This window comes from Pteropus alecto, unplaced genomic scaffold, assembly GCF_000325575.1.
Source record: "Pteropus alecto unplaced genomic scaffold, ASM32557v1 scaffold402, whole genome shotgun sequence".
Taxonomy (NCBI): domain Eukaryota; kingdom Metazoa; phylum Chordata; class Mammalia; order Chiroptera; family Pteropodidae; genus Pteropus; species Pteropus alecto.
In genome coordinates this window covers 499,260-570,629 of record NW_006432940.1, presented here as the reverse complement: position 1 = coordinate 570,629, position 71,370 = coordinate 499,260, and the positions used below count along the sequence as shown (strand labels likewise).

Below are 71,370 nucleotides of genomic sequence, written 5' to 3'. Positions count from 1 at the left end.
AGGCCATATATGACAAGCCCTCAGCCAACATTATACTTAATGGTGAAAAACTAAAAACCTTCCCTTTAAGATCAGGAACAAGGCAAGGCTGTCCACTGTTGTCACTGTTATCCGATATAACACTGGAGGTCCTAGCGAGTGCATTCAGGCAAGACAAAGATATAAAAGGCATCCACATAGGAAACAAAGAAGTCAAACTGTCACTATTTGTGGATGACATGATTCTCTACATAGAAAACCCTAAAGACCCCACAAGAACACCACTAAAAACAATAAGCAAATACAGTAAAGTCTTTGGGTACAAAATCAACGTTCAAAAATTCATAGTGTTCTTATACTTTAATAATGAAATGTCAGAAAAAGAAGTGGAAAAAATAATTCCTTTTGCAATTGCACCAAAAAGAAATACCTAGGAATAAATTTAACAAAAATTTAACAGAACCTGTGAAGGACCTATATAATAAAAACTACAAGGCCCTATTAAAAGAAATTGAAGAAGATACAAAGAAATGGAAAGATATTCTGTGTTCTTGGACTGGAAAAATCAACAGTTAAAATGACTTTATTACCTAGAGAATTATACAGATTTAATTAAACTCCCATCAAAAATTTAAAGAAATAGAACAAAAAATCATCACATTTGTATTGAAACACAAAAGACCCTGAATCGCCAAAACCATCCTGAGAAAAAAGAACGAGGTTGGAGGCATCACTCTGCCTGACTTCAAATTCTACCACAAAGCGACAATAATCAAAACAGCATGGTATTGGCAACAAAACGGACACATGGACCAATGGAACAGAATCGAGAGTCCAGAAGTAAACCCATATTTATATGGGCAAATAATTTTCAACAAAAAAGCCAAAAATATACTATGGAGAAAGAAAAGCCTCTTCAATAAATGGTGGTGGGAAAACCAGAAAGCCACCTGCAAAAGAATGAAACTAGACTGTTGTCTATCACCACACAGAAAAATTATCTCAAAATGGATTAAGGAACTGAATATAAGACCTGAAACAATAAAGAAAGAAGACATAAGAACTAAAGAAAGAAAATATAAGAACTAAAAGAAAATATAGAACTAAAGAAAACATAAGAACTAAACTCATGAACCTTGGACTTAAAGAGGATTTTATGAATTTGACCTCAAAGGCAAAGGAAGTAAAAGCTAAAATAAATGAATGGGACTACATCAAATTAAAAAACTTCTGCACAAAAAAAGAAATCGTCAGCAAGGTAAAGAGAGAACATTCCGAATGGGAAAATGTATTTGCAAGCAACACCTCCGATAAAGGCCTAATATCCAAAATATAAAAAGAACTCATACAACTCAATAATAACAACATTGACAACAAAAGATCCAATCAAAAAATGGGTAGAAGACTTGAATAGACACTTCTCCCTAGAGGACATACAAATGGCCAACAAACATATGAAATGATGGTTATCATCGCTAGCTATTAGGGGAATGCAAAACAAAAGCACAATGAGATAGCATCTCACATCTGTTAGAATAGCTAAAATCAACAGGACAAGTAATAACAAATGTTGGAGAGGATGCGGAGATAAAGGAACCCACCTACACTGTTGGTTGGTCTGCAAATTGGTACAGACACTATGGAAAACAATATGGAGGTTCCTCAAAAAACTAAGAATTGATCTACCATATGATCCAACAATCCCTCTACTGGGTGTTTACCACAAAGACTTGAAAACTTATATCTGAAAAGATATTTGCAGACCAATGTTCATAGCAGCATTGTTCACAGTGGCCAGGGCACGGAAGCAACCAAAGTTTCTACGATAAATGATTGGCTAAAGAAACTGTGGTGCATATATACAATGGAATATTACTCAGCAATAAGGAGAGATGAAATACTGACATTTGCGACAATGTGGATGGACCTCAAGACAATCATGCTAAGCGAAATGAGCCAGACAGAAAAAGATGAAAAGCACATGATATCACTTATTTGTGGGATATAAACATAAAAGCAACAAGTGAACAGGACAAACAAACAGAGACTTATGGGCATGGACAATAGACTAGTAGTTACCAGAGGGTACGGGGGAGGAGGGAGGTAGACAGGGTAAAGGGGATAAAATATGTTGTGATAGAAAGAAATCTAACTATATATGAGAGATGAACACACAGTGTAAATATATATATGTCTTACTTAAAAAAAAGAAAAAGTAAAACACCTATTTATTATTATTTTTTATCTTTGTAAACCAGGAATAAGATAAATGTTCTTTTACATGCACTAAAACCCAATAACACATCTTGTATTTGATAGAAAAATTTTAGGTGCAATCTCTAAGATCAGGAACAAGACAAGAATGCTTCTACCACCATTACTGTTTAGCATAGTACTGCAAGTCATTAAAAATACCATGAAGAAAGAAAAAGATATAAGATATAATAATTGAAAGAGAAGAAACAAAAACTCTACTATTTGCTGAATGTATGACTATCCACCTAAAAAAAAATATTCATTGAACTGTTAGAAATAATAAAGAAATATTTGCCAGTTTCCTGTATCAGAGCTCAAATTAAAAAAAATTCTCTACCTCTCTAACAGCAATAAACAACTGGAAAATATAATTTTTAAAATAGAATACAATTTCACAATAGCAGCAAAAATTATCAAGTATGTAGAAACAAGTCAAGAATACAAGCAGTCTCCATGGGAGAAGAGGGGGAATCAGCTATAGTGAAGTAGAAGATGCTTTGAATAAATAGAGAGATATTTCATCTCTTGGATCAGATGACTTTAATAGTATAAAGATATCATTTCTCCCCAAATTGATCTATAAATTTAGGATGATACCAATAACAATTCCAGTTGGACTTTTTGAGTAACTCAAGAGATTTATTCTTAAATTTATGTGGAGAAATAAGAATCCACAATTGAAATATTGAAAGGAGTGATGTAGAGATGCCCTACAAGATATTAAGACAAATTGCCAAGCTACAGAAATAAAAGCTAAGTGGTACTGTTGGGAAAACAAACAAACAAACAAACAAACAAATGGGACAGAATTGAGAGCTCACAGATAGACCCACGTGGAAATTTAATGTACAACAAAATTAATTCCAAAAATCATTAGGGAGAAGACAAATAGTTTAGTAAATTGTGTTGGTAAAATTAGTTTACTACAATTAGAAAAATAAAACAGGATTCCTACCTAATATAACCTAATATAACATAAGGTGGTAGTCTCTAAATGGATTAAAACCTAAAAGTTAAAATAGAACACCGGCATTATAGAAGAAAACATAGTATATCTTTTTTACTTAGAGTAAGAAAATTCCAAAGCACAATCCAAATTGAAAAATTTGATGAATTTTATTTCATCAAAATCTAGGACTTATCTTTAATAAAGAACATTAAAAACAAAGTTAAAATATAGATGAGAAAATGAACGAGGTATTTGCACAATGATATATAAAATCGATAATAAATAAGAACTTACTATCAGGAATTTATAATAAATTCTAAAAATCAATAAGAAAAGAAAGAACATAAGATGTACGTATATATAATGGCATATTACTCAGCCATAAGAAAAAATGATATACTGCTATTTGTGACAAATGGGTGGATCTTGAGATTATCATGCTAAGCAAAATAAGTCAGATAGAAAAAGTTGAGAACCATTTGATTTCATTTACATGTAGGATGTAAAACCGAAAGCAGCAAAGGAACAAGACAAACAAATCTCATAGATACAGACAACAGTTTAATAGTTACAAGAGGGAAAGGGGTGAGAGGGGGAGGTGGATAAAGGTAAAAGAGGGTCAGATAGATAGATTATCATGCTAAGCAAAATAAGTCAGATAGAAAAAGTTGAGAACCATTTGATTTCATTTACATGTAGGATGTAAAACCGAAAGCAGCAAAGGAACAAGACAAACAAATCTCATAGATACAGACAACAGTTTAATAGTTACAAGAGGGAAAGGGGTGAGAGGGGGAGGTGGATAAAGGTAAAAGGGGGTCAAATAGATAGTGATGAAAGGAAATTTGACTTTGGATGGTGAACATACGGTGCAATGTACAGATGATATATTATTGAATTGTATACTTGAAACCTATATAATTTTATTAACAATGTCACCACAATAAATTTAATTAAAAATGGCTTTAAAAAACAATCTTAATTTAATACTTCAAGAAGTGAATTGTTTAAGAAACAGTTGTGTACAAAACTGTCCTTTGAATTATCCCCACAAAATAATAACTTTGACTATGTTCAGTAAAAGTATAAAACTTTAATATAACAGCACACTCAAAACTCCTATTGTCATGTTGATATTAGGACAGTACTAACAAACTCCGCCACTTAAGGTGATCACATTGCACCAAAACAACCAAAAACCAAAATACAAGTTACATTCCTAAATTAGACCATTGGCGTCCAAATAACCCAACATCCGCTGATTGTCACTTCTATTTAATCTCCATGTAAACAAAAACACGAGTTTGGTAAATTGTGACTCTCTGAGAATATATCTGCTGATTCCATTTAAATGAAATTCATGTAAGGTTTGAAAGGGGTGAATATGATTTGGAGGCTTTAGTCTTTAATTTCAAATATAAGACTAAGTGCCCTAGGGTGTCTCAGAGGATAGAAAGATAATAAAGTTGAGGTCTCTTAAAGCTCCAGGGAGTGCCCTGTTTACATCACCTCAGGACCTCACCTTTAAATATTTTCGTGAAAAAAATCCTCTGTTCAGACTTGGGACCTGGGAGAAATGGCATTTGTCCCTTGAATCAAATAAGGCAGAGAGGCTTGGGATGAAGTCAAACTCATAGGAAGACTCTAGATAGTCCTTCTGGGGGGCATCAATCAAGAGGCAATCCACAACTGGTTCTGTCCTCCAAGAGTGAGCCTGCAAGTTACAGAAATTACTCCTTCCCACGCTTGATATTGATTTCTGAACCAATGAATCCTCAGCCTTGTTTCTGCCTGGTGTCTGTCCTCAGGTGGGAAAGCTGGGAAAGAGAGCGGGAAAGCTGCTTCTGAGCCTCAGTCTGCAGAATTCTGCAATACTGGTTGTGGGGCTAAGGGGTGGGCATGGTGTTGGGAAAAGCTGAACTTTGTCATTTACTCTCCTACACCTTATTTTTTTTTTTTTATTATTGCTAGACTTTCAGAGACAACAATTCTGTTCCCACTCTTCTCCTTTAGAATTCCAGCTCCAAAATCCTTGTTTAGACTTTCTTCTTCAGGGATGAACTCATTTTCAGAGAAATCACAGAGACAGTCCTCTCACATCACTTTCCTCTTGCTGTTGAAAAGCCACTCAGCCTGACTCCCTGGCCCACTGCTGTCAGCCCTTGTTTTCACCGTTTCCCTCAGCTTCCCTCTGTTCCACCATCTCCCATTTAACAGGCAAGGAACTGAAAGGAAACAAGAAATTTTGCTTTGAGGAACCCCATCAAGACCCTCTTCATTTTAAGCATGCTCTTCGTCTAGGAGATGTGAAGGAACCAGGGCTGTATGGTCCCCTAGGAATGCTGGCACAGCCACTTCCAGTCCCCTTGGTGAATAAGAGCAGATGGAGGGGAGTGGGTCCAGTTACAATCAGTGCTGTCCTTCTAGTCCAGAGGAGGATACTAACTCCCACTCCTGTGCCATCATAGCTACACCCCATACCCCAATGTCCTTCCCATACAAGACAGGCGTGGTGGTTTCCCACATGACTCAGACTTGGTCAGTATCCAACTGGCTCAGTACCTACTCTGTAACTCCTTTTGTTATGGTGAAAGATTTGGTGGCCATGAGGGTTCATATATAAGAATATGAAATACTTATGTGAACATATCCGTGATGTGTGGATGTCTACGTGTTTACGTGTAAGCTATTGTTTATGAAGTAGTATATGTATGTATATGTAGCATGTGTTGTGTGTGTGTATAATAATTCTCATGTTTGCAGTTGTGTGCATCCGAGTCATTATGAGGAAATATCTGGAAAGGCCATATTAGTTACCCCTCAGAGGGATAAAAGATTCATTGCCCATCCTTTCAGGGTGTGGAAACAGCCAGACTTACAGATCTCTTCCTGTTTCCTGCCTTCTTTCTGCTTTTTCTCCACGTTTCTGGATTCCTGTCCTCTATGTTCAGCTCTCTCTCCCAGTTTTTTTCTAACTTCTATTCTCTTTATTCTGTTTTTACCACTCATTTTTTTCTTCCATATTAAAGAGACATCATTGTTGACTTAATTAGTAAAGTTGAGAGTTATATTAAATTTTTATCCCTGGCCTTTCTTGATATATTTATCATACCACATTTCATCTTATTTACCTCCTTTTCACTCATTTATTACTCTCCTTTCCTTTTTGGAGATTAAACCATATTCTTCCCCAATCCATATATACACACATGTGTACATAAGTGTACAAATCCTACCTTTGACAGGTAGATAACTCTTCTTTATATATACCATACAATTCTACTTAGATTCTAAGTTTTGTTGTGTGTTAAGAGTTTATCAGTGTGGTAAGGGTATTATTTAATGGAATTATTGAAAAACAGACAGAGAAAGGCACACACACACACACACACACACATGCCCATTTATATAAATCATACCCATACATATTATTTTGCAACCAATTTTTGTAACTCAACAGTGCGTCACACATGTTTCTATGGAAAATACAGATCTACTTACCTTTTAGTGGTTTAAGGTTGTATTGTCATTATCATCAGCTTTATCATCATCATCATCGTCATCATCATCATAACAGCCATTTTTTAATGTAGTTGCCAGATGTTGTGCAAAATATTTTTCATTAGGTTCGTAATTTAATTTTTATAACTGTCTTATAAAGTTGCAATGTTATATTCATTTTACATTAGGAAACTGAGGCATAAAAGAGATAAATATATTGTCTAGGGTCACAGAGCCAAGCAATGGGGGAACAAGAATTCAACTCTTGTCTCTGAATGAGACATCTTCACTCTTACTCATTTCTCTATATGTTATAGATTATATTATATAGGAAAATTATAATTTATTTCATATATCACCTACTATTAACTTCAAGTTGCTTTTTTCTGTAAATAATTCTATGTGTGAATATCCTTTGAAACAAAGCTTTCTACATACCTATAATGATTTACAAAATATAAAGTCCTAAAAATAGCAATGTTCAGAAAAAAAATTAGTTCAATTTGTAATTTTAAAATATTTTCCTATTACCTTCCACAGATATTTTAAAAATGTACATGCTTACATTTTTCATCTGTTTGCCCTACTCTCAAAAATACAGTGAGTGATTTCAATCTATTTTACTTTTGCTAATCTAATGTGAGAAAAAAAATCATAACTATTATTTTGTTTTACTTTTCTCTGATTCCAAGTAAGGATGAACATTGTTTACATTATTTACATCATTAGGCATTTGTACTTCTTTTGTAAATTGCCTGTTTAACAGCCTGTCTCTTCTTGAATTGCCATTTTAAGGTCCAGTTTCCATCATTTCCATTGGAATTCTCTTTATTCTTGATTTTTAAAAAGCTCTTTGACATGGTAAATCATTTTCTTATTGTTGATTATATTTTAAATGCAAGTTTTCTTTCTTTAACCATTCATTTAAAAAATTTTAATAATAAAATATACCAAACTTAAGTAAATGGTTATGGTTTTCATGGTATACTTAGAAGGTCCTTTCCCATGCAAAGATTACGGAACATATTCACCTACATTTTCTCCCAGTAATATTGTGGTGTCTTTTCATTTTGTTTTGTTTTACATTCAGATATTTAATCTATCTGGGTTTTGAGGAAGAATAAGAATTGATGTGAGAGTGCTTTGTTTCCTAAAAGGCAGCCAAATACTCTAATCCCATTTTTAAATAATACACTTTTTTCCTATTGAATTAGGTGACATCTTTATCATTAATTCCCTTATATTCTTGAGCTTGATTCTAAATTCTCTGTTTTATTCCATCGAGTTGTTGATTTCTGCATTGGTTATAGTCTAGTGTCTGAAAATGATTGTTCCACATTTTGTTTTATATTTGTTTCTAACAAGAGGGCTACTCCTATACCAGTTACTTTATCAAAGCTGAAAGTAGAAGCAATAAAGTGATTTTTGTTTAGAGCATCCTCAATTAAGTACTATTGAGATTTTCTTATTTTTATATTTTTTTCTGTATGAGCAATATTTGGCCTTTTAAAAAACTGTAAGGCACCAAAACATTAGAAAAGAAGAAAAACAACTCATCCATAATTTCAGTACCCAAAGTCAACTACTCTCCAACATTTTGGAAATATTTTTATTTTGGTCTTTTCTGTGCATTTTGAAACTATATATTAGCATTGGTACCTAAGGCATTAGCTAAACCACTTTGGGTAAGTACCAATAAAAGATGATTTTTATTGTTATCATTAACGATATTAATAATTATTTGCAGGGTGCAGAGGAAACAGTAATGCTCAGATAATGCCTAGACAAGAGACAGGGAAAAAGAAAATGACAGACATTACTTTGGAGCTGACACTTCTGAGAACAGGTAAATTATTCCCTGTGGGACTTCGTAAATAATTATGGGAGAAGATGTGGTTCTTTGAATAACTATAAGAACTTTGCTGTACAATACATTGCTAGGACTTATTCATCTTGTGTAACTGACACTTGTATAACCTTTGACTAACATCTCCACATTTCTTTCTCCCCTCAGCTCCTGGAAATCACCATATCAATCTCTGCCTCTATGAGTGTGACTATTTTACATTCCTCATATAAGTGATATTGTGTAGTCCTACATCTGGCTTATTTCACTTAACATAATGTCCTCTGGGATCATACACTTTGTCACAAATGGCAGGATTTCCTTCTTTTTACAAACTAAATAATATTCCTTTGTTTGTATATTCAATATTTTCTTTATTCATCAAAAGTTTTGGCTATTATGAATAATACTTCAACAAACATAGTAGCACAGATAACTCAAGATTTTGATTTCAGTTCCTTTAGATACATACTCAGAAATGAGAATGTTAGATTGTATGGTAGTTCTATTTTTTTTTTTTTTTTTTTTTTAGGGGAGGCAAGCCTTGGTTGACCTCACAGATTGCAAGGAACTTGTCAGTTTACAATCTCTTATTTTTTATTTTTTTATTTTTATTTTTTATGCCTACAGCACCTGGTCTTCCTAGGTGGTCTCCCATCCAAGTACTAACCAAGCCCAACCCTGCTTAGCTTCCGAGATCAGACAGAATTAGGCTTGTTCAGGGTAGCATGGCCGTAGACTAGGTAGTTCTATTTTTAATTTTTTGAGAAAGCTCCATACTGTTTTCCATGATGGTTGCACCAATTTATATTCCCACCAACAGGGTACAAGTGTTCCTTTTTTCCCACATCCTTGTGAACACTTGTTATCTTCTGGGGTGTTTGTTTGTTAATAATAGCTATCTTAACAGGAATGAGGTTTTATCTCATTGTGGTTTTGATTTGCATTTTCATGATGATTAGTGATGTTGAGCACCTTTCCATGTACCTGTTGGCCATTTGTATGTCTTCTCTGGAGAAATGTCTATCCAGTTCCTTTGTCCATTTTTAAATTGGATTATGTGCCATTGAGTTGTATGAGTTCCTTATATATTTCAGTTATTAACTCTTTATTAGATATATGGTTTGCAAATATTTTTTCCTGTTCTATTAGATGCCTTTTCATTTTTTTTTATTGTTCTCTTTGCTCTGCAGAAGCTCTTTAGTTTGATGTAGTCTCACTTATCAACTTTTGCTTTTCTTACTTGTGCTTCTGGTATTTTATCCAAGAAATCATGGCCAAGACTAATGTCCAGAAGCATTGTCCCTATGTTTTCTTTTAGGAGTTTTATGGTTTCAGGTCTTATATTTAAGTCTTTGATCCATTTGGAGTTGATTTTTGTGTAAAGTATGAACTAAGAGTCCAATTTCATTTTTTTGCATGTGGATATGCAGTTTTTCCAACACCATTTAATGAAGACTATTCTTTCCCCATTGTGTATTCTTGGAACCTTGTCAAAGATCAATTGACCATATACGTGTGGCTCATTTCTGAGCTCTCTATTATATTATATTTGTCTATATGTCTGTTTAAAATCATTATTTTATTATATGATGTGATGAATATATTTTCTTGGGAATATTTTCTGCAACTCATGGTATTAATTTAGAATGAATTCCTAGAATTGGATTTAAAAATTGGGATAACATTGGGGGTTATTAGATGATATTAGGCCTAGGAGACTCAGGAACTCCTAATGATACTCTAGTCCTGGTCATTTCTCCCCTTAGAGTCTACAAAAAAGAAAAAATGTAAAAGAAGTTACCACTTTACATTGATTGAACTAATCTTGAATGTTACTCAAGTTCACAGCTCTGATAAACTTGAGTTGGGGTACTTGATCTAGTCTAAAGTCCTTTAAAGACCTCAACTCTCCTTACAGCTTAAATCCATATTGTATCATTATATTACCTCTGGCTGACAGCATTGATATAGAGGAACAAAGAGATGATGAGTACACCTGGGAGCCAATCAAAAATAAATTAAGAAAACAAGTAAAGTTCTTAAGGGAAAACTTGTTCAACGTATCAGTCTAGTCCCAGGAAGAAGAGAGGAGATGGAAATGGGCATAACCTTTTAAAGAACAGTAACCCTACCCAGTAATAAACATGAGCCAACCAATATCCTAGAATGCTACATATCGGATTTTTACTTCACGTGGGGGAAGCAAGACCTAGTAAAAGGTTATTTTCCCCTTCCCATACTATTGGGAACTGAGTCAAAACATGTAAATATTTAAGTTTTTTAATATACTTGTCCAAATTATCATCCAGAAAGTTGGTACTAATTTTTTACCCACTTGCATTGTACAAAAAATGTCATTTCTTCTGCACCTGCATTATATAGCTAGTGAATTCTGCCACTTATTCATTGTGTGATGTTGGGGAAATAATCTCTCTATGCCTCAGTTTCTTATCTGCAAAATAAGATAATAGTGTCTACTTCATAATGTTATTGGGACAATGTAATCATATTGACCATGTTGCCAGCCAGAAGATAATATGATGATACAATATGGATTTAAGCTGTGAGAAAAGTTGAAGTCTTTTATTTTTCACTTTTTAAAGTTAAATTTATTGGGGGTGGCATTAATATGTAAAATTATATAGGTTTCAAGTGTACAATTCTATAATACATCATTTGTATATTGCATTGCGTGTTTACCACTCAAAGTCAAATCTCCTGCCATCACCATATATTAGATTCCCTTTATCCTTTTATACCCCCCACTTATTTCCTCTGGTAACCACTATACTGTTGTCTGTATCTATGAGTTTTTGTTGTTTGTCTTGTTCATTTGTTGCTTTCAGTTTTATATCACACATATGAGTGAAACCAAATGGTTCTCAACCTTTTCTGTCTGACTTATTTTGCTTAGTGTGATATTCTCAAGATCTTGAATTGAGGTCCTTAAAGTAATACCTATAATGGGTTAAATGCTCAATAAAATACTAGTTATTATTTTTTGTTGTGGTCATTGCTGTTAAAATTTTAGCAAATTTCCCAAGTAAAAAATGTATCTCTCATTATTGTTATTGTATTATTGAGTTATAATTATATTGAACATTTTTCTTAGATTGAGTAGATATTGCATTTCTTCTTTTTAAATAAGTCTGTTCATGTCTTTGGACTCAACAGTTTTCATATTGTTTTATGTGGAATCTTAACATACTAAAGTATTTTAACTTTTGTCTGGCATCTCCCTTGAATAATTCCCTCAGCTTGCAATTTTGTTTGTGATATTATCTTTTAATTTTGTTTATGATATTATGTCATTGAAGTCTTTCAATTTATATTGTAAACTGTACATGTTTTCCTTCATGGTTTCTTAGGAGCTTTTTGTGTTTTTCAATCTCCTCTTACCTAGATATCACAACAATTTTAACTTATTTTTTCTTTTTTTACTATTTTAGTTTTAATATTTTACTTTTTAATCCAAATAGAATGGTCCTTAGTGTATGATATGTTGGGGGCTTTATTTTTAAATCCAAGTTAAGTTTGTTGATTTTTAAAGGTCAAGTTAAATTTGATGCCTGAAAGCCATTTCACATTTTCAAGGATATGTTATAATTAAATATGCAGTATTTTTGAACAGATAGTATGTAGTTTTATGCATGATGATAGTCCTAATTGTATACAGTCATTTCCTAACAGTACGTGTATGGCCATTTAGTAAAGTCCACATGAACTCTAATATACTCACATCAGAACTAGTGAAGAAGGCTTTCACAATGTCACACTCTATCTATTAAAAAAAAAACTAGCACTGGGGGAAAGGGTTTTGGGAAAAATAAGTAGATTAAAATTACAACCAATAAAAATAAAAATATTTTATTTAGTATCAATCGAAACAAGTTGGATAGCAAAAAGCTAAAAATATCAAACTAGGCATCAGTTTTAAATGAGCCTCTTCTACAGGACTTGATATTATAAACCTAAAGATTTCTTTTTGCTTGTGCCAAACAGGTAAACAGGCATAAATCTCAATGGGAGAAGAAAACCAAACTTTCGTGGCTGAGTTTATCTTCCTCGGTCTTTCACGGGACTTACAGACCCAGATCCTTTTATTTATCCTTTTTCTCATCATTTATCTATTGACTGTGCTTGGAAACCTGCTTATTATCATTCTCATCTTCATAGATTCTCGACTTCACACACCCATGTACTTTTTTCTTAGAAATCTTTCTTTCACAGATCTCTGTTTCTCTACTAGCATTGTCCCTCAAGTGTTGATCCACTTCCTGGTAAATAGGAAAACAATTTCTTTTTTTGGATGTATGACACAGATAATTGTCTTCCTTCTGGTTGGTGGAACAGAGTGTGCACTGCTAGCAGTGATGTCCTATGACCGCTATGTGGCTGTCTGCAAGCCCCTGCACTACTCCACCATCATGACCGAACAGGTTTGCCTCCAGTTGGCCATAGCATCCTGGGCCAGTGGGGCACTTGTGTCTCTGGTGGATACCTCCTTTACTTTCCAACTTCCTTATCGAGGACAGAATATTATCAATCACTACTTTTGTGAACCTCCTGCACTCCTGAAGCTGGCTTCAGCAGATACCTACAGCACAGAAATGGCTATCTTTGCAATGGGCGTGGTCATCCTCTTAGCTCCTATCTCCCTAATCCTTGTCTCCTACTGGAATATTATCTCCACTGTGATCCAGATGCAGTCTGGGGAAGGGAGGTTCAAGGCTTTCTCTACCTGTGGCTCCCATCTCATTGTTGTTGTCCTCTTTTATGGATCAGCAATATTCACCTACATGCGGCCAAACTCCAAGACCACAAAAGAGCGGGATAAGATGATAACTGTGTTCTATACAGTGATAACACCAATGTTGAATCCCATTATTTATAGCCTGAGAAACAAGGATGTCAAAGGGGCTCTAAGGAAACTAACTGTAAGAAAGTCTTTTTCTCAGAGACAGTGACCTCTGGGTGTGACTTTTAGAGCTATGGTAACATCCTTAAAAAAGGAGCTGGATTTCAGGGAGAAGCATGAAAGGGGAAACCATATTCTAGAAACTGAATACTCTACGTGAAGCTAGAACATAGGGAAGAAATAAAAAGATGAAAAGTTAGGTTATATCTTGAATATGAAAAGAATTAAGTTCTATTTTGAAGGAGTTTGTGGTTAATTCAGCTAACATAGACATGTTTTAAGTATGATCACAATTAAATCTAGGAGTTTTAAAGTGGATTATCCTGAAATAATGTCTAATGTGAGTTATATGCATGATTCTAACATCAAAAATATTTTAAATTTGAACATCCCAGTCATACAAAGCTAGAAATAGGCTCTGATTGAAACAATCAAAATATCAGGAAGAGCCTTTCATACTGCAATCATTCATGGCCCAGAAGGTTTCAGCTTGTAAAAAGGTGCCAGAGGCAATATTGCTTCCTAGTTCATGTTGTTCTTTCCTGAAAGCTCTTCAAAAAGTTTTTTTTTTTTGTATCATCATTCCAAATTTTATATGAGCATAGAGCATTGGGATAAAAAATGAATTCAACAGTCATCTAATCCAACCATTTGTGTGAGGGCTTAAACCACCCCATGCTATTTTTATTGAATGATTGTCTAGTATTTTCTTAAATATGAATCATATAGACCCTTACTCTCTTGGATTGTTCTCTTTCATATATAGATAGTTTTACTATTGAAAAGATATTCCTCATGGTAGATCAAAACCAATTTCCCTGTATCTTCAATTCACTTTCCCTAGTTTTACTCCTGGGACAATTTTCATTATCCTTCTGTACCACAACTCACTGAAGTCAATTTATTTGTCTAAATTCAGTTCTCACAGCCGACCACCTACTTGTTCCTTTAAAATTCCTTTCTCTACCATAGTTGCCATCCCCACTGTCCAAATTCTAAACCCAAAGAATCCTGAGCAAAATAAAATTGTTGCTCTTTTAAGGCACTACGTTTTGAGGTGTTTTGTTATGCATCAATGGGTAACTAAAATGCTAAGAGAATCATGCTTCTATTAATTCCATCAAAGTAGATGCCAGTGAGGCTTTTTTACACTACCAATGAAAAGCTACCTGCTTGAAACTACTACCTCTCATGCTATATGGGGTGTGGGGATAGGGATAAAGGGCCAGAAAGTTTCTAAAGAAAAAATATGTAGTACACACACTCCCAAAACATAATAAATATGATGTATCAATCAGTGTTCTTATTTGCAAGTAACAGAAACTGAGTATGCGTGATTAAAGCTAAAAGGACAAATATTGAAATAATGATGATTCTGTTCCTGTAGTCACAACCACAGACCAAAATCAGCACTAGTTGGCGCAATTTACACTGCTAACATCGCCAGCGGGAGCCCTGCCGCTGGAGCTGCTTATTTGCTGAGCCTGGAAACTGGGATGTTGCTGCTTCCTCTGCCACTGACAGAAAAAGAAAAAAAAAAATCGTCTAATGACAAACACTACCTCAGTCAGATGATCAAGGTTAACATCAAAAGTGATAAATTGATAGTATGTATTCTTGAGATGATGCGATGGAAATAGCACTTTTTCCTCTGTGAACTGCCTTCCCCAAACCCATAACCTCAATCTAATCATGTGAAAAACATCGGGCAAATTCTAATAAATGGGCTTCCTATAAAATATATGACTAGTACTCCTCAAAATTGTAAAAGTCATCAAAAACAAATTTAAGAAATTGTCATGGCCAAGGGGAGCCTAAGGAGACATGACAACTAAATGTAACATGGTATCCTGGGTGAGATCCTGGCTCAGAAAAAGGATCAGTAAATAAATTAAATAAATAAATAAATAAATAAATAAATAAATAAATATAAATAAATTTTCCAAGGACTGGCAGTTGATACAGAATACAAAAGAAAACCCTAAAGAAATACAAATAAAGTATGGACAGTCAGCTAATAATGAGGTTTCAATGTTATTTTTTATATTGTAACAAATGTAATAATGTAAGATCTTAATAATAGGGAAAAGTGCGTGTGTGTGTGGGGGGGGGTGTATATGAAAGCTCCCTGTACTATACCTTCTCAATTTTTCTATAAATCTAAAATAGCTCTAAAAACAAAATCTATTTTATAAAGAGAAAAACAAGAAACATTTTTTTGTCCTTGCATGTCACTAGCTCTTAATTCAAGTCTAAGCTATGTGTATCTAAATTGATTGAGTCCAAATTACATGCTCTGCTCTAGCTGCAGTAGAGACAAAGAAAGTGAATTTCAGCTATATTCCACTTCTATAAAGGGAGACAGGCTCTAACTTCTCCCCAAAACTCACAGAAAACTATAAAAATAGATAAGGTACTCAGTGATCAGAGGCCCCAAAATGACAAGTGTCCATTACACATAGCCTATAAAACCAAATCACCCTGCTAATGACTACCTAAAATTTCTGAACTGACCAGTGCAACTCACAATCTACACAGCACAATATTCTTAGATGTGTGGAACACAGAGTGTTAAGTGAAGAAATACAATAGTTTAATGTAAGGAATGCTTCCATTAGGCATTAAAACAGTCCTCATCAAATCGTGTTTACTAATACAGTCCCAATTGCTAGTAAAGTATTTTCCACATTTCCATATATTAGATTCTGAATATAAATATGCTGAATATATAAGTGGCCTAGGAAAAGTGTTGACTTAAGTCAGGTCAAGTTTTCTCTGTGTTATTTGAAAAATAAATACAGACAGGTTAGTTAATAAGCGAATCAAAAAATTAGAAGAGCTGGATTTCATGGTGATAGAAGGGAATGGAGTTTGTAGCAAACAATTCTATGCATCTTAAGGATCTAATCTCAAATGGCTTCAGAGTCCTTTACCTTTACAATAAAAGTCATGTAGTAAGAGAAATCTTATAAAAATTATGCCATGAAAATAGCTGGACCTTCAGTGAGGTGATTGCAACCTGAAAATAACCCTTCTTCAATTAAAGAGCAGTGCCTGAGCTTCAGTGGACTTTTGAAGACACATAGTCAGAAACCTCATATCTACCAGAGGTATGAAAGGAAGGCTGGTAATTGTCCCTCCTACTTTGTGCATTTTCTATTTATCTGCACTCTTAATTGGCTGAAGACCATGTTGAGCCTGTTTACTGGCAATATTTCCAAGTTAAAATTTTTATTTTGCCTAGCTAGTTAAATATGACTTTTATAAAGGTCAACCTCATCACAATTCATGGCACAAACCATACCCCCAATCTTGGTAAATGTCATTCCACAATTCTGTCATATCTTACCAATGGTCCTCTAACTCCTGAAGCACTGAGTAACAGTGGGACATGTATGAAGTGATCTGAACTTGAAGCTTAGCTGTGCCATCTTTTAGTTTCAATAAATTGGGGGATGATAATCTCTACCTAATAGTATTGTGGTGATGATTAAAATTTTTAATTTATTTATAATTTTAAGTTATTTATATTTATAATTATGATAGTAATGGATATAGAAGAGGTTACAAAAAAAGTCATAGTTTCCATCTTGTTTTACCTTTGTCAACTCATGGCCTAGGTTTGTTTTTTTTTTTAATTGTTTATTATTATTTACACCTACAGCACCTGGTCTTCCTAGGTGGTCTCCCATCCAAGTACTAACCAGGCCCAACCCTGCTTAGTTTCCGAGATCAGACATGGCCTAGGTTTAAAGCTCTCTCTCTGGGAAGATTTTCCTGACTTACTAGAGTTCTTCTGGGGCTCAATCCTAGACCTTCTCCATTCATTGTTTTCTCTATTTCTGCCTCTCTGTCTATCTGTCTGCTTGCCTGCCTCTATCTCTCTGCAACATCATCCCCATTCCTAACACCAGTCACTATCTACTCTGTAATTGACACAAATTTTACATGTCTAGCTCCCAACACATCTAAGATCCAGATGCCTTTATCTAATTGCCTATTTGAGAATGCTTCTTGGATCTCACAACATATCTCACACTCAGTAAGCCAAACCATAACTCATGATCTTCTATAAGAACTTTTACCCTGATGAAAAACTGAATTGAATCAGTGAATCAATAAATCAGTGAAAACTATGTTTGTCTATGACCATGCCACCCTGCACAAGCCCCATCCCTTCTGATCTTGGAAGCTAAGCAGGGTCAGGCCTGGTTAGTACTTGGATGGGAGATCATCTAGGAAGATCTAGTGCTGTAGGTGTAAAAAATGAAAACTAAGGGATTATAAACTGACAAGGTCCTTGCAATCTGTGAGGTCAACCAAGGGTTGCCTCGCCTAAAAAAAAATAATAAAGAAAGAAAACTATGTTAAATCACGTTATATGCAAGAGTATTTTCTTGAAATCACGTAATTTATTTGGTTCCAAGCAAATTGCGGTGGGGAGTGGTGGTGGGAGGGAGAAAAGAGGAAAGATTTTGGCCAATTTGCCTGGATAGGATGGGGGGCGGGGCACAGAAAATTTTACACGCCCTTCTCCCACCCACCCTAACGGTGATGTGCTTCCGACCTTTCTGTGGCCCTATGGTTGGAGGAAAGTTTATGGAGTATGCGGGACCTGGGGAAAGGGGCGTGTCTGAGAAAAGCGCCCTCTACAGACCGCCCCCTCAGCCGCGCGGGCTTCTGGGGGCTCCTTCCATGGCTGGTGCGCTTGCGCAGGAGTGCCCCCAGGCGCGCCTTGTCATTTGTAAGATAGTGCGCCTGCAGCCGCGTTTGGGAGGAATCAGGTGCAGTCAGGCTTCCTGGTTTGGGCGTCGATGCCAAAGCCAGCTCCCTTCGCCAGCCAGGACGGCAACTTTGGCGGCTCCTTTAGGAACTGGAGCCTGGCGTGACTCAACAGCCCTGGCTGGGAGCCTTGCTCTCAGGTTTCACCCGATTCAGCAGGCGGTGAGGACGCGGGTGCATGGAATTGGGAGTCCCGCTTCAGGGCGTCCACGCGGAACGCGCACTTCTCGTCTTGTTCTCAGCCACCGGGGTTATAGCACTGCGCTCAGCAGTCTCTGCATGAGAGAACAGAGATAAGGGGGTTAGTGGTGGGAAACGTGACGGCTGGGTTGCAGCAATTTCACTTTGCGTGCTGTTCCTTCTGAATCTCCAGGCGCTTAACCGGGGAAAGGTATCTCGATCGGCTGGTTTGAAATGACCAGTATTGATTCCTCATGATTCCTCATGGAAATACCAAGTGTGACTTGACCCATCAACTGGAAAAAAAAATGGAGAGAGGTTCATTCCAACTTGCCTTGCTTTCCCAATCATTCCTGGCCACTCCCCCCAAAATATTAAACGTCCAGGCATCATTCTTAATTTCAAACACTGGTTTGCAAACTATTTTCTGCTCTTAACTTTAGCTGAGCTAATCTCGAAAGCCTCTCCTTTCGAGATTAGCTACTGTTCTACCTATGACCTCTTCTGTTAAAAACCTCCCTCTTCACAGACAGATAACTACTTCTCCATGATTAGCACCTTTCCAGGTTCTTTGAAGCTGTAAAATTCTTTGAATTTGTGTCACCTGGTTATTTAATCGAACTCTCCAGATTCTTCTCACCTGAAATTTACCGAGCCCTCCTCTTCCCAATGGCACTGGGTCATCATCTTAACTCTTCATGTCTCACCATCATCCTCAAAGGCGTCTATTCAGTACGTTAGAGTTTAAACTTCCACACTTCTTGTCTTTGTTTATCCCAGCGTTCATCACTTACAGATCACTTAAGGCGCTCGCTGTCAGGGCCATACTTTGGCCCTTTCACCTGAACTGTTCTGAAATCCTAAATGCAAGCGTATCATCCTGAACATCTCTACCTGTCCTAGCTCTATAATTATTCACGTTGAGTAATGTATTAACCTATATTTTTAACTTATGGATCCCTAGTATATTTTGTTGCTTTTTTTCACTTTGAGTTAAATGTTTTAAACGTCTCATATTTAATTATATATGTGAGGCTTTCCATTGCCTAATAGTGGAGTTTGAGCTGTGCTCTATAGATTATGATGTGAAATGTTTTTATTTGAACTGTTTTTTAGAAGCAACATATAAATTTCAAAGTAGTTGAGAGTGTTTTTTATGTTTGGATTAAATTCTGGTTTTCATTCTCATAATAAATGGGGTTTGTACCACTCTATATTTTTTATTTATTGAGGAGTTTTTTGGTAGCCTAATAAATGCTTTTGCAAACATTCTCATAGGCGCTTGAGTAGAAACTACATTCTGTTTGGTGTATATATCAGACTAAGCATATTATATCCCCCATATTACTTAATTTTAGTTTTGTTGTTAAGGACTGAGAAAGTTGCCTTAGTCTCCCATTTCTATTGTGTCGTTGATTTCATCTCATTTTTTTTGAGGATTTTGATTTAAACAGATTTCAGTTATGTTATTTGGTACACTTAAAAGCAGCTATATTTCATTATGAGTTGTACCTTCAATCATTTAAAGTTTCCTCTCTATTTTAATGCATTTGTGCTTTTAATTCAACATGTAGTTTAATTCAGTATATCCTTGCATGTTTTGTTGTTTACATTTGCTTGTTATATTTTTATTTTTATTTCTTTTATTTATCCCTTAATTTTCAGCTTTGGAGTTATTTTGTTTTGGATGTCTCGTGAGTGTTTATCTACTTGAGTTTAAATTTTTACCCAATATATTTATTGTTACAATGAATAGCCTTGTTATTGTTTCTAATTTTAATTTTTTACTTTTTGTGCTTCCTTGTTGTTTTGTTTCATTCTATTTTTAACATATGGCCTGTGAGTCCCCTGCCCCCTTTCTTCCTTTGTATTAGTTTTTAAAGTATCTGGGCCTGTAGTTCATTTTTTTGCTGGGACTCAGTTATACCTCTTTGGCACTTTCAAACATTTTTTTTTTTAATGAACCTCGACTTTCCTTAAGCTTTGAAGAAGGTTTGTGTTGGAGCTCAGGAGTCAGGAAATACTTTTGTGCACAAAGTTTTCACTAATCTGTAAGATCTGCTAACAAGCAGACATACAAATGTATATATGATAATCTACTGAGTGCTTATTTTTTTAATGGACATTACATGGTTTCAACAAGACACAATGGAAAGTATTGAGAAGTGATATTCTGCCCATTTGCTTTCTAGGTCCTTTTTTTGTTTGTTTAAACCTTTTGACTCTCTTCACTCATTTCTCTCATTCTCCCACCTATTTCTTCTGGCAACCACCAATCTGTTTTCTGAATCTATGAGCTTGAGTTGTTGTTGTTGTTGTTGTTTTGTTTTTAGGTACTGCATATAAGAGAGCTCATATGATTTTTGTCTTTGTCTGACTTATTTCACTTAGCATAATGCCCTTGAAGTCCATCCATGTTGTCGCAATTGGCAAGATTTCATTCCTTTTCATGGCTGAATAATATTCCATTTTGTATATATACCACAATTTCTTTGTTTCATTCATTTACCAGTGGACCCTTAGGTTGTTTCCATATCTTGGCTCTTATAAACAGTACTGCAGTGAACATATGGGTGCATATGTCTTTTGGAGTTAGAGTTTTTGTTTTCTTCAGAAGTAGAATTGCTGACTCATATGGTAGTTCTAGTTTTAATTTTTTTAAGGAAAAATATTCTCGGAAGTAGAATTGCTGAATCATATGGTAGTTCTAGTTTTAATTTTTTTAAGGAAACTCCATACTGTTTTCCATAGTGGCTGCACCAATTTCCATTCCCACCAACAGTGCACAAGGGTTCGTTCTTCTTTACATTCTCATCAACACTTGTTATCTCTTGTCTTTTTAGCTATTATAATAGGTAGTATTTCATTGTGGTTTAGATTTGCATTTCCCTGATGATTAGTAATGTTGAGCATCTTTTCACATACCTGGTGACCATCTGTATGTCTTCTTCTGGCTGCACCAATTTCCATTCCCACCAACAGTGCACAAGGGTTCGTTCTTCTTTACATTCTCATCAACACTTGTTATCTCTTGTCTTTTTAGCTATTATAATAGGTAGTATTTCATTGTGGTTTAGATTTGCATTTCCCTGATGATTAGTAATGTTGAACATCTTTTCACAAACCTGGTGACCATCTGTATGTCTTCTTTGGAAATATATCTATTCATATCTTCTGCCAATTTTTTTTTTTTAAATTGGATTGTTTGTTTTTGCTATTGAGTTGTATGAGTTCTTTATATATTTTGGTTATTAGCCCCTTATCAGATATATGATTTGCAGATACATCCACAAGTCAGTCAGTGTAAGACACTGCATTAACAAAATGAAGGATAAAAATCATATGGTCATCTCAATAGAAAAAGCCTTTGACAAAATTCAATATCCACTTACATTAAAAACTTCCAACAAAGTATGTATTAAGTTCTTACTGCCTGTCAAGAAGTGAGATGAGTGTTCTTTTAATCTCTTTAATTCACTCAGATAGATATACTTATAGTCATGGTACAGATGAGAAAACTCAAGCTTTTGTTAAATAATTTGTTCAATTTTATATATATAGTAACTTTAACTGAGATTTAAGCTCTTGTCAGGTATGACTTTCAAGTACATACTCTTAGTCAGTATGTATTGCCTATAACAGTTTCTTAATCTCGGAATTCTTGATATTTTAGGCTGACAGTTCTTTGCTATAGAGGGCTGTCTTCTGCACTGTAGGTTGTTTAGCAGCATCTCTGGCCTCCTCCCAGTAATAACCCCCAGTTGTGACAACCAAAACTGTCTCGAGACATTGCCTTATTTCCCCTAGTGGCAAAATCACCCCTGAAAACCACTGACCTAGAGGCATACAGTCAGAATGACCCTTGAATAGTAAATTGCATCTGAACTGGGAGAATTGTAAATAGTATAACTGTATCTGAATTTACCTGAACATAAGAGTGTTATAGTTGGGCAAGCTCTTTGGGGAACCCTCAGTGTTCACAGAGTTGTTAGAAAAGATATTGGCTCCTGTGGGAAAGCTTTTCAGTCAAGATGCTTTCTACGTAACCTATTTAGGTCTCCTTATTTGAGCTATACTCTATGAAAACTCCCACTGAAGAAAAATGCCAGTTACTCTGCTAGCAAGCTATGTTTTCTGTCCAATAGCCTTCTGAATAAACTGGTGCCAAATTTGACCCATGTTAGTCTTGCGAATCTAAATGTTTGGTTGAGACTAAGACCTCCCTGGTGGATATTGCACACTGGCCTATAATGAGTCCTAACAAATGAAAATTATTGTCTATGAAGGCACTTTTTTATTTATCCCTAACAATGAAATGGCTCGTGGATATTTATTCTTATATTTTTAAAATAATAGTTTCTCACCTTAATTTCTAGTGCTATTGCCAGTTTTACTCATTTTATATAACTTTATTGGTATTTTAATGAGAATTTAAGAGGAGGTTTTTAGGCATCTCTAGAATGAAACCTTAATAACCTGAATATCTTGACTGAAGATTTGTTTTGCTTAGTTGTAAAGCAAAAATGAGTTGTTACCTGGTATGGGAAAAATTTAACTGCAATTAAATTATGAAGTTTGTTTTCAAAGGACTATTTCATTTATCACTTTTTTTTATGTGATGTCTATCAATATGTGTTTCTCTGTCTTTGGCAGGTGGTTGGGAGAAGGGACAGCATATTTTCTCGTTCTAAAGAAAGAAACAAGAATGAAAGAATTCATAATATTTATTTTCTTAGATAATTTTATTAATTTTACTTTTTTTTTTTTTAATCTTTTAGCACTATTCTAGTACATGTACATTATCTATTGGTCATATTTGTATCTTTTTTCAGTCTCTCAGGTACCTGAATGTTGACTTTGTATCTGAAGATCCTGGAACTTTTCTCTTGAACTAAACTTGGTTCAAATCCTACCACATATATATAGTACACAAGTGCTTAAGAATTTCTGGAATCCTCTGGTAAGACAAATCCAAGTAACAGAAGGAGTTCTATGCAGGAAGATGCAGCCCCTGAACAACTTGATGGCTATCTCAAAACCTGAAAACCCAGCTCTATGTGAACAAAGTGATGTCTTGAGAGCAAACTTGTCTTGGCAGCAGGAAACCATCCCAGTCATGGAGACCTATAACTCTGAGGCCTCTCGTCGAAAGTTCAGACATTTTCAGTACTTGGAAGTGTCTGGTCCTCAGGAAGCCCTGAGCCAACTCTGGGAGCTGTGTCTTCAGTGGCTGAGACCAGAGATTCATACAAAGAAGCAGATCCTAGAGCTGTTGGTGCTGGAGCAATTCCTGACAATTCTCCCTGAAGAGGTCAGGACTTGGGTAAATTTACAACATCCAAAGAGCAGCAAAGAAGTGGTGACCCTCATAGAGGATGTGATTGAAATGCATAAAGACAAAGGTGAGAATATAGAAAACTGGCAGTAGAATAGTTGACCCTTATGTGAAATCTAAAAACAAAAACAAAAATACTGAGCTCATAGATTCAGAGACCAGATTGGTGTTTGCCAAAAGCATTGAGTAACAGGTGGGTGAAATGGGTGAGAGGGTCAAAGGTACAAACTTTCAGTTATGAAATAAATAAGTCATGGGGTGTAATGTACTGCATGATGACTGTAGTCAATAATACTGTATTATTATACAGTATTATTTGAAAGTTGCTAAGAAAGTAGATCTTAAAAGTTATAAGAAAAAAATTGTAATTATATACAGTGACAGATGTTAACAACTTATTGTGGTGATCATTTCACAATATTTACAAATATTGAATCATTATGTTGTACTCTTGAAACTCATATAATATGCCAGATGTGCCTCAATTAAAAAGAAAGAAAAACGTTAAAAAAAACGTCAACCCTTCCCATTTGAAGAGAAATATCTTTTTTTGAGGCTACAGGGCGCCAAGGGACAGATCATGAAGGACTTTACTATATCAGGAAACGTGAATTTTATTTGTAGCAACAGAAAGAGAATGAGTTCTCACAGATTGGGTAGGGGAGTAAAACAATTTGATTTGCATTTTAAAAAGATCATGTTAGAGCAGGGGTTGGCAAACTATGAACCACAGGCAAACTATTTTTGGAAATGAAGTTTTATTGGAAGACAGCCACATCCATTCGCTTACATTTTGTCTACAGTTGCTTTCATGCTCTGGCCAGATCTGATTAGTTATAGCAGAAACTGTATTGCTTGCAAAGCCTAAAATATTTACTATCTGGATCTTTATAGAAAAAGTTTATCAACTTCTCATGTAATGGATAGACCTGAGGGCTCTGAAAATAGGAAAACTAGTTAGGAGACTGTTGTAATAGATCAGGTGTTACAGAATGAAGAGAACATTGGAAAAACAGAGGAATTTGAACCTAAAGGATTTATCAACTACCTAATAAACAAATTTAACAAAGTTTCAAGATAGAAGACCGCTATAAAAAAATCAATTGTATTTTTATACACTGGCAATGATCAGTCCTAAAATGAAACTGAGACAATTTTATTTACAATAGCATCAAAAAGAATAAAATATTTAACTATAAATTTAAGGAGATGTAAGACTTGTCCACTGAAAATTACAAAACATCGTCGAAAGAAATTAAAGAAGACCTAAGTAAGTGGAAATATATCCCGTGTTTATGGATTGGAACACCTAGTGTTGTTAAAATGATAATACTCCCCAAAACAATCTACAAATTCAAATGCAATTTATATCAAAATCCCAGATACCTTTTTTTTTTTGCAGAAATGGACAAGCTATGGAATTACAAGAGACCCCAAATAGCCAAAACAGCCTTGATAAAGAAGAACAATGTTTGAGGATGCACACTTCCCTAATTTCAAAACTTACTACAAAGCTAAAATAATGTGGTACCAGAATAAGACATATAGATCAATGTAATCAAATTGAGAGCTCAGAAATGAACTCATACTTCCGTGGTCCATTGATTTTCAACAAGAGATTCTAAGACCATTAAACGTGAAGAATGTTTAACAAATGGTACTGGAACAACTTGATATCCACAGGCAAAAGATTGAAGTAGGACTTCATACTATATGTAAAAAATCTATCAAAATGGATCAACAAACCTAAATATAAGAGCTAAAACTATAAAATTCTTAGAAGAAAAAAATAAGAGTAACTTTATCACTTTGACTTTAGTAGTTGTTACTTAGACATGGCACCAAAAATACAAGCCACAAGAGAAAAATTAGGCTTCATCAAAACTAAACACTTTTGTTCATCAGAGGATACTATCAAGAAAGTAAAAAGGAAACCTACAGAATGAGAGTAAATATTTGAAAATCATATCTGATAAAAGCCGAGTTGGGAAAATGTTGTGAAACCAACTCTTACAACTCTACACAAAAAGACAAGCAACACAATTTTTTAAATGGGCAAAGGACTTGAATAAATGTTTCTCCAAAGAAGATATACTAATAGTCAAAAAGCATAGGAATAATTGTTCAGCATCATTAGTCATTAGGTAATTGAATATCAAACCTACAATGAAATACCACATGACATCCACTAGGACAGCTATACTAATAAAAAATAAGTGTTGGCAAGGATATGAAGAAATTTGAACTCTCGTACATTGATTTTGGGAATGTAAAATGGTACAGCCATGGTGGAAAACAGTTTGGTAGATCCTTAAACATAGAATTACCACATATTCAACAGAATTGAAGACATGTTTACACAAAAATTTGTGCATGAATGTTCATAGCAGTATTATTCAAAATAGCCAAAAAATGGACCAATCTAAATGTTTATCAGCTGATTAATGGATAAAGAAATTATAGTATATCCATACAATGTAATAATATTCAGCCATTAAAAGGAATGAAGTACTGATACATGGTACAATGTGGATGGACCTCCAAAACATTATATTAATTTAAAGAAATCTGACACAGAAGGTCATATACCATATGATTGAATTTATATAAAATGCCCAGAATAGGTAACTCCATAGGACAGTATGGGAGGGAGGTAGAATGGGAGTGACTCATTTGGGGGAAATTAAAATGTTCTGGAATTAGATAGTGATGGTGGTTTTACAACATTGTGAATATACTCAAAACCATCGAATTGTATACTTTAAAATGCTTAATATGTGAATTTTATGTTGCATGAATTTTACCTCAGTTTTTAAAAAGAGTTGATAAGAGCTTATTGGATTAACTAAGGTTGGGTGTTAGATATAAAGGACAAGTGTGTAAGGAATTTGAAGACTGAAAACAGTGCTGAAAGTGATTTACCATGAAATTAAGCTGTATAGAGAAGCTGCAAAGGGACTTCACAAGAGGTGATAGACTGGGAGAAAATTGAGGAATCAATGTCCTGTGATGGGACTTGGATAAAAGTTGGAGAATATGCTACGAGCAAGGAAGTGAAAATTGAAAGAACAGGAAAACGTAGTTAGAGATTGACATATTCAAGTTTGTTCTCATAGTAGAGCAATTCTAGGTAATAAGGACTCAAGTGTGAAAAAGGAAGTAGCTCGATTATTGATGGTTTTTAGAAATAAGGATATCCGGGGTCGTCAGGCTGGGTTGTCTGTGCCAGTGTTGAAGTAACCTGTCATAATACTGGTGGGATTCAGGGTAGAAAGCAATAATGTAAGTTAAATAACCAGTTTTTATTGTCCTAGTACAATTATTTAATGTGTCACTTACAGTAGACTACAGGATCTCTGAGGACAGGTATTGTGTACCTCACACATAAGAGATGCTCAGTAAATATGTTTTGAATAAATGAGCAATTGCTTAGTCTATTATGACATCAAGAAGACCATAGGTAAGTGGCGTGAACTTCTAAGAAAAATTTTTCTACAAAAGTAGAAAAATCTTTATGAGGATGTGAGAATAGAGAAGTACGAGTATGTGAAAACAACTTCACAAACCATAGTACGAAGGGGTGGCTTTGATGAAAGCCAAGATCTGTTTTAGATTAGAAGAAGTAATATTCTACAAAGAGCTTAAGAATGCATATGAATTTTTCTCTGAATGGAATGGGGGCTTCTTAGAACACACTTGTAAAGGTTCAAGAAGGAGGTCAACAGGGAAGAAGAATTAAGAGAAGGAAACAGTATTCAGTGAGGGCCATTAATAAGGGAGTAGCTGATTGGAGCCTCTTGGAGATATCTCACATCTTTCCAAGAGTGACAAGAATAAGATATTGACTGTCCTAGGGATTATGGGACTGAGCTGACTGAGGTTTCACAAAGTGTTATATACCCGAATAAGGTTAATAGACTATAATCTTTTGTCAGCATTCAAATAGTATGTTGCTGAGAAATTTGGATTTTTTCTTCAAATTCTGCCTTTATTTACAAAATGGTCTCAAAAAGTATTTCCTACATTGTTTCTATTTTTTCTTATTTCATCCTGAGTCAATGAAAACTTCCCCACAGACTAGTATTGGTTTACAGTCTGGCATTTAAGGATTATTGATGTAACTAATGAATCTTGGAGAAAATTTAGGACAGTAGTCCTTGGGTATGCTTCTCACCAAAGGACTGGAGAAGAGAGGTGGTTGCTGCTCAGATTTTTACGTTTCTCGAAAGAGTAGTTCAAAGTGACCAGACTACTTAAGTCTGTGTGTAGCATATTGGAATTTAGAGGAAAGGAACCGTTGAGTAGAATTTTCCCCAAAGTGTTTGAGGAGGGATTGATTGAATAAAATATTCTAGCTCCTAGTAGAATTACAGCCTGTGGTGACTAAGCCTTAGGCTTTAGTTTTAACAGGATTAAAGTTATTTTTTGGAATCTGCTATAACCACAGATGAGGCCTCAAAATGTTATTTTGGCCCTCTTCCCTCTGATCCAGTTCTCAATCCCTGGTAGAGTATCAGAATCACTTTTAGAACTTTTTAAAAATACAAGATCTGGGCCCCACCCTTGGAGATTCTGGTCACTGGTAGAGCCTGACGTCATTATTTTTTCAAAGTTTTTAAAGATGATTCCTGTAAATAGCATGTTAAAATTGCTGCTGTAATCATGAAAAGTTTCGCCAAGACAAAGCTTTCTCCCTGATGTTTTCTTTTATCTTTCTCAGATATACCCTGCAAGGATTCTGTCCTACTCCAGAAGGGGAGCATCAAGGAGAAAAAGGAAGCTGACTCACTAACGGGCAAATTTCAGGTGAATTAGGATTCCACTCTACTGAAATGACCTGGTTCTTTTTCTTTCTTTCTTTCTTTTTTTTTTGGTTTGGCCTTTGAACTTTTGCCAAACAAAGCTCCATGTAAGGACATGAGATTTGTTTTCCCACAGGATATTGGACCTAATTTAGTTGGCGATAGACTCTTTGGAAAATATAATTTTGGCATATTTTCTGTGCATCTATTCCTCCAAGATTATAGTTGATAATTGAAGGTATAGAAATAGAGCCTACCCGAAGAGTGTTTAGAAGTGAAAGGAGCTAGGGGCAGAATCCTGACCAATGTCATTTAATCTGCAGGAGCAGAAGAAACCTCAAAGGATACTGAAATGAAAGGACCAAAATGGTAGAGGAAAACCAGGAAAATATGATGTCACTGAAAGCAAAGGATGAGACTATTTCAAGGAGAAATCCTTTAAAGTTCAAGGAAATTCAGCCTGAGTAGTGTCTTTTCACTCACCATCATGGAGATACTAACATGCATGGAGTAGAAGCCAGGTTGCAGAGGGTTGAGGAAAGAGGAGGAGAGACCATAGATAAAAATGATTGTAGACAACTTATTTACACAGATGGGCTCTGAAATAAAGGAAGGGAAGGAATTTGTATATTTCAGTGTTATTGAAAGTGCCAATAATTACAAGGTTGGGAATTCTGGAGAGAGAAGTGCAACAGCTGATGGTATGAGGGCCCTTATGACAATTATTTATGCAGTGCCTAATATGCCAAACACTTTTCTAAGGGCTGGCAATATGATGGTAAATGAATCAAAACTTTTGCCTTTGTGGACATTACATTTTGGTAGAAGTAGGCAACCATGAGCAAATAAAATATTGCAGATAGTAATAATTAGTACAAAGAAAAGAAACATAATGCAGTAGAAACTGATGAGGAGGATGGCTGCTTTGAGTAATGAGGAAGGGCCTGTCTGACAAGGTGACATTGGGATGCAAGACCTGAAGGTTAGCAGGCTGCATTTCTCAATTAGAGAAAATGCCCTGTGTCTTCTGCTAGCGGAGCCTACATCTTCATTACATATTTCCCTCAAATCGCTCTTAAATTCTTCATGTTCTTTTTTATGTAAATTATTTGTACTCTATAATAATTTTTTTCCATAATTATTCTGTCTTTTTCTCCTCAACCAAAATGTGAGATAATCTAGAGTTAGGATTATGCTTCGTTTTTGCTTTCATAGCCCTCACAGAGCACCAAGTCGATAGGCTCCTAATGTAACTTGATTTTTTATTATTTAGAACCCCAAACGTTGTCCTATCAGTTTTTCACATATTCTGGCTACCTACCCTTTTCTTTCCACGTTCATTTCCTCTTTAGTAATATTTTTGGGAGTGACTTTTGATTAAAAAGGAACTTAATATTTTAGGAACCAGTGACATTCAAAGATGTGGTTGTGGAATTCAGCGAGGAAGAGTGGGGGCACCTGGACCCTGCTGTAAAGAGCCTGTACAGGGATGTGATGCTGGAGAACTACAGGAACCTGAATTCATTACGTAAAGGTGGCTTCTATGTATTTACCTAATCTGCCCATTAGTAGTCTCTTCATCTACTGTTAAAAACTATAGGACTGCTGAAGCGGTTAAGGGCATTTGGGTTTGGGTTCAGATTTCCTAATGTCCTTTGGGCACAATGGAAGATTTTCCTGCTGTATCTAGTTGAAGCCCTTTCTGATGTAGAGTTAGAAATGCACAGATCTGTGGTGATCTCTGGCCTTATCTTTCAGAAACTCTTAATCTACTATACATAGGGATGGAATTCTCTTCCCTACAAAAATGCCTGAAGTTTCATGTATGTTTGTTTTTGTTTTCATTTTCCCTACGAATAGAGCACCTATTTTCCAAACCAGATGAGGTCCCCAAGTTGGAGTGTAAGAAAAAAAGATGGATAACGGAGCAAGAAATCCCAAGAACAATCATTTTTGGTAAGAACCAGGCAGATATGAAGCATTTGTAAAAAGCTTCTGTTTGTTAAATATATAATGTACAACTCAGCTTTTGAGGTGACAACAAAACTACCTAAAAAAGTCATCATTGCTTTTCATTCACAGATTCTTTTTCTTGTGTGGACAAACAAAATAGTGTTAGAAACAGACATTTAAAGCTGTGTGGCCTATCTGCCAGTTTTCTGATCCGTAACAGAGTTTGTAACAGTATCTACCTCAGTGTTACTTTGAGGATTAAATGAACTGATATGTGTAACACACTTAGAATAGTGCCTGGCACGTGGCAAGTGCTATATAAATGAATATCAGCCAACATAACATTAAATGATATTCTTTCTTTTAAAGAAAACACTGCTTTATCCTAGAGTGGCTTCAGTAATCTTCCATTTTTCCATCTTTTACTACAGAGCTCCTTAACTTGTGCCTTAACTCCCTACTCTCATCATAATCTCTTTATTCTTATTAACATTTAGTTTGTGAGAGATTATAAATTATTGTGGGTGGGCTTAATGTTAATTTTATGGAAAAGTACGAAGAGGAATATCACTCACCCCATTACGTCACTATCCAGAGCTATGTAATATTAACACTTGCTTAGTTTTATTTTTTTAATTAATCAATTTGTTTATTTTATTAAAAATTATTGAGGTGACATTGATCAACAACATCCAATAAGTTTCAGGTGTACAATTCAACAGTAAGGCATATAAATATTGCATTATGTGTTCACCTCCCATAGTTAGATTTCTTTCTGTCACCACATATTTGACCGCTTTTACCTTATCTACCTCTCCCCTTTCCCTCTGGTAATCACTACTCCACTATCCATAAGTCTCTGTTTGTTTGTTGCTTTTAGATTTATATCTCACATATGAGTGATATTATGTGGTTTTCAACTTTTTCTATCTGACTTATTTCAGTTAGCATGATTATCTCAAGATCCATCCATGTTGTCCCAAATGACAGTATTTCATCTTTTCTAATAGCTAATATTCCATTGTATATATGTACCACATCTTCTTTATCCAATCATCTATTGTAGGACACTGGTTGCTTTCCTGCCCTGGCCACTGTGAATAATGCTGCTATGAACATCAATGTGCATATATCTTTTTGGATAAACACTTTCAAGTTTTTTGGGTAAATACCCAGTAGAAGGATTACTGGGTCATATGGTAGTTAAATTCTTAGTTTTTTGAGGAAACTCCATACTGTTTTTCATAGTGGTTATACCAATTTACACTCCCACTTGCAGTGTACGAGGGTTCCTTCTTCTGTAAAACCTCTTCAACACTTGTTATTACTTGTCCTGTTGATGATTCTAACACGTAACACTTGCTTAATTTTCTCAAGTTATTTTTTTTTGTTTGTGATAATGTGTCTCTTTGGCTTATGAAGATTTCTTTTATTCCAGAAGGGTTCATCAGGAATATGTCATTATATGTTCTGCTTTTCTCATCTAATGTAATATCCTGAGGAATAGCCTATTTCACTAAATAGTCTGTAAAATGTGGTTTCTAATTTACTTATAACATTTCATCACATACCTATATCAATATATTTAACCATTCCTCCCTGCCACTCCCAACTGTTAAGTATTTAGGTCGATGCCAATTTTTTAGGTATATCTGATGACTTCCATAGGATACTGTTTTAGAAGTGGAACTTCAGCATCAAGGGGTATAAATATATTTAACTGTCTTGTTACAGTGTGCCACATTGTCTACAGAAAGGTTATACCAATTCAGACTCTCACTAATAATAAGAGTATTATCTCTCTATTTCTTAAATATCTATTTATTGCTATCACTCTAGCAAACACCTGGATATTGTTAATTAAAATCTGTATTAATTTGATAGGAAAATTACTTTATTTATTCCTTTCTAAGATAAATCTTCTCCCTCAGTTATCTTTTGGATCCTCTTTCAGTAAAATGATCTTTCTTCTGTTCTTTGCATTGTTGACTCCTGTTCTTCCTTTGGATCACAAAAGGGTCACAATTCCTCAGGGAGACCTTTCTTGACTACGTTAGTTTTTCTGTTATATACTCCCATAGCACCATATTCTTCCTCTTTTAGCACTTATTACAATTATATTTTACATGTATCTGTGTGAGTTTTTGTCTCCCACACCAGGCTTTATGTTCCCGGAGGGTTGGGACCATGTCTCTTTTGTCCTTTATATCTAGCCCTTAACATGTACATAGGAGCCAAAGAAAAAATGGGTAGATGGATAGATACTAGATGAGAAAGGTAAAAATTATTTTATTTGTTTTTGTTATTTGTGATTCAGAAAGTGGTTTTATGTCCTTTATTAAAACTTCAGTGGTTTTTAATTAATATATTAAGATCTTATGTAAGTTCTCACTATTGCCCATGGTTATGGCAAATGAGATATCTCTAAGGTATTCTCCTTTTTTATTATTTTATTAATGGTGTCTGCTACACATATTTTTAAAATTTATGTTATCAGACATGTTCCTCTGTTGTTTTATATCTGTTAATTTTATACAGAATAATTTTTCCATCCTCAAACCAAGAAACTTATTTCCTGATTTTATTCTAATTTTATCATTTAAATATAATACTTTACTCAGTCTGGAATTTACTTCAGTAAATACACATAATTTATTTTCCCAAATAGTTAATGGATTGTGGTGAATTAAAGATGGCCACAAAATCATCGTCACTCTCTTCATCAAGATATAGACTTTGTTTCCCCTCCCGTTGAATCCAAGCTGGCACCAGACTGTTTAATCACTAAAATGCAGCAGAAGTGACACTGTGCCAGTTTTAAGTCTAGTTTGTAATAAAACTTTCAGCTTTCACTTTTTTTCTCTTGGAAGTCAGCAGCCACTAGTGCAACTATCCCGATATTGCCATACTTGTGAGAAGCCCAGCTTAGCCACATGGAAAACACACACACACTTTAAAGGCTCACCAAATGAATCAAATGCACATCTAGATTTAAAGCCAGTCATCCAAGTTTATTAAAGATAGTATAAGGTAAATTTGGACAGAGAATATAAAACCAAATTTTAGACAGCAAAATTAACTATTTGGAACCTATGGATTTTAATCTGTAAGGACAGGTAAGCTCCTGAAGTTATTTGAGAAGTTGAAAGAAATTGTCAGATGGTCCAAAGAAAGGCAGAGGTGGTTCGGCACGGTCTGGTCTCCAGGAGATATGTAGGCAGAGACCCAGGATTGGTACTATAGGCTAAAGTTTAAAGTGTCCATTTTTGTTTTAAGTTAGAGACAGGAACAAAGTCTTATAGATAAAGAATAACTTGTGACTTTGGAATTAATGGTCAGGAATAAGCTAGTGACTTGAAATCTATTTAGTGACAGCAAAAGGAGAATAAATCATGGGTTAATATATGAAAAGACAGTGGCATTACCACTAAAATCAACAGATAAGAATACCTATTACCATAATCACTTAATATTGCTGAAAGACTTAACTAATGAAAGATAAATGAAACATGAGAAATTTAATTAGAAGAAAAAGCTATTATTTGCAAGTGATAACTTTTCGTTTAGAAAATCTGAAAGACTCAGCATCTAAACTATTACATCTGTTAAGAGTTTTGTAGGTGGCCATATGAAATTAAAATATCATATTAAAACTAAGTGACTTAAAAATAACAAAATGCATAAAAGTGATTTTAAAAGGAATGAGGAAGTAATATGAAAAATGAGTTGTGCAAATAGGAGGAGAATAACCAAGATTTCTTTAGGAAAATACAATTAAGAATGTTGCTATTCAATAAATACTGCCAGAAATATAAAGCATAATCATTATTCAACATCTCTTTATGGATTCTAGTGTGAATATGAGAACAACAATGACTTATTAAACATTTAGGGAAGTTCTTTCCACATAGACTATGATATCTCAGGCTCTTATTTGTTGGGTTGGAAGAGAGTAGGATAGTCAGGTAAAGATGTCCTGTAGACTTATAAAAAACTAAGGTTGATAGTATAGGTGAGACTACAAAGCAGAATATGCAATTTGGCTATCAATAAAGCATGGAAGATAAAAACATTAGATATACCTGAAGTTATGTGGAAAAGGAGATAGTGAAAGTTTAATTTTTAAAAAATTGCTGGAACATACAGTGTACCTGGTATATTTATACAGAAGCTAATTGAAAAAGAAATTTAGAGAAGGGATGTGGAAAATTATTAAATGAAACAAACTGAAGACAGGTGAAAAGAAAAGAACGTAATCTTAATCAGAACAGGTAAAGTTTTGAGTTCTAGGAAATACTTAGGAAAATATCATAGCACTGTTAGAATCAGGAGTGATTTTGAACCTAGAAAAAGGATGGTTTCCCTCCCATGTATATTAGCAGTTTTTTTCTGCCTTTGTTAAATACAGGGAATAATTGCAGCTATATGGAAAATAGGGGCACTGTGATGGCAAGTTTACTTTTAGCTGGTTAAGGTGTAGTACCTGTAAATGTAGACATGTTCCTAAAGATATGGTTAGATTGATGTTTTAGAAGAGATTATTTATTATGGGCGAATAGCTTGGGTTAAAAGAGACAAGGTGCTAGAGAAAGGAAAAGTAAGTATAACCTTCACAGACGAATTATGAACCAGTGATAATGTGAGCTAGGATATGCCACCCCATTCCATTTCATATGCTGGTTTTTACCCAAGCCCTATGTATTCACCTTAATGTTCCTGAATACCTCTCCTCCTATGATCTAACTTTTAAAAATATTTTTGCCCATTTATTCTGAAATTCTGCTTTTCTAGCCTTGCCTCACATTTCCCTTCTGTATTTAAGGCCCATAAAATATGCATATCCTCTTATGTGGTTTAGCCTCCCTTTCCTAATCAATTTCTATTCTTCTTGTTTGTGGATTTTTTTAATTTCTTTTTAGACAGACAGACAATTTCAGAAAATCAAGATTCAGTTCTGAAGCAGAGAATTTCTGGAGAAGAATCATCCCATGGAGTGATTATGACAAGACTAACCCAAAGTGGACCTTCTTTAGATGCCTGGAAAAGTGATGATTGGGATCATTGGGACATAAATTTGCCTCAAGGAGCTTTCATTCATAAGACAGTGTACACTGAGGAGGGAGACTTTGAATGTAGTGAAAATAAAAATTTTGACGTTAAGTCAGTTAACTCAGTTTTTGATAAACAACAAGGATTTCCTATGAGAAAAGAGTCCCTAAAATGTGATAAGTTTAAAACTCAGTTCAAATTTAATTTAGACTCAGTAGGTAAGCAACATTCAGAATATAATGAATGTGAGAGTGCCATGAGCCTGAGTATAGATATTCGTCACCCAAAAAGTCATACCACAATGAATTCCTATGAATGTTATCAGTGTGGAAAAGCCTTCAGCCGTAGTTCATCTCTTATTCGACATCAGATCATTCACACAGGAGAGAAACCCTATAAATGCAGTGAATGTGGGAGATTCTTCAACAGACGTACAAACCTCACTAAGCATCAAAAACTTCATACTGAGGCAAAGGCCTACGAAGGCAATAAATGTGGAATCACATTCAGTAAGAGTGAAGACAGTAATAAACATCCAAGTCTCCATCCTGGAGATAATGCCTATGAATGTGTTAACTGTGGAAAGTCCTTCAACCGGAGCTCTTCGCTTATTCGACATCAAATGATTCATACTGGAGAGAAACCATTTAAATGTAAGGAATGTGAGAAAACCTTCAACAGGAGTTCAAACCTTACTAAACACCAAAAACTTCATACTCGGGAGAAGTCCTATAACAGGAAGAAATGTGGCCTTACTTTCAGTCAGAGTGCAGAACTCATTCACCATCCATGAATTTATGCTGAAAGGAATCCTATGAAAGTCAAGTGGAAGAAAATTTATCATAGATGATTATTTAATTGATATGACAGAATTAATTTCGGAGAGAAATATATTACTGGATAGAAATCTGAGGGAGCTTTTCCAGGCTTCCAGATGAAGCCACAGGGTTTGGCATTAAACATACCACCATACAAGTATTTGTCTATCATTATTCTGAGGTCCATTACCATCATCTTTCCTTAGTTCATACATAGGACCTATTTTACTTGATATATTGATGAAGTACATATTAGGGAGGAGCCAAGCAATATCTTTGGACTTGATATTTAATAAAACTCAAACTTTAAATTCTTATAAGAAGGACACAAGAAACCAAGAACTCACAGGTATATAGGAGGACATTTCTAAGGACTGAATTCTGAATTAATAGCAAAGACCAGAGTGACAGCCAGTACTCCACCCATGATAATATCCTTGGCTGTCCTGGGGCTGGATGGGGACTAGAATTGGAAGAGGGTTATCATCTGCAATGGGAAGTGGATATGTTATTGCTAATCTACCTGTATTCTTTAATGTCTGTATTTTTTTTTTTTAAGTATTCCTTGGGATCGAAGCTGGAGAGACATTCATAGCCCTAACTCTATCACTTATCCTAAACATTAAAAGGTCAATAAAGTGTCCTACTACTTTGTACACCAGAACTGCCTCTTTATTCTATAAATTGCTTCAGGATCCAAAAAGTTCTTGAGCTAAGAAGCTTATCTTAACCTGCCCAAAACGATTCATACTGTAGACAATCCCAATGAATGATGACGATGGCTTTTTGTCAGTTGATACCCTGTTCAAAAGCAGAAAATGTATACTGGTGTGAACCCCTATGATGAGTTAATGTGGAAAATTATTCTGTGTTCATTTGTTCATTCTTTACATCACAGCACAAAGTTATATTAAGACAAAACTCTACACAAGTATTTGGTATGGAATTCCTATAAACATGAGGCAACTTGTTTAGATGATCCTAACAAGAGAAAAACACTCTGAATGTAAGAAATTCTTGAGGTATATAGTTCAGTCACTTGTCAGAGCAATTACATGGTTAATATAATGTATTCTGACATTCTCATTTTAGGCGTTCTGAATCTAATAGTTCATTTTTTTTTAATAAGCTGTTATTTGGGGCAGTTTAAAAAGTGCTATTTTTATTTTTTATCTTTCAACAGCGAGGTATTTGGGTCTAAGTAAAATGCTTATTTTTTTCCCTAAATCTCTAAACATTCTAAAAAATAAAGATGTTTACTATTGACTGTATCAAATGTACATAGCTTCAAAGAATGCTTCTTTAGAGGGCATTTAAAGTTTAATTTTTGCAGAACATTTATAGCCAATTAATACCTTCCCCCCAACCTTTTCCCAGAAACCTATTTAATATATATTTGAATTATACTGTATGCATTCAAGGGCACATATCTAAGCTGAACATGTAGAAAGAGTGGAAATTAGCTAGATTGTGTGGGGTGGAAGGTGGGACTGTTAGGAGAGATGATAAAGGAAAAACAGGAGTACAAAGCAATTTATAGAATAAAGAGGCAGTACAAAGAGGGGTGAGGGCGTGGCATCAGAAAACAGAAGTTCACTGGCTGAAACATGGCTCTGGAAAAGAATGGGGCAGTAAGACATCTAGGTAAAGCTATAGAGAGACTCAAAAGCCAGATCATGAAAGGCTTGTAAGCCACCTTAGAAGTTTGGACTACCCTAAAGCTAATGGCAAAAGATAAAATTCTTATCTTCAAAATTATTTAGTGCTCTGAAAGTGCTAATTGAAATGAGAGAAGGAAAGTAAATGGAAATTGGAAAGGAGAAAAATCTTGCTGATGATATGGTAGACCATCAGGACAACCTAAAAAATCAATTGAAAAGCTTAGATTTAATAAGCAAATTCAGATATACTACCCTACTCCCTTCAAAAAATGAATAAATGGAAAGATGTTTCTGAATGAGAAGACAGATGTTGAATCTTCCCACATTAAAATATAAGTATATTCTAATCAAAAATTTCATTGGGAAGATCATTTCACAAAGTGCTTATGAAGTTTATTTTATAGGTACCACTCTAGTAAGCGAAGATGATAAGAGGTATCACTAAATATGACATTGAGTTTGGTGGCTAATGAGCCAAGCTTCTGAGAAAAAAATATTTTTATTTTTTATTTTTTGATGAAAATGCTTCTTATAAACCACCTACATCTACTAAAATATATGGAAAATCAAACTTCTAGGTTTTGATCCAGGATTAGCCACTAATTTGTCATATAACTAGTTATTTAACTTGAGACTCTTAATATCTTACCTGAGAATGGGGATACCTAGCCCACATTTTAATTATACAGCTCAAATGGGATAATATAGTACTTATTTCTTAAGTACAGGAATTGCAAATGAAATGCAAATATATGATTTTTAATATTAGAGCTCAAATATTTAGCAGTGTTTGGGTCACAGTAAGTACTTAAAAGTCATAGCTAGCAATTATAATCTACCAAAGAAGCAGTAGCCTGGCTCAGCAACTAACAATCAACCCTCTGACACATCAAATGCAATAAATTCTAATTCCAGGGATGAAGGATTCCCAACTATGAGTGCTCAGGTTTTCTAAGAGTCAAATTGTGAAATTTCAGCATCGGCATTCATCATAGATACAGTGATTCGCTTTTAAATAGGGATATAGATCCCACTCTTCTCCCACCATTCACATTAATATATTTTTAATTGTGCAACAGTTTGAAATTTTTTCAAAAGGAGAATCTTGCTTTTTCCTATCCTTAAACTAAAAAAGGAAGGTTATAACTCTTAGAGGCCTGTTCAAAGATAAACTATGGAAAAATCCATTCGAAAATCCAGTGGCAATAAATACTTGCAAAAATTTGCATGTCTGTGTGTGTTTACGCATGTGAATGCAGTCTTACCAAGCACAGCAGATACTGACCAGACCTAAGCAATTATTTCAAAAGCAACAAAACCTAGCAAAAACTAACTTTGGCAGGGAGAGGGGTGGCGATTGGTGGTGGTGCATATTCACCAGTAGCCTGATAACCTAAAAGTGTGTACTGATGGGCAACTGCCCTACTGGAAGATGACAGGAGAGTAAGGGAAGCTTTTGCCCACTGGAAGATAAAACCAAACATATCTAGTTTAATACTTAAATATGAATATTATAGAAGAAAACTTAAATATGTATATCATGAAATGGTTGAGGGAAGAAAGGGAAGAGGCTATTAGAAGATTAAGCTACCACAGATAACCTTCCTTTATATCTTCATGGATGTAAATGGTAACATCTCACTGGGTTTAACTTCTGAAATTGTATACTTTTTTGGAGTTGATAAAAATCTAAATGTTCTGCATCAGCTACTATTTGGCTCTTTAATTCTAAAATAATTCCTTCACGTTCACTATTAGTGGATAATACATAAGTGGAAAGAAACTGACATGAGGACTACCTGCAGAATGTACATGACTTGATGCTGTTTTAAAGTTTTATTTCTTGTCAATTTAATTATGAACATAGTTACTAAAATAGAGTGCTGATAGTTTAAAGAGGAAGGGAATTTTTCAGTCAAGTTTTTCTTCCTGTGAATCAGTTTTCATATACCAGCAACTGAAAATATTATTTCTGCATAGGGCACCTGTAACCATTTTAATGGATTTTTGCTCCTAAACCTCCAAATTCTAATTTTTTTTTCCCCCTCTGGGTGTATTTGGAATCATTTGAAGATATGGCGAACTTATGGTGGTGCTGTCTCTTCAGTAACATCATCTCTTAAATATTTATAGAATGTAAATGCTGTACTAGAATCTGGAGACACTCCAGGAACTCATAATACCTAAATATCACACAAGGTGGCAGGCACTAGACAAATGACGTGAAAGCATAGGATTCCAGAGACCAGATTTGGCAAAGTTTAAGCCTCCAGCGTGGAGTCAAAAATATCGGGGATGACTGTGAAACTGCATTTCGAGTTGAGACGAAACACTTGCGGACCTGAGTCCTGGCTGTGAAAGGTTCCCTGTCCATCCCTCCTTTTCCGTGCACTTCTCCTGGGGAAAGGGCAAAATGGTGAGAAGGCTAGAGAGGAAAGGAGTCTAGAAATCATCCTTTGTATATAGTCTGAAGAGATAAGCTAGGAGATCTTCAGTGTGTGCTTCTACAATTCGTAGCTTCAGCCTATCCACAAAAGCTAGAAATCAAATCTGACCCTCTCTCTGCTCTCCCTCGAAAGCCGCTTCAATCTGAGAGGGCAGGGAAGGCTGAACTGCCTGCCGTGGCAGGAACAACACTGAAGGCCACGCTTAAGTAACTCGCACACTGTGTACCCTGGGAGCTCATCCCAGCTTGAAGGCACCTGCCCGTGGGGCGGGGCCGCGCCGGGGCGGCCAGAAGTGGAGCCTCCCAGAACCTGCGGAGTATTCTTGGGCTGCGACCACCTTCCCCTGCGGGCGCAGTGGGGGTTCCGCCAACTGGGTTTCTCTAACAGGGTAGGTTCACAGAGTCTACGTTCCTGGCTGCTTTGCAGACTCCAGAATCCACAAGCTTTCACAGGAAAACTGGGTAACTGTTAACGTTTTGGAGCTTCTCTTCACTTTATTATTGAGGTGTACGATAACTTCTGTTCCTCAGTACCATGAAAACCGCTTGCCACTTGGTGCCGGAAGACTTGGTGATATTTCCCACTGGCCTCTCCACTTGATATCTTGGGTCTAATCATGAACCGTTGAGCCATAATTTTTCAACTATAGAGTATGTTTAGTAGGACCTTTCCTGAAGTGACTGAAATGAGAACAGATTTTTGAGAAGACTTCCCAGAATCGGTGTGCTGTGAAAATTAATACTTTATTATGTGGTAGGCACTTTTTAGAGCTAAAATATAAATTCAGTTAAGAGCCCTTAGGACTCTTGTTATTTCAACCCCTATAATCTACAGCTAAGGATACTTAAACTCAGAGAGGTCAATTAGTTAGCCTAATCCCGTACCATCAGATCCTGAATCAAAGGCCAGCAAATTCTTAAACTGTTTCAGCCACTATGCTTTTCAGTTCACCAGGAAACTTTTTCAAAGACTGGCAAAGTTCTGACTCGTTTGCCAATTAATTTTAATGTTTGGTGACAGACATTTGCACAGATGACTCATGGTGATCTGTATATATTCTAAATTCTAGGGCCTGAGATGAACAAAAACACACCATTGCGTTACCTTTTGGACTGGCTTGTATAGTTTTTCAGCCTCTGCATAGCCTAGTATGATATTCAGGAGATATTAGGATTTAATCAATTAATTTGGTAAGCGTTTCTGACGGGATCTGCCTAACTAATAATTGACCTACCAGGATTGCTAATGACAGTCTGCATTACTCCCGGTTCACACTGACCAGATGATTATAAAAGTTTGTTGACGTTAGGTAGAAATACACCCTGTCTTCATAAAGACCGATCTGAGCTCAGGCAGCCTAGCTCTTAACCACTAGGCAATACTTATTCCTAAGATTTTGCATATTTTGCTCACTGTTCTCAAAACACTTTTAACCTCCCCCCAACCCCACCCCATCACCACCACCTCATTTCAATTTATTCTGAACTAAGATTAGGACCACTCTCTCTGGAAAGTCTCCCCTAACTCCTCTCCAAGGCTGGGCTTGACCATTCCATGGTACAGTCTGAGCTTTATATTATCCAAATAAAAATACCCTAGATCTTTAGGCATAGCTCAAACCTCAACATGAAATCATTAATCTGGACAGACTGATTTCACTGTCTCTAAATCACTGTGCTCAGCTACAAGTTATTATAAGCAATTCCTCTTGTCTGTAAACTATTTTGGCCTTTAATCTCTTAAAACACTATCTAAAGTCCAATTTTAAAACTATGCCCTGATATAGTCATCACACTCAAAATATATTCAAAATTTGATTTCTCTCATCTCCACTTTTAACATTGTGTTAACATCTGATATCTCTTAGGCATTACTGCAGTACATCCTTATTAGACTTCCTGCTTTGGCTCTAACCTTTACCCTTCATTCAATTCTTAACACAGCATTCAGAGTGAGTCTCTTAAAGTTAGAGATCATGTCACTTAAAACCCTCCAATGGCATTTCACACTACCCTTAACCTTGGTTTCCCCTCCCGCGCCCCCCCCTGCCCCCGCCCCCAGGGAGTATGTTTTCCTAATTTACTCTGGTGAGCACACTGGTAAGGGAAAAATAAAATCGACAGTTAAGGAAACTGCCTTCTATTATCAAACCTCATTGACACCACCTAATTGTCTAGTCTACTGATGACCTTCATTCCGGCTCATTCTCTTCCTCTCACTCTACAACATATCAATCTCCACAGTGTTGTTAAAGTCATCTTTTCAAAATGATAGTGTTGCTTCTTTGTTTAAGCTTCTTTGATGTTTCTCCATGACCAACAGAAATTTTCTAGCTCGACATAGGAAGTCTTTCCTGATCTGGCCATCCCTCTCCTTCCACTTTATACTCCAACAGTGTCAGGCTACTTGTATACATCATGTAATTTCATTATTCCATTTCTTTGTGCAATTTATACCTTCTCTTCCTATCTTTTAACCCAATAATTGAACATAGAAAGTTATAAAAATTACCTAATAGAAAACTTCATACATAATGACATTTATGGCAGTTCAATTCATGATATAAAAATGAAAACAGTGGGAGACCACCTAGCAAGACCAGGTGCTGTAGGTGTAAAAAATAAAAAATAAGAGATTGTAAGTTGACAAGATCCTTGCAATCTGTGAGGTCAACCAAGGGTTGCCCCACCTAAAAAAAAAAATGAAAATAGTCTAAATCCCTAATAATATAATTATTATAATACAGCCACACAATGGAATATCATGTAACATTTTAAGTTGTATGTAAAAAGGTGAGTTTTATTTTGTATGAAAATAAGACACCAATAAAAGTATAAAAAATACAGAAAAGTTTGAAGAATATAAAGATAACCATAATCCATCATATCAGAGACCCACTAACAACATTTTTGAATGTACCCAATATTTTCCTCATGGAACTATCCATATAAATATTTATAAATACCCCATATGCAGTTCTTTTGTACTTTTCACTTAACACTATAACTTTAGTCTTATCATTATAATATTCTTGGAAAATGTTTTAATTACTGCATAACATTCCATCAAAGAGATGCATCATAATTTATTTGACCTTTCCCCTATTTTGAGGAGAGGGCAACATAAAAAATACTGCAATAAATATCATGAATGTTTATCTTTGTTTGTGTTCTAATGTAGTGTAGAAGCTTGGCCCAATCCCACAACTTTCTGGGTAAACCTATTTGAACATCAACCTTTAATAACCATATTATATGCCTTATCACCCCATCCCTGGGCTTGTCTGAAGTTACCAGAGTGACCATCTGATACAAAGCTAGCCAATCCAAAGGCTTACTAGTAGCCAATGGCTTAGTCTGGACTCAGAGGCTTGTTCAGAGGTAGTGATTGAGTCAATCATCTTCTCTCATTCAGAAATTTAAACAGTGATCCAGAAGTAAACAGGTCAGTCTGTAGAGAGAAAAGAATTGGATACCTAAAGAGAAGCAAATAAGTTCTTGAAAGAGTAGCCTAATTGTCTAATGGCTTTGTAGAGCAAGTTCCCATATTGAGGCATCTGTCTTTGGATTTTGTGTGTGTGTGTGTGTGTGTGAGAGAGATTTAAACATAATGTAATATAACTGTTAAAAAATGAGATAACCTGAGTGGATCTTTGTTCTTTGCAAATAGAAGTTATCTAATAGTATGTAACTTTTTTCCCATAGTATATATTCCTAGATATGAAATCAATGTAGGAAAGAGTAGCAACAGTTTTAAGGCTCATGATTTGCCAAATAGCTTTTCCAAAAAATCTGTATCAGTTTACACTCAACATAAGTAGTGTATGCATCCATCACTCTGTATTCTCACTGAAAATAGCTTTTAATTTTTACTAAAAGTGGTATTTCATTAATCTGTTGATTTCCTTTGCCAATTTTTTACTAGATCTTATTTATAAAAGTTCATAACTGTAATAATCATGACAATATTTTTCCTGTTGTTGCATGACTTCCATATGTTCTTAACCTGCAGTTTAAAATTTTTTATGTGGTCAAATTCCTAGGTATTTTTTCTAGGTTCTTCTATTTCATCTAACTCTCAAAAAATGTATGTGTGTATATGTTTTCAACTATATAAAAAACCCGCTTAGTGAATTTTAAACATTTTATGTTTAAAGTATTAGAACATCTTTTTTTTAAAAAAATGAAATCTTGTGCTAATCTTGCATATGAATCATATAAAAATGAGGTTAGATTTGTGGTGTTTTTATTTCTGATACATCAGCCTTCATGAAACCATACGAGATTCTTGGCACACTACTTGAAAACTTGTGCTTCAATCAATATATTACACACACACACACACGATGCAAGTTATGAAAGCCTAATTTTTTCACCAAAGAAATAATTTCCTCAACACTATTTACTGAATAATCTTTCTGCTAGTCATTGCTCTTTATCATATATAAAGTATATAAGCATATGTACCAATTAAATATTATTTATACATATGTAATCCATACACTGGTCTATTTCCAAGCTATCTAGTAACTGAGCATTCTGAACATTTTTCCCAACATGCGATCAAGTTCTCCCTTATTTTAACTTCAATATATCATTTATTATATGTAGGGCAATCTCATTGATCTTTCTTATAATTATCACTGCTATTATCCAATGTCTATTTTTCTTAAAAGATTTTAGAATCTCTTTTTTATTTCAAATGTCATTGGGATTTTGATGAAATTTGACATAAACCTATAAATTTACTTAGGAACAGTCCTTCTTTAAAAAAAAAAGACTTCTTTATTCAAGTCCTCTTTTATTTTCAATTAAATGTTTTGTTTTTCATTATTTTCATTCTATATTTTTATTTTTTCACTTTAAGACATTTTAGTGTTATCACAAACCCTATTTTCTACAGCCATGTTATTTTCTGATTACAAGAGTTTAAGAAAATATGTTTTTATATTTTTACTCACCTTAATGGGTTTAATTAGTTCATTTTTTAACTTATAAAAACATATTGTAGGCATTCCTTTATGTTTGCCTAACCTGTTCTTTCATATCAATAAAATAAATTAATATTGAGCAATTGATCAGTAATTAATCAATAAATAACATCAAGGGTTTTTAAAACTTTTTAATGGAGGACTTAACCTATTTTGATAAATTTGGTTTTCTCTCATCTCAGTTCATGGTCTCTAATTTTTTAGGCCACCATCTTGTTTCTTTGTTTTGTCTTGTTATAGGGACTGAATATTCTTTGCTTTTATTTTCTCCTGTTTTGAAAGGTATGTTTTTAGTTCTATTGCAATTTCTATTGTTGTAGAAAATGTTATACCTTTATTTCTTGAATTGTTAGTGTCAAGAAGAAAATGTAATAGTTCCTGCTACTTAAGATCAAAAGTGTAGCACACTTTCTTCTGCTGTCCTTTCCCCATAGGGTTGTTGGATTTAGCAAATAAAAACACAGGATGCCTAGGTAAATTTGAATTTCATATAAATACTAGGAAATAATTTTTAGTATAAGTCCCATGCAATATTTGGAACATATGTATATTAAAAATTATTCATATTTATCTGAAATTCAAACTTAAATGGGTGTCATGTATTTTATTTGACAACTCTACTCTCCCACCCAAACTTTACATATAATCAGTTATTATACTCAGCATTTGTATATTATTTTCTTGCACAACTACTTAAAAGTTTTGAAGTTTTATAAACAAATTGTTATTCAGACTTAATGTCATGTTTAACTAATTTTAGTATTCATTACCAATCCTTTTATACCATGACTTCCACATTCTTGAACTTTTAAAAAGGCACACGTATGATGTTTTCTGTTTTCTTGTCTATTACCTGCACATATAAGACAATAAAAAAAAAAAACTGCAGGTGATAAAAGATTTTTTTAATCTCACAATTCAGAAGTCGTTCTATTGTCCTTTGACATTTACTGTTGCCAAGGTCTTTATCCATCCTCCCTTTTGGGTTTTGTATACAACCAGAATTTTTCTATTCATATTCTTTTTTCCCTAAGCTGTTTCAAAGCATGGTTTTTGTATTTGTTTTCCCTAAAATCTAGTGAGCATGTATACTTTTAGCTCAGGAACAGTTTCTTAATTTGATTGATTCTATTCCAAACATCATTTTCCTTAGAAACACCTTTAATTCTTACGTTGGAATCTCTATTTTCAGCACTTTGTCTTTTCTCTCATTGTTCCCACCCCATTATCCTCTACTTAAACATTTAAGACCATCTTAAGTTTATTCATTACAGTATTTGATATTCTGCAGTGTCAATTCTTCTCCTTATTGCCTTTTACTTTGATAATAGTATTTTAAATTTCCATATAGTCCTTCATTTTGTATATTTTTCTTTACTTTAGAGGTTCTTCTACATGTGTGGATTTCTACTCGTTTTATTGATTTCAGGTTTTGTCATGCTACTTAAGACACCAATTTTTTTGAAAAGTTTTTTAGGACACCAAAATAGTTCATTTTTAGGGCTATAGGATTTTAAATCTTTATAATGATATTCCTTTCTTTGGTATTACAATTTCCTCTTATTTCCCCAAACAGGTCTCCTTAATTTTTCTTGGGAAGTGAAATCCAAACGTATTTATATATTAGAAGTTAGGACTTGTGAATTCCTATTGAGTCTACTCCATTTTTATAATGGCCAAGATCTCTTATGTAATTAGCTTGAGTTCATTTTTGTACATAGCTCTGAGTTCAACTCCATATTTAGCAGATATTTCTCTATTACCTATTCTACTGAGATTAAATTAAATTCTACTGCTTGGATCTCTAATTCTGAACTGATGAAATATCTTCAATTTCTAGCATTCACTTCTATCAGCTTTTGTCAACATCTTTCACACTTAAACTAAATCTTGTACTTCTTGTTACTCAGTGTCTGAATCTATGAATAAATGTGAAAACTAGGGAGAGGAATGGGTGAGAGTACATTGCAGTAACCTTAAAGTACAGCATCTTTGCAACAAAAGGATGGTTCCTGAATTTTTTTGGTCGACACAGATATCATCTCTAAGATATCGTATCCTGGATTAAAGGTCATTCAGTGTTTTCCTACGTGTTGTCGTAATTGAATTATACTGGTCCTATAGTTAATTCATCCACATTTGAGCAACAGGCTGTCTACTAGTTTGAGTTTCAAGTTTTGTGTTTTCGTTTTTTTTTTTTTTCCTGTAGCTTCCTAGGGACTTTACAGGAGAGTCAAGACACTATTTCATAGCTAGCTAGCCAATTTCAGTTCAAACCAAAATGTAAGTAAATTGTTTTGAAGTCATTAAAACACAAAGTCGAACATACAGTATGATTTCATGCACAATAAAATGCACAGAAAAAAAGACATGAAACGGGATGAATTTTCTCCTCAAATCTTTTATACATTTTATAATGACCATGTATAATATTTATAGTAGCAAAAAAACACTTTAATTTTAAATATATAGAAATCCTTCTAAGGACCTCCTCTTGAAGCAAATGATTCTTAGCTGGTGTTAGGGGAAACTGTAAATGTTGCTTGGGATTACTTGGGTTATAGAATTTTCTTCCCAGCAGCATTTATTGGGCTTAAGGTTTTGACTAAAGCTGTTAACTAAATGAACAGAATTATAAGTTTTCTCTTCTGTGATTATTGTAAAGATGTGAATTGTGATCAAATCTCCTGTAGTACTCATGGCATTTATGGGGTTTCTCTCCTGTGTGAACTCTTTGATGAATTCGAAGAGCTGAGCTATGACTGAAACCCTTACCACACTTAGCACATTGGTAAGGCTTCTCTCCTGTGTGGACCCTCTGATGAATGTGAAGATTAGAGCTATGACTAAAGCCTTTTCCACAGTCATCACATTTATAGGGTTTTTCTCCTGTATGGACTCTCTGATGAATGAGAAGATGTGAACGCTGACTGAATCCCTTACCACACTGTTCACATTTATAGGGTTTCTCTCCAGTATGTACTCTTTGATGAGTGTGAAGCTTTGAACTCTTGCTGAAGCCCTTCCCACATTCATGACAAGTATAGGGTTTCTCCCCTGTATGGACCCTCTGATGAATGCGAAGATCTGAGCTGTGACTGAAGTCCTTCCCACAGTCATCACATTTATAAGGCTTCTCTCCTGTGTGCACTCTCTGATGAATTTGAAGATTCGAGCGCTGGGTAAAGCCCTTACCACAGTCATCACATTTATAGGACTTCTCTCCTGTGTGGACTAACTGATGAATTCGAAGATTAGAGCTCTGACTGAAGCCCTTACCACACTCGTTACATTTATATGGTTTCTCTCCTGTGTGGACTCTCTGATGAACATGAAGTACTGAACTCCGACTAAAACTCTTACCACACTGATCACACTTAAAAGGCTTCTCTCCTATGTGAAGTCTCTGATGAATATGAAATAATGGATTTCTACTGAGGTCCTTACCACACTCAAATTTATAGAGTTTCTCTTCTGTATGGACTCTTTGATGATTGTGAAGACTAGAGATCTGACTGAAGCTCTTTCCACATATATTACATATATAAAGAAACTTCCCTGTGTGGACTCTCTGATGAAAGTGAACACTTAAGCTCTGACTGAAGTTACTGTTAACTTCATCACATCCGTACAGCTTCTTAACTACATGGATTCTTGGATGTCTGTATAGGTCTGATTGCTGAGAGAAACATGCTGTACTGATGGAGCACTGATACAACTTTTCTCCAAGTTGACTTCTCTTGTGGAGAACACACTGTGAGTTCCAATAATAAATTTCTTTACATTTATTACATCCACAGTATTTTTCTTCCATAGAGTCTTTCAGTAGGTCATTTTGGCATATCTCTTCAATGTACTCTGGAAGGGTATCCTCTATTGGGACATAAGAATGCTGGACTATGAGCTTCTTTTCTTTTTCCATGGAGAGATTTTTCCTGGATATGCCAAGATGGTATCTGCTTCCTTGAAAACCATGTGACTCACTCACATAGAATTTTCTACTGTAATCTTGAGTGTGTTTTGTTTCCAAGGACTGCCAAGGTATAAACTTTGTATATGTTAAGTTCCTAGGACTTCTGCCTTCAAAAGTTAGTTCACAGTTCCCATAGCTTGGTACTTGTGTGGAGAATATTAACCATTCTCGATAATGGGAAAAGTCTTGTTGCTTTAGGTCTTTGGAATCTAGCCCTTGAATGGTATCCACATACTTTCGGTTCTCAAATAACTGAGTGCTAGCATTCTTCCAACCTGGCCAGCAGGAAAGATTTTCATGTTCTAAATATCTAAATCTTTCTTTGGGAGATTTGTAGCTCTCTTTCCAGTTTCCTAGAAGTATAAACAGATAATCCAGTGGTGAGATAAAGACTGTGTTTAAAAATTTCCAAGTATCTCAAATCAATGACCTCCAGAATTATAGGGATATATGTGTGAGTTAGAGGGGAGAGAAGGGTTATGACGGGCTGCTCCAAATTTGGGTCTGAAATTCATTTGTTTGTTTATTCCTATGTGTATTCATTCACTCATTCATTCATTCCATAAAGTATCTTGAGCATCTACTACTTATTCTTGGAAATAAGAGTAAGGCTAACTGCTTTACGGAAATTGTCTTTAAGACTGAGATTTAATTAGATTACTCTATTTGGGCCATTATTATAAAAAATAAAACACCTTTTTTTTGTTTCGATTTTTCTGTTCCAGAATAGTATCATAGATTGTATTTTAAAAATGGCTGTATTAACTCTTTAATCTACATCTTTGGGCATTTACCTTCCACAGTGACTTTAGGCTTGGCTATTCATTTGCTTTGGTCACTGGGACAATAGCAAAAGTGATATAAGCAGAGACTTGAAAAGTGCTTGGGGCTTTTACCTCTCTCTTGCTGGTTTTGAAAATCCTGTGACTATCACTACATAAATGAGCCTGGGCTAGCCTGTTTGAAGAGGGACATGTGGTCAGCCCATTCCCATTATCCCCACTGATACTGACCAACTACCAGACATGTGAGTCAGACTGTCCAGCATAATCTTAGACCGTCCAGCCCCAACCAACTGACTCCATGATAGAAGATAAATGTAACCAATTAGAAGCATAAAAAATAATAATTCAAGTCTCTAAGTTTGGGGTAGTTTGTTATACAGCAAAAGCTAACCTATACAAATAGTATGAAGAGAGAATATAGGATGACTCAAAACTGATTATGTGTGGAGATCTATGCTTTAAGTGTAATCCAGAAAATATGAATAACAATCACAAATACCTATAAGTTACATAGCCTAGGTGTCTTGAAAGATGTCTTGCTTTGCTTATCTTCTATTTGTCATCTGATTTAAGACCCATTTTTGAGACTATTTCTTCTACCTCAGTACAACGCCTAGATAAAGAACCAAAATACTCAACAAAATTGGTCCCAGAAGAAACTATTCCCTAACAGCTGGGATAACTTTACCTACTGACATGACATTTGTGTAGTTCTCCCACATGACCTCTCTGTAGAGCTTTTTTTGAGAAAAATCCAAGAATGTCCACTCCTCCCAAGTAAAAATAACAGTCACATCTTCAAATGTTACTGCCATCTGGTCAAAGATCAGGCTTTTCAGAAAGAAGAAATCTAAATGAGAAGATGAACAAAGAAAAAGACATTCATCAGGTAATATGAGTGGCAAATAAAATAGAAAAAGAACTTCAATAATGAAGAAAATCAACAAAGGTGAGAGGAGACATAATAATAGCAATCAAATGGCTAAATAATATATCCAGTCTTTGAACCCTATCACTATCATAAGAAACATAGCATTTATCTGCTAACCACTGGGCTAACTACTTCATAAGTATGTCAAGTAATCCTCACAGCAGTCCTATCTTATAGATATTATTATTATCTCCATTTTATAAATTAGTAAACAATGTTTGTAAAAGATTAGGTAAATTCCCAAGATCCATGCCTTAACCACGAAACAGTAATTTAGTGCTTTTTATTACTATGTTTTCAAATGTTAAAATTTTTAAAGATAAGTCTAACACAAGTGAATACATAAATAAAATAAGAAAATTGGGATGCTTAGAAACCCAGACTACAAGATTGAAAACCGGTGTTAGTGTGGAAAATAAATGAACTCACTGGTCCCTCATTTTGTAAAAAGTACAGAAAAATAAAAATCTAACATTATGCTAAAGAAGCCACTGACAGAAGAATATATATAATATATAAAGTTCCATTTATATATGTTCAAAATTAGGCAAACTAAACAATCTTGTTTAGAGATACAGACATAGGTAGTTAAGACTACCCACCCCTTCCCCCAAAAAGCTAAGGAATAATAAACACAAGATTTGAGAGATTTGAGATAGCAGTTGCCTTTTTAGGAGAAGAAGGCAATGTAATTGTGGGATCATTGGGAGGCTTTTAAAAGTATTTTCTAGTTTAGATGGTGGGTGTCCATGTTATTGTATTTTAAATTGTACATGTCTTTGAATATATTCTTTTGCATTATGTAATACATTACAATAAAAATTCAAGTTTATTAACATGTAAAATCCAATTACATAATTTAGAAAAAGCCTGGGCATATAAATAATAATCACTAAAAGTTATTTTTAAAATAACATTTACGACAGTAATTTAAAAATATAAATTCCTAAAAATTAACTTAACAAAAACACTTAAAACCTATATAAAGACAGCTTTAGAATTTAGAACTACTCTACAGTCTTAGGTAGGAGAAATAAATATAATTTTGTTCTCACTAAACTAATCTATATTTTTAATGAGCTCGCAATGACGATACTAACAAATTTGGGGGAAGGGGAGAGGAGGTATCTGACAAACTGATTTTCAAGTGCTTTCATGAGAAAAAGAAAAATTGTGAAAAAGGAATAAAGAGGGGAGACTAACCCAGTGGTATATTAAAACTTTAATAAGGCCACTGTAATTATAACACCATGGGGTTGACACAAAAATAGAGAAGATCAATGGAAAAGAGTAGAAATCTGGAAATGGGCTCAAATATAGCAATGTATTCTAAACATGGTAAAGGTGATATCAAATTCGTGGGGGAAAAGATGGCAATTTAATTAATGATGCTGGGACAATTGACTAGCCATCTGGCCCCGTGCCCCCCCCAATTTTTTTTTCAAGCTACACTCCCTGGCTCAATTTCTTGTTTCTCAGTGACCTGAAAGAATTATATTGGATATGCATTGTTTCAAATAATAACTAACATAATAGTGATTAATTGTTAGTGAGTTCTATTTGTTAAGCAGTATACTGTTTTTTACATGAATGATCTTATTTAATCTTCTTAATAACTCTATATAGTAGGTTCTATTTTCCTACTTCAGCTGAGAAAAAGGTTAAGTAACTGAATCTAGTTTTATAACCAAGAAGTTGTAGAGGTATGAAACAAGTTTAGGTAGTGGGTCCAGAGGCTGTATTTTGTCCAATATGCTATACAAATAAAACATACTGAAAGGTTAATATAGTCAATATCTAATAGTTACTATATGTAACTTTTATTTCCTTTTTTTCCAAAATAGAAATCATTATAATGTTATTCTGTGGAATATTCCCAATACGTAAGCTATCTTTTCCTTATGCTCACTGAGTGAAAAAAGAAAGGCTACATTCCTCTTCATTATAACTTAAATGTACTGCATATAAAGGAACAAAATTAAATACATTCTGATACCAGTATAATAATTGAGAAATGGGTCCATGAAACAGGACAGCCCCCAAACTGATCTGTGTTACATCTGTGTATGTGCCTGCATGCGTGCGTGTGTGCATGTGTGTGTGCATAAAGAATTCAGTAATTTGGATATGAAAAAGTAGCACTACAATCAACGGAGAAAGGAAATGTTACTAGAAAAATATAATAACCAAGTGGAAAGAAAAGAATGTTTAAGTTTCAGAGTTAAACATTTAAAATACTTGAAACAATTTTTAATAAATGAAAATAATTATGTATTAGATTTGGGGATGAAGAAGACCTTTCAAAGCATAAACCTATACAAATAAAAAGAAAGAAGATTTCACTTTATGCAAATTTTTTAAATTTCAAAATTTTTAAAATAATTTATATACATATATCCTAGATAAACTCATGTGTGTACATTTGTACATATGTATGCATATATATTAGTGTTTTTACAGATTAGTGAGTGTGTATATAAATATTAGATAAGAGACTGTTAAGTCAATAATGGCTGCCTCTGGCTGATGTGCAGGGGACTCTGAATGCTGCACAAGAATAAGAAACCGATTAAATTTTAACAGCTCTCCACAATGTGGCCTCACCTTATATATTCATATATGCCGTAATGCAACTAGCCCAATTTCCATATTTGTCCCCTCAAATTCTGCCTGAGATTAAATGATGGTTTTTCTGTCTGGAGTGATATCTTCCTGTATATAATGATTATTCAAATCTGAGTTTCTGTTCCCATATTTTAAGTGCCTCTCATTCTAGCAGTTTAATGTCCAATAACTTTAGAAATTAATACTAACTTCATATGGTCTATTTCCTCAATGTTAAGGAAAGACATTCTTGTATTTATCTCAGAACACAAAGACAAATATGAGTTATAGAGTAGAGGTGAATGACTAAGTAAATGGTGGGAAAAGACAGTGGGAGGCAGTGTTCTGCTGTATTGGAGGCTTACCAGGCAAGTGAGAAACATCTATTCTGTCTGGTCCATCCATTTCCATGGCCACTGCTACTACTCCCACTACTCATGGAGAATTAAGGGGCATTTTATAAATGAGAAAAGACAATCCTACTCACCTGGGTTCAGACAATGAGGAAAATAGTGAACATTCCTTCTTTGTGCTCCTCTTTTGGGTAAGGATGGAATGTTGCAAAGGCTGAGCTGTGGGAGAAGAAGGAGGAATGAAAGACATGACAGACTGGGCATGACTTAAAGTTCCCAAAAACACTACAATATCCCCAAATACCCTACAAAGAGGTCAGAAAGAACCCAAGAACATTTCTGTTCTCTTTCAAGAACCAGGAGAGTTATGAGGACTGGCACCAGGACCTTATTTCTGACCCTCTAGAAACTTCAAAGATACAATTCTAATTTAAACATGAAAACACAGAATTTGATCTCGGTTTAGCCCTTCCAGGGATGCAGATGCTCTCTATGTAATTTAACCTCTCTGAGCCTCAAGGCTTTCCTAGTTTATTATTAACAAGAACAATAAAAATAATAGAAATAATAGCAGGGTAGTTAAATAGTTTCTATTCTTTATTTTTCTTATTTTGTCCACCAATTAGGTAGACAGATAATTCCATTGCTCTCTCCTATTGTTACAACAGAAATACTGGATTTTCTACCAGAGTACCTAGAGTCTTAGAGAAGTATCAACTCTGTCACCAACCACTTCTGGAACTTTGAAAAGGACAAAACTATAGACCTCGCAGGGCCGCACTTTACTCACCTGTAAAACTGGGGCATGAGCCTTTGCCACCCAGATCCAGCCTTGCTAACACAGGTCCCTGAGGAAAATAAGCAGTTAAGAGCCCTCTTTTTCTAGAGAGAAAACCGATTCATGAGCGTCCCAAAAGCAGGCCAAGCGCGCCACGGATTCACATGTTCAAGCGGGATCTGTTTGTTTCAGGGTCACGATCTGCAAGGCCTCGGCTCCTGCAGCGAAGACGCGCGTATCCTCGGTTGCGCGTCCAGACCCTAGACCCAAGCTGCGCCCCCAACACCTCCCAACCCCGAGCACCCAGGCCTCTGAGCCCAAGCTGCCTTTGCTCTCTTCTCCCCTTCCCCTTATTCAGTTTTAACATGGGGAGGCTCGTCTGTGAAGAACTCACACTGGTGTCTCCGGGATTTCTAAGCCGTAACTGCTTCTCAGCCCTGACCCTTTTCTGCCACTCTTTTTTCTGCCACTCCTCCTTCAGCTACAGTTCTCCTCGCCCTTGTCCGCTTCTGGCTGGGTGCTCCCGAGGGTCCGTGTCACTTACAGAGCCTCTAAGGTGGACGGAGACAGACCAAATCACTCCGTGTACTCAAACAATGGCCGCAGCCCAGCTAGACCAAAAGAGCCTCAGGCCTTGGAGTAGACACTTCGTTTGTTTCCATGGAGACGTGAGGGGGCGGGAAAAGCGCAGGAGAACGTGGCTCCTGATTGGCCAGAAAGATCGAGAGGCCGTCCGGCGCTGCGCCACCAGCGCTCTAGGGCGGGAGCGTTGTGCGCTCGCGCGCTCTGAGCCGAGGTTGGGGCGGTACCAACGCATACTAAAGAAATAAGATTATTCTAGGTGCTTTACAGCCCCTAAGAAGCGGGCAGAGCTGGGGGTTCAGGAAAATGAGCGGCCGACCTCGGAGAATTCTGGGACCCTCACAACCCGCGAGTGCGGAACCCCTCAATAGGAAGGTGGCGAAACCCTTGCTGTCGAGTCCGCTTTGTGGACAAGAGGTGGTTGTTCATGCTGTTTGGCGCCCTGGACAGAATGGGCACCCCATTAACTCTTGCACTACCATCGTCCCTAAACTCGAGATTGGAATCAGAAGAAACCTTTCAAGTTCCAGTTTACGGTTGCGGGGGCCCGCTTTGCTCCTGCTGACTCACTAGTCAGGTCAGGCTTTTCTCCGTCCTCTCTTCCTGCCAATTTCTGGGCTTCTCGGGTGACTCCAAGCAGAGAGGAAACGCAAGGTGGGACTGAGGTGGAGCCAAGAGAAGGAGCCCCTTCTTGGTATCCTGGGAGCAACAGAAAGCCATCCAAACACTTGTTCTTCTCTTAGTCGTTGAGTGTTATCTTGGGAAACTTCATTTCCTTAAGCACTTTCCCTCAAACTCGGGCTGAATCCGTAGTATTCAACAATTTAGTATGCAAGGAGCTCTTCTTAGGGTAGTCTTTAAAAGCAAGGGACTCCTTGGGTTCTAATCTGACTTACTGGTGATGTGGCCTTAGCTAAACGACAACTTTTTGTGTGTGTGTCAGCATCCCAACCTATAATGCTTAGTAGCCATATCACAGGCTTGTTAGAATTAACTGAACTAGTGTAGTCAAACTGCTTAATCTAGTCCCTGGCACATAGGGAGTGCTCTAAAAATGTTAACTATGTATTTACAGTTCAATGTTTAGCATGAGTGGGTGGTCCAGGGCCTTCCTCCCTCCACCCCTACCGGGAAATGAGCTTCTGAATTTCTTATGACTCCCAAGGCTACATTTTGAAAATCATTGTGTATGGACCCGTCTCGGGTGTAAACGATCAACGATAATATGGCATAGCGTTTTGGGACAGAACTGAGTTGAAAACCTGCCATTGTTACTCAGTAGGTGATGTTGGGCAAGTTTTTAAAATTTTTTGCCCTCCGTTTTCTCATCTGTAAGACGATGATTTTAATGTAGTTAAAGTTATAGTTGACAAAATCCTGAATGCATAGGCATTGACCAGTAAGAACAAGCACTGGAGGTGGGCTGCTCTACCACGTTTCTACCAACTGTAGAATATCAGTCTTGATTGTTAAAGAATAAGAGGGATAATCAATGTAATTTGCTTTTTCAGCATTCCTGGCACAGAAAAACATCAAATGTTAGCTATTGAGGTCATTATTTAACTTATAATCTCATTTTTAAAGTGTGCTTTGAGACTAAACTATTGTGTATCTCAGAGGTGTAACTGAGGCTCTGGGACTTTTGAGATTTTGTGAACTTGGGATGAAAGTGGACTCCAAGGTTTTATTTCAAACAACTGATTGTTTGCTAATTAAGAACATTAATCCTAAAGTCTTTTACCTCAGACACACTATAATGTCCTTTTCGTGCCAAGGTTAGGGTATACTGGGAAAAATTGGGGCTTTTTCATATAAAAGAAAGTAAATGAGTCTCCCATTTCACATGGTCATTCACAGAACAGGGCAGTAGCTCTCTGTTAGATACGGATCATGGGGGAGATTCTCAGAAAAGACTGCCTAAAGAGCTCTTCTATTTCCTGATCCAGCTGTCTGCTTCTCCAGCTGTCTGCTTCTCCTAAACAGAAAACCTGGGGCTTATGGAGAGAAACCTTGACCTTATAGCACTGGTTTAGAGACTTAATTTTGGACCTCTTTCCTTCCCTCTGGGCTGGATAAGACTTGGAGAACAACATCAGAGATTGGGTGTAAGGATTTGAAAAGAGCCTGGACCTCAGGTCTGTGGATCTCGTAGGAGACCTGTATAAATTTACTGGGATTCTTTGACTCCCAAGAGGCCAAAAAGATGATGAACATGTAGGTTGACAGTCCCCTGTGCTGAGTCTTCCTGTGAGATTATAAGGAGACCAGGAAGCAAGAAGATTTTATTCAGGTGCCTCAGTAGGAATTTGGCAGGTTTTATGCTTCTATTCAATAGCCAGCAGCGGTAAAGACCCCTTGCCTCTTTGTCTTCCCCTAACTGCGGGTCTGCTGCCACTTTAAATATTCCATTAAATAGACCTGAACCTCAACGAATTTACAAAAACAAAACAGAATGAAACAAAACAAAATGAAACAAAACAACTAAGGGATCCAGTTGTCAGACACTGAATGAGTAGATACAAACGATGTGCATTTAGGGATATATAACTGCTAGAATGGCAGATGACAGCATTAATAACAAAAGAGCATCAAATATAACTTATTTAAAGATATATACTTCTGAAAATAAAATTAAAAACTTTTTAAAGATACCTATATTTATATCTATCTATATGTATCTTCCTAAGCAATTTAGCGATGGTATTGGAGATGGTCACTTTTGAGACCCAGAACTAGGTGATTTAAAGAATACCCCAAAACACAGAGGAAAAAAGATAGAGATGGAAATCATGAAGGAAAAAAGATAATATACTTAAAGGATAGATCTACAAGACTTAATATGCAGACACAAAAGTTGCAGAAGGAAAAAACGAAGTGGATAGAAGTGAATAAATAGATTAATAACAAAAAACGGAAAATTTCTTGAGGCTGAAAAATTTTTTAAAGGCCTCAATCTGCAGATCTAAAGAACTCACTACATTTCGGTCTGGATTAATGAGTAAAGACTCACACTATGCATATACAGATATAATTCCTACATATTAAGGACTAAAGAAAACTCATAAGCTTTCAGGCAGAAAGGGCAAGTAATCTAAAAAGAAAAATGACATTATACTTCTCATTTGTAACATTGGGAGCTAGAAAACTCTTAGATTGCAGCTGCAGACCGGTAAAATAAAGGACTGACAATCCATCAACCTAAATATAGTTACTTTCCCTGGTGAAATAAATATTTGAGAATTTTCAAGAATTCAGTCTGTATCACTTAGGTCTCCCCCATCTGAAGAAACAATTCAAGGAAGGACTCTAAACAAATAGCAAATAAACTAAAAACAGAAATAACTCAGAAAAATTATAGAAAAGGAATTAGAGGAAACTATGGTATAAAATAAATAATAAACAAAATAATACGTAAAGAATGCAGTTATCAGTCGTGCTAAACGTGAATGGACTGGATGTCCTTATACAAAGGCAGAGACAACTGCCATTTTCAACAACATGGATGAACCTCGAGATAATCATGCTAAGTGAAATAAGCCAGGCTGAAAAAGTTAAAAACCACGTGATATGACTTATAAGTGGTATATAAACCTAAAAGCAACAAATGAACAGGATAAATAAACAGAAACTCGTGGACATGTTCAATAGACTCGTGGTTACCAGAGGGGAAAGAGGGAGATAGGGTAAGAGGGGTCAAATGTGTGGTGACATTAAAGAATTAAAAATTAATTTAAAAAATAAAATAAATTTTTTAAAAAGGCATAGACAGGGTCAAGCAGCCAAATCCATCTATATGCTGTTTACAAGAAACACCTGTGAGATTGGTCAAATGGTTACCAGGCAAACAAAAGGAGCAGAAACTTCAATATTGAAATAAACAAGTTGAAAGTTAAGAAGAATTGAAGAAAGAGATGGACTTTACATATTGATAAAAGACAATTTATGAAGTATAATAGTATCAAACCTGCTAAATACATAGAGTAAACATGTATAAATCTGAGAATTTGATTAAAAAATACAGTTCTGTAGGAAAATTCAGTACTTTTGTGTCAGAATTAGATCTAGAAGACAAAAAATAAAGCCATACAGAAATCAAATAGTACAATTAAAAATCTTGACTTAAAAGGTTCATAGAAATTTATGTCCTGAGAATAGAGAACATATTTTTGTGTCCATAGACTAGCAACAAAAAAACTAATTAGGAGCTTTGCGTTCCTTGTCTTCATCTGAAGAATGTGCTTCAATTGCTCCCATTAATTTTGCACCCTATTACTTTAGTTTTATGAGGAGACATCTTTAAATTTTTTCTGATGCCTTTTTTGCTAGTAACTTAATTTGAAAGACTTGCATATTCAATTTTATTATATAGCATTTTGAGAAAAAGAAGGCCTGAAAATTTAACGTTTAGCTAAAGTAATAAAGAAGAGACAAAACAATGTTAACAATAATGCAGTTAAGGGGCAAGCAGTCCTCCCATGCTTTCCATGAGAGAGCTAAATAAAAACAGAAAAGAAACAAAAAAAAAAATGCAGTAAAATGTATGATATTGTAAAACTTAAATGTCTATGTAAAATTAAATATGGTCAAGTATATGTAAATTGAAATGCAAAGTGTCTAATTCATTTTCATTAAGGTGGTTTGGTATTTTGTGCTTCTAAAATTTAAGTCTTAGTGTTTATTTTTTATGGAGTAAATATGTTCTATTTCATGGTTTTATAAGCATGTTAGAAATGGTTTTAGAACCCAAACCTAAAACATACATAGCTTTCTTAAGATGTATATATTTGAGAATATAATATTCAGCATATGACTTGAATGGCTATTTAACAATTAACATAGTAGATGGAAGCCCAAACCAAGAGAGTTTACTTGTTTTTCTCTCACCTTTATACCATTGGTTATTCTTTTGAGTTAGTTTTTATATGGATCCTATAATATAGGGCTCCAATTTCTGACTGTGATTGAGGTTGTTGGCTCCATCTTGCTAACTAGCATGCCTGAGCTCTTAATATCAGTTGCCTAGAGGGTAGTTGTTTAATGCCAATGGATACTGGCTCCTACTTTGCCAATGAGGTTTAAAGCTCTCCATGAAGCTTCCAGCTGAAGAAATGCTACTTTACACAAGATTATAGACAACTCTGAAATCTCCCAAATCTTGCAGCTATGTCAACTGGAAAAAGTTTTTAGAATGGATAATCCTGGGGGTGGGGGAGGGGGGAGGAAGCCATCCTATGAGAACACACATTTGCCCATTTTATCTAGAGTCTGCTCATCTGAGAGACAATGCTAATTCCTGAAGTTGCTGGACCTATTAGGGTCTAAGCCAACTTTGAGACCCCTGTCTTCAAGGGCCAAGACCATAAATTTACAAAAGAGCAGTTCTAGTCATGTCACATTTGGATGAAATTGCACTATTCATATATCACCACAGAGTCATGGTAACCATGATGCTTGATTTACTAAAATGGTCCTCAAGCATAGCAATCAGGCCTTGTCTGAGGGCCCTTGCACTTGCTATTTCCTTCTGGAATGCTCCATTTCCCAGATATCTGCATGGTTCATGCTCTTGCTTCCTGCAAATGTCACCTTAGCACAGTGTCTTCCCTTTCCACTCAAAGTAGAGTCCACCCCCTAGTCCCCAGCCCCGACACAAGGTGTCTTACCCCACTGTTTTTCTTCATAGCAATGATGACTATTTGATACAATTCATTTTTTGCGCGCCTTCAATAAAATGTAAGCTCCATGGGAGGTGAGCAGGGGAAAGGGGAAGCGAAACTTTGGATGTTTTGTTTACTACTAGAGAGGGCCCAGAATATTACCAGGCACGAAGTAGGTGCTCAATAATTATATGGATTGTTGAATGGATGAATAAAGAAATGCTGCTTATCGGGAGTCAGCCAGTCTGGGAAAGGTCATCCGAAGCAAGGGGCCAACTCCCAAACACCCCGCTTCCTCACATTTTATTGGTTATCAGGAAAGGAAGGAGGTTGCGCACCCCCAGGTGTGTTGCACACAGAAGGTCCTATATTTAACAATGTATCTTCTTCCAGGAGCACTGCGCAGTAAGGGGAGTCCGCGATGCAGGCCTGGCGCCGGAGGGTGGGAGCAACCCCTTGTCTGCTCAGCCAATGGGAAGAGAGCCTCGTGGGGCGGGCGGAGAGTGTCCACTCCACTCGCGGCCCACGCAGGGCTCTTTGCGCATTTGTTCTGCCCGCAGCTGAATAGAGAGGCGGAAAGAGTTAGAGAGTTCCTCTTTGGTATCAACAGGCAGGTGCCTGTTGAGCCGTTCTATTTTACTTTTTACTTTCTTTCTTGGGTTCTTGGCTTTCAGCGCTGAGATTTAACCTTCCCCACCGACGCCCACTGTGACCCCAGGTATGGAATGACTCTCCTCCGGGTATGTTTTGCGCGTCTCCAAATGGGAAGTTAGATTCCGTTAGCGTCTTTGCAGCGCCCACATTGTGTGTGGAAGGCAAGGAAGTCGGGATGCCTACTCCGGGCGGAGGCCCAAGAGAAGGAGCTGCCAGGACCCCCGGGGTGGAGAAAGCAGCGGGCTTGCGGGCGCGGGCGGAGACCTGGCGGTAAAGACCACTTTCCCGGGGCGAGGCCGCGATCACCTCGTGTGGCGGAGAGCCGGGTACTTGGATGCGCACGTGCGTAAGGAGTCCTTCGAGTGGGGACTTAGTGTGGCCTGAGTTCAGGTTGTGTGATTATCCCCCTTTACCAGTCCTGATGAATTCAGGCATACCTCTTGCTTCTCAGCGGGAAGCAGGTGTTGGTCATTCAGTCGGAGAATATTCCCTCCGCCTGTGCTTCGCGGCGATTCCTTCACGCTGTGGCTCCTCCGAGCTCCGCTCCATTTGAAGACAAAACAGACTGAAACTTTACAGTCCGTGTGTTCCACATTACCAGTTTTTTTCCCCCTTCCTCTCCTCTTCCTAGCAAAGTTCTAGAAAGAATAGCGCTTGCTTGCTTGCTTCATGTACGGGGTCACCCTCTACCCATAGTAGTGAAGCTTTATTACTTCCTTTACCCTCTCCCCCTGCAGTGACCTAAAATTGTTCTTTCTACGGAGGTTACCATGGTTTCCCGCCAAAGTCGAGTGCAATTGGCAGGCATTCATTTCTGTATCTCCTTTGGGAATTTGACAACTTGGTATCGTCTTTCTTTTACCTTTTTATTGTTCCAATTATTTAAGGAATCTATTGTGATTTTTAAAAGTCAGAAATTGTTCTAAGCTTAAAACAACCATGGTTAGTATTTTGGTATATTTGTCCGTTTCGTTAAGAGGTTTCATTTTAATTCCGTGTTTGTAATCCGCATATTCCTACCATATGCTTTTTAACCCTACACATGTTGCATATTGCTGCATGAATAGGTAATTTAAATGATGGAAAAAAGCGTGTGCCATATTTTTAAGCATTTATTTCATTAATCATAATTGAATTTTAATTTGTCGATAGTTATTTACTATTCTAAATAAACACCCCTATTCACAAAACTTTTTTCCTGTATTTGGGATTCTTTCCATTGGATAATTTCCCAGAGAAGAGGTTATGGATTGAAAAGCCATGCATAGATTTAAAGCTCTCCATAGTTGGGGCCATGCAGCCTTCTAAAGGTGTAGCAGTTAACATTTATACTGACAATACCTGCTCCGTTCCATTCTCATTGTCATATGGTATTATTTCTTAAAGCTTATTTTTGCCATTTTGGTAATTGTGAATTGATATCACCTGGTGTGTATTAGTTTTTATAACTGCTTAAGTCTGAGCATTTTCTGAAATATTTGTTAGCTGTTTACCTTTTTTCCCCTATACAAATGAGTTTTTTTGCAATAATTTGCTTTTAGTGCTTTGCTTATCTATTTGTGTATTATGTCTTTCAAGTGATGTGAATCTTTAAAACCATTCAGATTTCACTAGTTTTATCCTAGTTCTTTTTCTATACAGGTATACCTTGTTTTGCACTTTGTTTTACTGTGCTTCACAGTGGTTGTGTTTTTACAAATGAAGGCAAGACCTTCCAACAGCAAAAAGATTGACTCCCTTTATTGTGCTACTGGCTTTGTTGCCATAGTATGGAACCAAACCTCCAATATCTCTAAGGTATGCCTGTACTTAGATCCTTTATAGGATACCATATTACATTTAGTCATCTCTTCTCCTTAGTTTCCCCTGGACTGTGACAGTCTCCTTTCTTTCCATGTTTTTGATGACCTTGATCTGAATACTCATCAGGTATTTTGTAGAATGTCACTTGGGTTTGTCTGATCTTTTCCTCATGGTTGGACTGGGGTTATGGGTTTTCGGAGAGGACTGCCCAGTGGTGATAATGCTATTCTCAGCATATCTCATCAATGGCACATACTATCAACAATGACTATTGACTAATAATAACCTTGATCACCAGGGAGAGGCAGTGTTTATCAAGTTTCTCCACTTAGTAAATCATTAAGCACAGTCCCCACTTGTGGGTGGGAGTGAGTTAGGGTTATAAATCTTCCTCCTGAAGGAGAAATATCTGCATAAAGTATTTGTAATTCTTCTGTAAGAAATTTGTCTTCCCCCCTCTGTTTATTTATATTTGTTGTCATTTATCTATGTTAGTAAGGACCCATGGATATTTGCTTCATACTTTGGGTTATAATCCAATACTACGTTTTTTTAGCCATTGGGAGCTCTTTTGGGTTGGTGCCTGTCTCTTTTTGACATACTGCATCCTTTTCTTTTTCTTTCTGGCACTACAAGAAGCTCAAGGCTCAGCTTGTATGTTCTCTCCTCCACCCCTAAAATCAGTAATTTCTCCTATGAGCCCTGATTCTTCTTATTGGAGAATGGTATCAGAAACCAAGATCTGGGTCTGGGGTCCTAGCTCCAATTTTAGAAGTTACTGCCAACAGTTCTAAAGTGGTTTTACTTACACTTCAGCTCTTTGTCAAATTTCCAGTAAAAATTTTTGCTGGTCTTGGTTTACCTTTTGCATTAGACAAAAGAGGTTTAATTTCAATATAGTTAATAACATGCTTCCTAATATTCATTCTGATTCTTGATCATTTCTGTTACTGTGCTCAAGCTGGTAAGTCCCTCTTCTCCTAAGTTGTGATGAATTTTCTTGGCTATTTTTCCCTCTCTGCTTTGAGGTATTAACGTTTTACTGATTTATTATATCTGAGATTTATTCTGTGAGGATACTAATTTTTATCTGAATGGTTTACAGATTGTCCAAATAATTTGTACTGTATCCTCCCCTTCCTAATTGTGGTATTTCTTCTATTATACATTAAAATCTCGTGGGATTGCCTTTTTAAAAGCTACCTACTTTTGTTATTTATTACGGTAATATCATAGAGAAGGAGTGACGAGTTGTGTATTCAACAATAGAGGGTAAGGCTTTGGAAGTGGTTTCAACTGAGGCGGTTTGCTGCCCTGGGGACATGAGGCAATGTCTGAAGACATTTTCTTTGTCACAACTATGGGAAATTGAGGGTTCTAATGGTGTTTCTAGATAGAGGCCAGGAATGCTGCTAAACAGTATGCAGCGAACTTACAGTGTCCCCCAAATAAAGAATTATCTGGACCAAAAAAAAAAATTTAGTAGTGGTGAGATTGAAAAATTCGTATAGGAGAGGCTATTAGACCCAGAAAAGAAATCAAGCAAGGGTATATGAAAGGTTGGGAATATCATGTTTCCTAGGTAAAATATCACTTCCCCAAGACCTTCTCATCTCTCTTCTCTATAGAAAAGAATCCCACCTTCGTGTTCTAGAACTACGAAAACTCAGACGATGGCCACTATATGTAGAGAGGCCTTTCTCTTCCCCTAACCCAATGCTCAGCAGAGTCAGGCATCACAGAGCATGGCCACACAGATTTCATTTAACTCTGAATTCCCAGTGCCCAGGTACATAAAGCGACAATAAAAGCCAGTGTGAGTGGTACCTAGTAGAAAGAATGAACTTTGTAGTTTGACAGGCTACTTATCAACTCTGTAACCTGGGCAAGTATCTTAATTTCCAAGTCCTTGTATCTGTAAAATGTAGATAAACTAAACTTTTGGGACTATTTTTAAGACTAGAGAAAATTTTTATAAAGACCTTTTCACAGTATATCCTCAACGAATATGGTCATTAGTAACATGTGCTGAATGAATAAGTTATTTTGGACAAATAGGCTTTAATTATTACAAATGGTAAAAGTTCACATCAATAAATTTGCAAATTGAAATTGATCCTTTTAGACCATGGGTTCCCATTTAAGAACATTTTGGAATTTATGAATGTCTTCATATAGGAGGAATAACACCAGACATCCATCTGTTTTCCCCTTCCCAAAAATATAAACAAAGGAAGACCACAAAACAAAACAAAACAAATTCCTTCAAGTACAGCATAAAACCTTTGTAAAGGAGGCCAGAGTATACTGTACTCTCTATCAGAATTGTAGATACCATGTAGTAGAAACCCAGTAGGATTCAGAACCATGTAAATCTTGGCTCTAAGGGACACCCAGAAAGGCAGGAGAAAAATGAAAAATGCAGGGGATTATGGCAGTCAAGGGAAAAGAGAATATCAAGAATTAAGGCATTGTTAAAATAGTATTATACATGTAGACTCTGTAAATTAGGTGTGAGGATTAGTTTTTAATCCTTGCAGAGGTAGGTAACATATTTTTTCTGCTTACAGATATGAAAATTGAATACGAAATGTCTTGGGTTTTGCAACAGGGTGGTAATTGGTATGAGTTATCAGTGGAAATGTGGTTGCAAAAGTTAGATTGCAGTGGATTGAGGAGATAAAATAGGTAAAGTATAAAAGACTGAAAAATTTTGACTATGATGAAGGGGATGCCAAGTAGAGGGAACATTTGTAAAAGATTAGGGTAGACTTGGGCATATTTAAATGTTAATAGGGACTTCGAGGACAGGGAGAGGTGGAAGATAAGAGACATCACTAATGGATTAAGTCCCTTAATAATTGGAACCTGATGAGATTCCGATCACAGGTGGAGGGATGAGCTATACAAAGGGGAATGAGCCCCCTTCTTTTGTTGCAGGAAAGAAGAAAAAGAGGCTCCCACATGGTGATATCTGTAAATTTCTAGGCAGGAAGTTGAGGGTGTTGTGTTCTATGCCTCATTTTCCCTCACTTACCATAATCTGTGTATCTTGGAGAAATTTCAATGTTCCTTTGAAGTTTTCTCAAATTTATTCCTTTTGCTGCTTCTAAAAAAATTACTATGAAGCCTATTTTAGTAAGATCCTAATCTGTGATCTAGAATATTTTTGCAGTGCAGTTAAAACACAAACTAACTCCCCCCCCCAAAAAAAAAACAGTTGATAATTTACCAATTACTATAGGATATAATACTGATTTACTATCTAATTTTGAGATAATCCACTTTGTTTTAGAACAAAAGTCTCCCTTCGGTACATCCAACTTTTCCAGTCTCATTGGCAAGAAGACAGGGGAGGCATTATGAAAGACTGGAAAGGAGGGAGGTTTAGAGAAAAATCTAAGTTGAGTTCCAGCTGTACCACCTACTAGCTCTGTCTTTTTAGGCAAGTCACTGACAAAGAGATGAGAAATTTGAAGAGATGGTTTAAGTGTTTAATTGGAGTGCCCATGCTGAATAAAAAATAGAAAAAGTCTCTTAAGATGGCTGATAAATAAGAGGAAAACACAGGGATCAAAAGACTAGGATTTGATGATGTTTGAAGAACTGTCACAGTGGGAGTGAGGGCATGAAACTGCTCAATTAACTGGAAAGTATTTGAGAATGAGTTATGAGACTTTGGAGTTTGAGTTTGAATAGTCATTGATGATAAAGTGTGGATTGAGAGCATCACAGTGAAATGCTAGAGTGAAATAAGTCATTGGAGTTAAGGTCAAGGATGTGAGAGAGAGGTATTTTGGATGGACTTTAACTCTGAACTTACCCAGAATAATTGTAGTGATGGGGAGTGGATGTGAAAGGAGCTTGGGAGCTAAGAGTGCAGACCCTACATATGGGTTTGTGGCCATAGGTGACATGACAAGAAGAGGTGGCATAGTCTAGTCGCATGTGCTTCAAGAGTAATATGTTTGGTTGGGGTACAATAACAATGTTTTATAGGTTGAGATATGTGTCGGGTGTTAATGGGAGAGAGACTAGATGAGGAAAGTTGCCAACCCTTAGTAGGGGCCTGTTCTGTGCCAGGTGAAACATGTAGTCTACTTCATTTAATCCATACCACAGTCCTCTGAGGTTGCCTCTGATATCCTTACTTTGCAGAAGAGTAAACTGAGTCTCAGAGAGATGAATTGTCTGTCTTTATTTCTTAAAGCTCATAAATGGTGAGACTGGGAGTAACTCTTAGGAAGGTGGAAGAAATATACCATGGTCTATATTAGAGGAATGTTTTTTATAACAAAGTGCATTACAGAGGACACTAGGTCAGCACTGAGCTGAATTTAGTGGGCTTCAACACATTTTTGTTGAATTAATTATATTTTTATAATTAATATAAATAATTAATATTTCATTTTCTAATCTTTTCCATAGGTCCTATTTATTCCGATTATTTTTTCCCATTGACCTATGAACAAGATGGCAGATTCATCGTCGTCTTCCTTCTTTTCTGATTTTGGGCTGCTATTATATTTGGAGGAGCTAAACAAAGAGGAATTAAGTAAATTCAAATTACTCCTAAAGAATGAGGCAGTGGAACCCGGGTACTGTCTGATACCCTGGGCTGAAATGAAGAAGGCGAAACGGGAGGATCTGGCTAACTTGATGAACAAGCATTATCCAGGAGAACAGGCCTGGGATGTGGCTCTCAAAATCTTTGGCAAGATGAACCTGAAGGATCTGTGTGAGAGAGCAAAGGCAGAGATCAACTGTGAGTGAATCTAGGGGTACATCTGGGGTAGGGAGAAGGAAGTTCCTCCAGGAGCCCACTGGGATAATTCTATGAAAGGACTTAGAGATTAATTGATGCTGTGGGGCACAAGCTCTGTGATGGTCAAGTACATTGGGAGCTTGTTGGATCATTGGAGGAACACTGAAGAGGCAGGAGAGTTTTGAGTACTGTTACTCAGCCTGACTCCTTAATTGTTAAAACATCCATTTTGTACCCGTTAAAATGCTGAAAGGAACTGAGTGATAAGAATTGTCTCATCTAATATTCTTTTGCTTAAACTAAAAACAAAATCATAGGTTAGGCTAAATTTTAAGGAATCTCAAATATGATTTAAAATCTTTGCCAAAATAGGAAGAATGAGCAAAAAATTATTAAGGGACATGTCAGTAGTTTTAATCATTCCCAAATGTGAAATATTATAGACATCTAAAATTTCTTACTCATATACAAGTCTTTACAGCTTCAAAGTGTATATACATTATTTCCTTTGAGCCTCACCATATCACTATGAGATCAGTAGGAAGCTTAGGTTTGTATTAGACCACTTGCCTTGTTATAGGGTGAGGAGCATGGCGAGGGAGCCTCATAGTCCATGATGTTCATTCACACTACATCACTTCTCCCTCAGCTAAACTGGTGGAGTCTCTGTTGACTTTTCTTAATCCCGGATGGTCACATAGAAATAGACTACTGAGGAGAATTCTGGCCCCTGTTCTGGCCATTACCAAAGCTCTCCTTGTTTTTGGTAAATCTCATAATCCTTTTGGAACCTGTTGCAGGGGCAGCCCAGGCCATGAGACCAGAGGATACTGGGGCTGGAGAGGCACAAGGTGATCAGGAAGCAGTGCTGGGTGAGTAGATGGCCTTTTGTCAGATTTGGAAGGAGTTTGAACTTCTGAAGCAAGATGGGATTTATCTCCCAGGAAACTTTTTTCACCTCTTGTTAACTTTTTGTAATATCCTACCTGTTTGCTGATTATCATTTAGAAAGAGTCAACAAAACTGGCTTTCTGGCCAAAGTCAGAATCAGGGCCATGTTAATTCAGGGCCTCAAGAGAGCAGTATTTGGAAATGCCCAAAGATGACAATCTAATAAACAAAGGTATATTCATATCTGTGTTTTATGGACTAAAAAGTCCCTGAGTTGGCAAAGACTGTTTTGCTTATCATATCTGTTGCCTTCCTTTAGAAATGATGCTATAATTGAGTTACAGGGATGGTGACCAACTAGTCCATATAAAATGTAATTTTTAGAACCAGGTCTTCTCAGTCTTAGTTCAATACCATTTCCGCTCTCCCTACTTCATTTTGAATTCTATGCAATTAACTTCTAGTTTATACAAGTGGATTTACAGTACAAAGAAAACTGGACCAGATAAGAAACCTCTATTCTTAACTCACCTATGCTGCTTTCTAGCAGGCCTACTATTTCATTCAAGAAATAATTGAGAACCTAATTTATTCCAAGGACTAATAAATGAAAATTGGTTATTGTATTAAATGATCTCGACGATGACCTCCCACTTTGATTCAATATAAGGAAGCTTATTTTTGTGGTATAATTGGCCACAAATTTAAGAAACCAGGGTTCCATCTCCATAGAAATTTACTGTTAGAAAATTTGGAAGATAAAAGTATAACGAAGAAAGTAAAACTCATTTTTGTAATCTCAATTTTCTTTTAAGTACTGCACTGTACTAGATATAATACCATAAGAAAAAGGGGATACCTGCCTTCTGATATCATAATTTCTGGGGAGAACTAAACATAATTTAGTGGGATATGAACTATGCTAGATGTTTGTATTGAAAGCCCTAGTAGAACAAAGAAAAGACTTACATTTGTCCTTCAGTATCTGAGGGAGATTGGTTCCAGGAACCCCCATGAATAAATCCTTGAATGCTCAAGTTTCTTATATAAAATGGCATAGAACAGTGCCTACATTCAGCCCTCCTCTTCTGCAGATTCCAAACCACAGATCAAAAATAGTATTTCTGACCCTGGTTGGTTGAATCTGTGGATGTGAATCCCGGGCTATGGAGGGCCAACTCTTTATTTACTGAAAAAATCCACGTATAAGTGGACCTGTGCAGTTCAAACCTGTGTTGTTCAATGGTCAGCTGTATTTACTTTAAAAAATGAAATAGAGTAATTACAGCTTGTGATATGTGCTGTGAATGAAAAGTATACTATGTTTTGAGAGTATATGAAAGAACTGTTGAGCATTGGGTTTCAGGGAGGGCTTTCTTCCTGAGATATTAACATTTATATAGAGATCTAAAGCTGGAATCGGACTTACTAGGTAACTATTTTCATTCTGCTTGGGCACTTGAGAATTTTTTTCTTCTCTTTCAAATAGTCTTCAGTTTATGCTTCAGTATTAATTTCTATTGATGTTTTACCTGTATAAAGTGGATTATTTTGATCTGTAGCTTCAGATCTATCTTCAGGTCCCCTCTGGCTATTGTTTATTGTTGCCTGTGTTTCATTTTAATCTGGATGATGACTCTTTTCGACACATCATGTTTTTTTCTCTGTAAAGGAAAAGTACAAAGAACAAAAAATATTTCTAGGACGGATTTAATTTTTATTTTCCATCACAAATTCATTTTTTCTGGATTGTCAGTTCTATTTTTTCAGTTTCTAATGTAGGTATTAAACTAGAGGAATATTTTTGTTTTATTTACATTCCTTTCTTACCTAAACCAGCTGCACTTTGATTTCAGCCTGCATGACTTCTTGTTCCTCACTCCAAGTCCAGTATTCTTAATTTTGTAAATCATAGACTTTGTTTTGATCATGTGTATTTTTGCTTTTTCCCTTCTCCATTCTGACTTAGGCGATGGAACAGAATACAGAATTCAAATACAGGAAAAATTTTTCATAATGCAGGATAAGAAGTGTTTGCTTGGAGAATCTAAAGATTTCCATCATGAAATTGCTGAGGAAGGTCGAGAACTGTTGGAACATTTGTTTGATGTGGATGTCAAACACG

General features: G+C 35.9%; 4 protein-coding genes and 2 pseudogenes across 10 annotated transcripts in view; 4 read left to right on the top strand and 2 right to left on the bottom strand.

Annotated features, from left to right (window-relative positions):
- Positions 1-9,152: 9,152 nt before the first annotated feature.
- On the bottom strand, positions 9,153-9,271 carry LOC112476315 (annotated as a pseudogene).
- Positions 9,272-12,520: 3,249 nt separating this feature from the next.
- LOC102880738 (olfactory receptor 2D3) lies at positions 12,521-13,501 on the top strand. Its single transcript, XM_006907559.1, has one exon. It carries the CDS (start codon positions 12,557-12,559, stop codon positions 13,499-13,501), a length of 945 nt encoding a protein of 314 aa, XP_006907621.1. The 5' UTR covers positions 12,521-12,556.
- A 4,092-nt stretch (positions 13,502-17,593) lies between these two features.
- LOC112476313 lies at positions 17,594-17,712 on the top strand (annotated as a pseudogene).
- A 459-nt stretch (positions 17,713-18,171) lies between these two features.
- Positions 18,172-37,032, top strand: ZNF215 (zinc finger protein 215). Of its 4 annotated transcripts, none has more exons than XM_015586018.2 (6): positions 18,172-18,396; positions 23,247-23,816; positions 28,470-28,555; positions 29,953-30,079; positions 30,412-30,507; positions 35,424-37,032. In XM_015586018.2, exons 2-6 carry the CDS (start codon positions 23,417-23,419, stop codon positions 36,344-36,346), a joined length of 1,632 nt encoding a protein of 543 aa, XP_015441504.1. In that variant the 5' UTR covers positions 18,172-18,396; positions 23,247-23,416; the 3' UTR covers positions 36,347-37,032. The 4 variants fall into 4 exon arrangements, with proteins under 4 accessions (XP_015441504.1, XP_015441503.1, XP_024899558.1 ...); XM_015586017.2 differs by having other exon boundaries at positions 29,953-30,085; XM_025043789.1 differs by lacking the exon at positions 18,172-18,396 and adding an exon at positions 18,404-18,535 and having other exon boundaries at positions 29,953-30,085.
- A 10,625-nt stretch (positions 37,033-47,657) lies between these two features.
- ZNF214 (zinc finger protein 214) lies at positions 47,658-55,572 on the bottom strand. 4 transcript variants are annotated; one of them, XM_015586015.2, is made up of 5 exons: positions 55,438-55,572; positions 54,906-54,963; positions 54,250-54,334; positions 50,916-51,077; positions 47,658-49,795 (listed from the first exon to the last, which is right to left on the bottom strand). In XM_015586015.2, exons 4-5 carry the CDS (start codon positions 51,040-51,042, stop codon positions 48,102-48,104), a joined length of 1,821 nt encoding a protein of 606 aa, XP_015441501.1. In that variant the 5' UTR covers positions 51,043-51,077; positions 54,250-54,334; positions 54,906-54,963; positions 55,438-55,572; the 3' UTR covers positions 47,658-48,101. The 4 variants fall into 4 exon arrangements, with proteins under 4 accessions (XP_015441501.1, XP_006907619.1, XP_015441502.1 ...); XM_006907557.3 differs by having other exon boundaries at positions 55,288-55,565; XM_015586016.2 differs by lacking the exon at positions 54,906-54,963 and having other exon boundaries at positions 55,288-55,565.
- Positions 55,573-68,060: 12,488 nt separating this feature from the next.
- Positions 68,061-71,370, top strand: part of NLRP14 (NLR family pyrin domain containing 14) — a 27,487-nt gene continuing 24,177 nt past the window's right edge. The window contains exons 1-2 of the mRNA XM_006907556.1: positions 68,061-68,354; positions 69,155-69,226. Of these exons, the coding sequence (XP_006907618.1) occupies positions 68,063-68,354; positions 69,155-69,226 (364 nt within the window). The 5' untranslated portion in view covers positions 68,061-68,062. The remainder of the gene's footprint in view (positions 68,355-69,154; positions 69,227-71,370) is intronic.

Excerpts from the sequence above, each read along its gene's own strand:
- LOC102880738 (XM_006907559.1), top strand. The coding sequence starts at position 12,557 with ATGGGAGAAGAAAACCAAACTTTCGTGGCTGAGTTTATCTTCCTCGGT.
- ZNF215 (XM_015586017.2), top strand. The coding sequence starts at position 23,417 with ATGCAGCCCCTGAACAACTTGATGGCTATCTCAAAACCTGAAAACCCA. Across the intron at positions 28,556-29,952 it reads CACTAACGGGCAAATTTCAG|GAACCAGTGACATTCAAAGA; the intron begins GTGAATTAGGAT and ends TTAATATTTTAG. Across the intron at positions 30,086-30,411 it reads CCTGAATTCATTACGTAAAG|AGCACCTATTTTCCAAACCA; the intron begins GTGGCTTCTATG and ends CCCTACGAATAG.
- ZNF214 (XM_015586015.2), bottom strand. The coding sequence starts at position 51,042 with ATGGCAGTAACATTTGAAGATGTGACTGTTATTTTTACTTGGGAGGAG. Across the intron at positions 49,796-50,915 it reads CACAAATGTCATGTCAGTAG|GAAACTGGAAAGAGAGCTAC; the intron begins GTAAAGTTATCC and ends TTATACTTCTAG.